This window comes from Cupressus sempervirens, chromosome 10, assembly GCF_028749045.1.
Source record: "Cupressus sempervirens isolate cs-2001-9-10 chromosome 10, ASM2874904v1, whole genome shotgun sequence".
Lineage (NCBI taxonomy): Eukaryota > Viridiplantae > Streptophyta > Pinopsida > Cupressales > Cupressaceae > Cupressus > Cupressus sempervirens.
Window position 1 is genome coordinate 603,208,619 of NC_143127.1, and position 72,089 is coordinate 603,280,707.

Sequence of the window (72,089 nt, forward strand, 5' to 3'; positions counted from 1 at the left end):
ATAGAGTTAATTCCTAGATTTTAGGAAAATGTTGTCATGACATCTTTGTAAAATTGCAAAGTTGTCATGAGCAACTTTACATATTTTTTTGTAATTTTACATCTCTACTATCCTTTCATGCACAATTCAACCAAAATCACATCAAATGGTTCTAAAAACATAAATTGTGTCATTAGAACTCCATTTTGGAGATTTTTTCAAACTTTAACCCATTTTGACTTTTCTAAGATTTAGCATTTGGTTTATTGGAATAGACCACAAACCAAACTTCTAAGAACACCTATCTACAAACATACCTCACACCTCTCTTAGGACCTTAACCATAGTCCTTATAATCTTGGTGTTTTTCTAGAACCATCTAAAAGAAAAAAATGAACTAGAATCTAAACAAGACTCTAGGGTGCTCCTACATCATTCTCCCATTGCAATAAAAGGCTAAGGACTCTATGGTGTTAAGAATTCCAAACTAATGTCATGCTTCTTGAAGTCAGTTTTTTCTATCCAAGTAGCTTTTGAATCTAGTTGGTCTCTCTATTTCACTAGGTGCTCCATTTATGTCATGTGCTTGGTTTTTTCTTCACTCTTGAATATAGAATCCTATCAACCTGGGGTTTAGTCTAGTCATGCATCTTGAGTTCGTTTACATCCTTAATCACCTCACTACTATATTATTCCTCACCCATCTCTAGTCCTTTGTATTTGACGAAGTCCCTCACATTGAAGATAGAAGAGATGGACATCTCCTTGGGTACATCCACCTTGTAGGCATTTGGACCATATTTATCCAACACCTTGAATAGTCCAATCCTTTTCATCTATATCTTACTTGGTGCACCTTTCTATAGTCTAGCCTTGTTTAAGAAAACCATCACCTAGTCTCTTACATCAATTTGCAGGTCTCTTCTCCCTTCATCTCTCTTAGCTTTCAACTTCCGACTAGTCTCCATTAGGGTCTTTTTTACATGCTCATGTACCTCTCTCATTGATTAAGAAAATTCATCAACATGACCACTAAACCCTTCATATCACTTCAAGTCCCTAAGCTCAAGAACTCCTCTTAGATGTAACCCATACACCACTTCAAATGGACTCATACTAGCAGTCTTCTTTGTACTATCATTATAGGAAAATTTTACTTGAGGAATGACTTGTTCATATCCTTGTCCATACTCCTTAGTCAAACATCTTAGCAGGTTACCAAGTACCATGTTAATTACCTTTGTACACCCATTGGTTTGGGGATGATATGCAGAGTTATGGGAAACATTGGTTCCTAGCCTTCTCCAAAGGATCTTCTAGAAGTGTCCCATAAATTCACATCTCTTTCTATAACTATGTTTACTAGCAACCCATGTATCCTTACTATCTCTTTGAAGAAAAGGTAGGCAATATGACTAGCATCATGTGTTGTTTTGTATGGGATAAAGTGACCCATCTTACTAAATTTGTCCATTACCACAAACATACTATCCAAACCATTTTGTGTCATGATGCTCCTTTTTTCTTCTGACACACTACACACTACTCCACATATTTCCTTACATCTTTTTACATCTTAGGCCAATAGTAAAACCTCTCTATTAAGTCTAGATTCTTGTTCAACCCAAAGTGCCTACTCAAACTCACTTTGTCTATTTCTTGAATGATATTATCCCTAATAGAGCCTCTTGAAACATGAAATTGCTTTCCCTTAAATAGTAAACTATTTTTTAATGTGTAGTCAGCATATTCTATATGAAAATGATTATCAAATTTAGTACATACCTTGTGGATATAAGAAGTATGCATCTCCTTTATAGAGGTCTTTTAATTCCTTAGCCCCAATGCTCTGCAATTGTATTTATTGGATAGTGAGAAACCTCCTACTAAGTGGATCTACAACCTTATTATTGACTCCCTTATTGTTCTTAATGGTGAAGGTGTAGGACTATAGTAATTCCATCCACTTGATATGCCTAAAACTTAGCTTATCTTGAGTGTTGATGTAACTTAGGTCTTGCTTATCAATGTAAACCAAAAACTCCTTAGGCAATCAATAGTCCCTCCATTTCTTAAGGGATTGAACTAAAGCATATAGCTCTAGGTCATAGGATGAGTATCTATACTTGTCCTTATTCAACCTCTCACTAAAGAATGCTACCGACATGCCTTCTTAGCTTAATAATTCACCAACTGCAATGTTACTTTCATCACATTCCACTATGAATGGCTTATGAAAACTTGGCAACACCAGTATAGGTTGGGTAGCCACTTCCTTATTCAATCATTTAAAACCTACATTGGCTTCCTTGGTACATACAATTATTTTCTTGACTCCTCCTTTTATAGTGTCAAGGGCTCATGCATTAATTTCACTGAATCTTCTTATAAACTTCCTATAATATTGAGCCAACCCATTAGAACTTCTAACTTCAGTGCCCATCTTAGGAGTAGGCCAATGTAAAATGGCTTCAACCTTGCTCTTACCCATCTTCAAATTACCTTATAATGCTAAAAATCCTAGGTAGACTATTTCTTGTTTCATAAACTCGCTCTTTTTAAGGTTTATGGTGAGCTTCTCATCTTGGAGTTTCTTCAACACAAGTTCTAGGTGCTTCATGTGTTCCTCATTTTTTTTACTAAAGATGAGGATATCATCTAAGTATAATACCACAAAGACTCCTATATAGTCCCTTAGAACCTCATTCATCACCCTCATAAACGTACAGGTGCATTTGTAAGCCCAAATGGCACTACTAGCCACTCATATAACCCCTTTATGGTCATAAATATTGACTTCCACTCATCACTCTCTATCAAAATAATCTATTAGAATTTACCTTTCAAATTAATCTTAGAGAAGTATTTAGCACTTCCTAAGAAAAAAATTAAATCTTCTATTCTAGGAATTGTAGGACCAAAAAATAGGCTAATGTCTAACATACTATGAGCAAATCAAAAACTCAATAATCATATATAAAATGTGATTTTAATGTGAGAGAAAGAGTGAAAAAATGAGAAAACTAGGGACTTGAAAAGACTTAAGAATTAGGGACCAGAAATGAGAGAAATAATGCTCATTTTATAATCAACATGGAGGATGAGAGCATTGGAATTGCCACCTTGAATATGTGACGTGTGAAGACATTCCTTGGAGAATCTATGATGCATATAACCAAGATTCCAAATGTATAATTTTATGATGCTTGGAATTCAAACTTGGCTAAAGAGGGAAGAGAATCTATGACACATCATACGATGCCTCAAACCCACTTAAACCCAAGAATCTATGACATTGGAAGCCAAATATGGATGTATGTAAGGGAATAAGAATATTGGATTATGACATATCTTAGCCAAGTGTAAAAGGAGAATCAAGGAGGTGTCACATCCATTTGTCATGATGATGTCAATATTTTGTGGAATATTTGAATTAAAAAATCTATTATTCCACATAAATAGAAATTAGTGAAAATGGAATTAATGGAGGAAAATATGACTTAGGAAATTGATAATTTCCATGTTTTGTGAATGATGAACCAATTAATTAATAGAATTAATTAATTGAGGAATTTAGTTAGGAAGAATAATTAGTGAAATGACATAGGATTAAATTATGGGTCGTTTAATCCTATAGGAAGAGTTAGTAGATGATTGGCCAGTTTGATTAAATAAATGCAATAGAATCCTTTGATGAAGTGTGATGATAATGGAGATTGACTAGAATGATGATGGATAGACCAAAGCAATGGTCAAATTGATCAATGGATTGAAATGATAACATGCCAAGGACACATGACATGAACTAAAGATACATAACATTTAACTGACATTGTAAAATTCTACAGGATTGAGATTGTTTGATAGGATTGATCATAATAATATCAATGGATGTAGTCAATATTATTAAAGTGGTTTGATTATCTCATGATCTAACACCAAGGGATTCAACAATGTCCATGATCAAATGACAAGAATGACAATTTTGACCTAGCACTGAGAGCCATGATAGTACTAAGGTCAAATTAATAGGATGTGATAGATTGATAGGTTTCCAAGGCACTAAAAAGCACAAAAATGCCTAGTATTGGACAAATCATAATAGATTTGGGATATTTTACATGTTTTAGGTTGATTAAGATTGATTCTGAGTGATTCTAAGTTGATTTGGGGTGATTTCATATGATTTTGAGTTGATTTGAAATGGTTGCGAGTTGATTTGATATCATTTTTGATGATGTTGAAATGGTTCCAAAATTATGTGAAATTGATGTGAAAGAGGATATGAATGATGATAGACACTATTGAGATACAATCAGGTTAGCTAAAAGATCAGAGTTAGTGGAATGAGAAAATGGGATGAATTATTATTAAGAAGTGATGTTGATTCAGGGGCTCGAGAGTATTTTCAACGGTTACCACTCATGACAGTGACCAAATAATAAAAATAATAGCTCAATTTTTTCACAAAAAAGATGAAAATCAAACACAACTGACGGTTCATAAATTGCAGTTGAAATGCAAAAATTATGGCCTCCGGAGTGCAACATAGGGGCTCCAGGAGTAGTTCTGGGCATCCTACTACCCCAAGTGTGCCCAATATGCACCCAAGTGCACTATGAAAGTACCAAGTGTGCCCATGGGGCACTTGGGAAGCCCAAGTGCACTCTAAAAGTGCAGACTATGCCCTAGAAGGCTCTAAGGGCCAATAACAGCCTGATTGGACTCGAAATGACCTGAAACTTTGTGTGAGTGTCTAAAATGGTGGAAAAAGGTCAAAACATGAGTGAAATCATTCAAACATGGTTAAATTTGGTCAAAATTTGTCAAAAAAAGGTTAGACCAAGGCTAGACTAGGTGGAAAACCCTAGAAGGTTGACAGATAGTGTAGGATGATGTAGGAATGTAGGAATGTAAGATGAAGATGATCTGGTGTATCGAAACACCTGATCATGGTGGTGAATGAAGATATGAATGAAAGAAGACCAAAGAGTTGAGATGAGGACCAATTGGAATGAGGTGAAGACTTTTTCTTTCAAAAAGTGTGATATATGTCAAATGGAGCTTCATTTTGACCAAACCGTAGATGCAAACCATTTTTGAGCGTCTACATTTTGCTCCTCTTTGATACAATGTGATTTAGAATGTTGTGTCAAAGATCACTAATGACAAGTCCATAACAACATTCCTAGTAGGAATGATATATATGAGTTCCCCCTCAAGAAATTGACTAAGATGTGCATATGGTAGGTCAATTTGTCGATAATGAGATGCAAGGTAGTGGATGAAGAAGACATAGAAGATGGAGGAGATGAGATGAGGAATTGTTAATATGATGGGAAGGCTTTTGCTTTTGTAAAGTGCACTATATTTCAAATGGAGCTTTATTTTGATATGGAAAATGGAGTGCAACGCATCATAGCATAAAGGGCCATAGCGCAAAATGCAAACATTTTGCATAAACAAGCATGATGCAAACAAAAAATGACCTTGTCCTTCTTAAGGCATATATACATGCCCCAAACTCTCAAAGGTACATTTTAATAGATAGAAAATAAAAGATGACCATGAACCATCCCGGCCACTCTCATAGATCATTATATATCATTGAGTAGCACAGGATCATGTTCAAAGAAAAACAAAGCAAAAAATAAGTCACTCACTAAACATCATGAGCCAATAGCTATTCTTGTCCATTATTACTTGCTTTTTAGTGTTTGAGGTCTTCAGATAGTGTTTGATAAGTTGATCATGTGATGGTTGTGATTGTTGATTCAATTGATAGGTTCATGGTGACACAGTAGATTGATTGGCAGGTCACATTACTCAGATAGTGTCATTGTCATTGAAGTGTAGTGCTTTGAGTTTTAGTCTACGAAAGTGCAAGTGTTCACACAAAAGGGGTGATTATCCATAGTGACTATTGACAAGGTTTATTACAAATTTTTGATGGGTTTTGTGATTTTTAGGGTTTTTGAGGATTTTTTTTTTTTTTTGTGACTAGTTTCTTTATGACATTTTACAAATTTTAGGATTTTATTTAGGACATTTTATGATTTTTAGTGATTTTTTCAGGACCTTTTACGATTTTTAATGATTATTTCAGGACGTTTTATGATTTTTTAGTAATTTTTTAGGAAATTTTATGATTTTTAGTGCTTTTTTAGGACATTTTTAAATTTTTAAGATTTTTTCAAGATCATATTTGAATTTTAAGGATTTTTTCAAGATCATATTTGAATTTTTATGATTTTTTTAAGATTGTATTTGAATTTTTAGAATATTTTTAGGATCGTATTTGAATTTTAAGGATTTTTTTAGGATCGTAAAAGCATATACAAGTGTTAGCTCCAATCTACTATGCGATAAGTCCAACAGATAAAAAGTGCTTAGGGCTATGCCCCCAGTTCAAGTTCAAACTCATGCACCATGTAGGTAATATGCCCTGAGACAAGACACAAAATATGTACAAAGGCCAAAGACAGGATATGTACAGACTAGTGACACTTTAGGTAAGATAACAATGGATATTAACCAATTTGTGGGCCATGACAAGGGACCAGAGATGTCTTGCAATACAAAAGATATGATCAGGGAATGAAAAATGGGGAAGAAACCAGATGGAATCTTGATAGATGGAGGAGCAACAATTGATTACACATGGCACCTGTTTGCTAGGTTTTCACCACAATACTTGCCCAAAGTGCATGTTTGCCAAGTTTTCACTTTTGGATGAAATTTTTCCCTTGACTCAAATTTTTGTGCCAAGATGCTTGTTTGCCAAGTTTTTGTCAAGGCATTCATTTTTTTCATGAATTTTTTCACTTTTTTTTTCGTGACTTTTTATTTTTTTTTAATATATTTTTAGGACTTTTAGACAGAATAAAGAATGTTGCTAACAAATGCTGAGAAGAAATTTTTTGTTGGTGCTACTAGTTGATAATCTCCAAACCCACAACTGACCATGACTACATAGGAGTCCTTCCAAGTCTATAGCTAAGATCAAACCACTAGAAAGGCCTTGAGATATACCATCATGTACCATATGTAAGATAGTTTCTATCTCTTATGAATCAAGGCATTTGAGGATAAATGGGTCAATAGATATGTTGTGTGCGATGTCATTGATGATGATGTACTCAAAGGCTTGTTGGATAGAGGTTGTATTTTGGTTATTGGAAATATTAGTAGTAGGATTGGGGGATAAATAGCTAGATATAAGGAAGGATTGGCAGGATTGAGACGAACAACTTTCCACATGAATGTTGATCAAGAGAGCTCAAAAGGACTTTGTGGCATGTTGAACACTAGAAAACTTATATTTATGGCATAATCTTGTTCACCTTGTATCCTTGGGAGCTACTTAGCTTTTGATTTTTCATGGTCTAATGGAAACTTTCAATTTTCACCAATAGACCTATTCTTGTCAATTTTTTTCTTTGCATCTAGAAGATGGAATTGACTCCCCAAAATATGCCAATGTGTTCCCTTTAAGAGTGAGTGATTAATTCTTGATGATCATAAATTTTAATGCCTTCATATATTTCAAAGTCTATTGCAAGAGCATCATCATTGTCAAATCGATCAAACATCAGTGGTCCCTGTTGGTCCCAATCCAATAGTTTGGGATAACTTGAGGGGATGTCATCATCAGTGTTGAATGGACTTTGATTGAAGGTAGATATATGGGTATTTGATTGAGTGGTATCATTAGGGTCATGCTTAGGACCTGGAGGACTATTGGTTTTAGGTGGGGTATCCTCAGATGCCTTTTTATCATTCAAAACATCCATAGTCTTACACATAGGTATCATGGTGCTTGGAGGACTTATTTGTAATGGTTTGAATTCGAGACCCAAACTAGGAGGTTGTACTTTTATAGTGATAGGTTCAATTATTCCTTGTTTCTGATATCCAAGACCGCTATAGCCATCATAGCCTTGTTTCTGCATAATAGTAAACCCAATTCCATACTTGCTAGGAGATATCAAGGTGGGTTTTTGTTCTTCTTTTTCTTTCTCAATACATATAGATGTATTCTCATTGATAGAAGTGGCATTTTGCTTACTAATCTCAATGTTTTGGTCTTGTAATAGATGTGATTTACCATAAGATTGGGGAGAAAGTGGTGACTCCCTAATGTGGGATACTTGAGACATAAAGAATTCTCCACACCCATTGTCTTCAATCTTTAGCTTTTCCTTGGCCTTACTGAGGAGTACATTAGCATCCACATACTTAAAGGAATTTGTGTGTTGTGCTTCATTGTTTGTTAGGACTTGGTATGTAGTAGCATCTCTTAGACTTGCACAAAATTGGCAAGGATCTAGATCACTAGGGATAGTGACCTCCACATTGTTGTAGGAAAATTTTAGACATTGATGATATATAAAGGGCACTGCTTTCATAGCATGAAGCCAAGGGCATCCTAGCATCATTTTGCAATTCATTTCAATATTTAGGACATGGAATACTCTGTCTTTAGTAGTCAAACCAATCCTTATAGGTAATATGATAACACCGTTGGATAAGTGTTCACTATCATCATAGGCTTTTATTGTGATTCTTTGAGATGGGTCCACATCATCTTCAGAATAACCCAAACCTCTGACTACTTTAAGTGTATAGATATTTAGCCCTGCTCCTCCATCTATCAAGACATGTCTAACATTACCATTGTGGAAAAAGAATTCAAGGTGAAGGGGATCATTCTGATTGGGTCTATCTTTGGGAGTATCCTTACTGCAAAAGGTGATATGTTGTGATGTAGAGAGGTTCCCAACCATATCTTGGAACTGGGCAACATCGATGTTATCTGGGACTACTGACTCTTTAAGGACTTGATCCAAGATATTTTGATGTTGGGGAGACACACATATTAGGTCCAAGATGGATATTTGCATAGAAGTCTTGCTGAGCTATTCAACAAGGCTATAATCAGATGAAGTAGGAGTAGCAGGTCTACTAGGGGGTGCAAGTCTTGTAGAAGTAATAGATCTAGATGGGGCTCTAGGTAGAGTGATCTTAGTCTGGTGTGTAGTGACAATGCAATGAGGTTCTCTAGCCTTTAAGGTGAATGTGGATATATGGGAATTTGACTCATTGAAAGAGTTAATGGTGTAGTCATATCCAGTACATGTGTAATTCACATTACCTTGTGAGTTTGAGTTTGCACTAGAGGGTTTCTCTTTTCCATGATTACCCAAAGGATCTTTGAAGATAGTATGATCAGATTTGGATGCTAGCAATGACAGATCAACTTTGATTACACCATCATCAATAAGATCTTGTATTATATACTTTAGTTGGAAACATGATGAGGTCTTATGTCCTTTGGTGCAATGGTAATCATAGAATTTTTTGTCATCCCACCAAGAAGCTTTAGTTAGTGGCTCATCTTTGATTGGGAGTAACTACAGGAAATTATTATTGAGTAATTGTTGAAGTGCAGTTTCAAGAAGTATCCCCAATGGTGTGAATTTTCTATATTTTGTTCTAGGGTTTCTTCGAGGTTCGTCCTCCATGGAAGTCTCACTTTTCTATTGTGGAGGTGATGTTTGATTGGGAGTGTGTGAATTCATAGGGTTTGCACCTTTCAAATTCAGTTGAGGTTGTGTTGTGCTAATCATATGGGCATCCATGATGCCATCATTAGTCACATTCTTTTTTTTGGAAAAAAAAAAATTCCTTATCATTAGATGAGTTGGTGTTTGTGTTCTCCTTGTTCATCTTGAGGATTCCCTTATGGATAAGGGCATCTTCAATGCTAGCCCCTTCAATGCTTGAAATTTTGATTTAAGTTCATACATTAAGTCAAGGACTAAGTTTTTAATGCACAGGTTAACTTATTGTTCTTCAAGAATGTCTAGTGACCATTGATTGACCAAGCTTCTCCAACGTAGTAAGAATGTGATGAATGGTTCTCCCATCTTTTATTTAGTTGAGCACAAATCTGAAAGCATCACCTCATTCATAATGTTAAAGGAACAGTGGGAGATGAACTTGTCTATGAGTTTTGACCAAGATTTGATAGTATCAAGAAGTTTGGAGTACCATTCAAGTGCAGGCCCACCTAGAGAACAAGGCAACAATCTCATGAGGTAAGTGAGATCATCACTAAGTTTGGTACAAGAGGTATAGAATTCTCAAATGTGATTAATAGGGTTTCCTTTTCCTCATTATTTTTCAAACCTTGGAGCCTCAAAGTGTTTTGGGAATGGAGGTATATGCAGACTTTTGTCAAATGGATTAGGACGTAGGTCCCTTTCTATATATAGAGCCTATTTCTTTTCGACTCCCAATCCCTCAACTTGTTTGGAAAGTTGTTTGAATTGTTGCAATAGCTCTTCATTAGGGTTTTGCATGATAGCTCTCCCTTTAATTCTTTTGTGCCTATGAGTAGACCGTTTGTTATGGCAAGACCTATGTCTACTCAGTTCTAATATTTCTATGTCTAATGAGTCTAGTGATGTGTCACTATTTGGTGGAGGTATGTTAGTACCTTGAAGACAAAAGGGTTCCTATTGTGACACATGTTGGAGTACTTGTTGTGGTATTTGATGCGGCACTTATTGTGGTATCGACTGTGATTGATGTATCATGTGTTGTTGTTGTGCAATTTTTTGTGGTTACTATTGAGATACCTCTATTGGTTCCATGTGAGACCATGTGTGTGATTGTTGTTGTAGAGGTATTTGTTGAGGTTGTTGTGGCACATGTTGTTGTTGTAACAAATGTTTCTAGTATGCAATTTGTTTTTCAAGGCATCTTTGGTATTCCAACTATTGTTTGAGTTGCTCTTATTGGTTAGCAAACATGGCTTGTTGTTGTTGGATTTTTTGTTGATACATTGCATGGAAGTCAAGTGGGTTTACATTGGATTGTGTATTAGAGACATTAGATCCTTGCACCACTTGAGGTTGTTGTTGTTGTGGTTGATGTTACTATTGATATGTCACATGTGTGTTGGAAACATTAATCCCTTGGACTATTGAAAGTTGGTGTTGTTGGGGTAGTTGGTTATGTCCTTGAGAATTGATCATCATGTTGGTATTGTTGCTTTGCAACCTTTGTATGTTAGAGGTTTCTCCTTGGGACATCATGTTGATTTGATAATGAGGTGTATTCCTTTTTAGAATAGGTGTAATGTCAATAAGACTTTTCATTTGTGCATCAATAGGGATTGTTGCAGTTGATGTTTCACATGGTGTAATTGTGGGAGGCTCCATAACATTTGACATCATGACACTTGGTAGGGTTAGGAGCAAAGGTATACTTTGTTGATTTGTCTCAAAAGGAGGTATGTTTGGCATCCCTAGAGCACAAGTCCCTTTAGGTGCATCTTGTTGTTTCATCATGTGATTGAGGTCAAGTATTAATGTCCTCTTGGGATACTTAGGAAGAGTCTTATTTCCCTTCATTGGTTGTGGTTCATCAAACAAGGGATTAATGTTGATGTGTTCAAATGTACTTTGGAGGATTTTTATTGTTGATTCTTGATGGGACCTTATAGGTGCCATTATTGTGTTTGAAAACTCCAAATATTGTTTTCCCTTATCTAAGTCCAAATTGATTATGGGTTGTATGTTTTCAATTGTTGTGTTGGTTTGATGTTTGGACTTAGGTCCCTCCAAGTGTTGATTAAACTCGACAATTTCTTGTGCTACCAAAATTTTGAAATTCTTGCAGAAATTTTTATCTTGACATGCCCTAGCCATTTCTTCATTAGTGATGCCATAGTTAGTGTCAAAGTCATCACTTAGGTGCAAAATACCTTGTTGTGTTTTTGACATATTATAGTTGAAGGTATTTACATTGGGTTTGCTAAATTCAAAGGAGTGTGTTTGTTCATCTTCGAGTGTGGTTGGTACACTTCCACCTCTAGGTGGTATCGGCATGAATATAGGTTCATAGTCAGGACTCCATTGAACCATCCCATGTGTAGGGGAAGTGTTTGGAGGAAATCTTATGGTAGGTGCATTGTTTAGGGTTTGTTGCATCATCCCTTGGTTATGGTGATCTTGCATATACATGTTTAAGGGGTTTGGAAGTAATGGTTGTGATGCCTCAATTTGATCTTTGTCAAAGGTTTTTTGGGCTTTCTTTCTCTTCTTTTGTCTTAGACAAGGTTTTGGTTGTGTTTGTGCCTTAGAAAATAGAGGTTGATAAAGTTCTTCAAGCCTTTCAGCTGATAGTGTCCTAATGAGTGTTGGCATGATACCTAAGGATGCAGATGAAGTGGAGGAAAATATAAATGGACTTTTTGCATCCCAAGTGCACACCTAAACTACCAACTATGCTCAGATAGTACCAAGTGCACTTGGGGCCCTGAAGGTAAGCAATTGGTAAGTAGGAGGTATGCAATGGGTAAATAGAATTTTTAGGTTGCCTAAAATGCAAAATGTGAATGATTTGAGTGTCTTAGAGTCTTTTGCAAGGTTTAGGGATGCAATGCAAGGTGTGGATGTGTAGATTAGGGTTCTAGAACATAGAATGAAGCCCCTAATTAGCATGTGTGCTCTAAAACTAGCAACTGCACACCTAAAGTGTGTAGTTGGTAAAACAGGGGTGCAGTTGGTAAAAAAGGTCAAAACTTGTTAATTCGGATGTGGATATTGCAAGATGTGAGTGTTTTTTGGATTTTTAGGTGTTTGAGTATGTTATGCAACCTATGAAAATGCCAAATAAAGTGGGGTTTTGATATGCAAGATGCAAATTTCCTAGGGAAACTATACATATGCAAATGAAAATTTGGAGGTATGCAAAATGAAGATTATGGAATGCAAAATGAAGGTTAGGGTATGCAAAATGAAGGTGAGGGTTAGACCTTGGACTTGGTAATGATGTTAGAGGTTTGATGTTTGCAAGGTGGACTATGCAATGGATGGTGTTCTAGGGTTGATAATAACTTTTTGGATATGCAAAATGAGGATAAGTGATCAAGAAGAAAATTTGGTTGATAGACAAATTGATAAGGTTTGATAGTGGAAATGATGCTAAGGTTTTGAACAATGCAAGATGAGGGGAATATACCACTAGGGCAAGTCAAAATGACATTTAGGGATTGTTAGCTAGGGTTTTGGAACCCTAAATACTTCCCCTCTTAGCTCAACAGAATGAGAAATTAGAAACCTTTAAAATTTACAAATTATTTTGCATTTATATTATTTAATTCTTTAATGAATTAAATATATTCAAGTTAAATGCAAAGTCATTAATTATTAAACCATTACTCTAATTTCTCATATGATTAATCCTATAACAAATTAATTATAATATGAGGGTGAAAGTAGAAGAATTATATTTGGAAAAGAATGATTTAAAATAATTAATTCTTTTTTAAAGGAATTTCTTATTATTATTATTGTAATTAGTATTGGTAGGGTAAATTGGAAAGAGACTTTAAAATTGATTAATTCTTTAAAGAATTAATTATTAATGTAATAGAGGGTTCTATGGAAAAGTTGTACAGGATTGGAAAATGGATTTTAAAAGAAAGGGACTTAGGGTAGTTGAGAAATGACTTGGGTAGGATTTCTTTAAAAAGAGGAAATTCTATTGAAAATGGGTTCCTCCCATTTTGAAGGAGTCTGCACTTCTAAAGGAAAGGGAAGACAATTTAGTTTTTTTTCAATCTTGTATCAAAAGAGTTCATCTCTCCATAGAATACTGAGTTAGAACTATTTTTTCCTAAGTATTCTATGCTTTAAAACTTTGAATATATTTTCTAAAGTTGTGGCAAAGTATATAAAATTCTACAATTTGATATGTTATGTTAAACTTTCTAGAGTAGATACTATTGTTTACTCTACTATGATTCATGTTCTTGTGGATATTAATTGCATGTGAAAGTTTAGCTTTCCTTTGTTGCATATTGGAAATGTATTTTGGAGTTTAAAAGTTCTGAGGGAGGAAGTTAAAATCATCCATCTATTTCTTATTTTAATATTCAGTCATGTTGATGAATGGATGTTAGTATTCCTTCATTGCCTTCTAGGTTAAAGGCATAACCAAAAAATCATTTATTGTAAATCAAAAGGAGGGAGTTGTACCTTCATTTCAAAATTCACAAAGCTCTTGACAAGATAATTGCAAGTGAGTCTATTGTTAGTTTTAGAGTTTTCCTTTCTTTTGGGTATTCAAGAGTCAATTGTAAAGGTTTTTTTTGGAGAGGACAAATCTATTTACTAATAGGGATACTAGGAATATGATTGTGCTAATGATAAAGGTATATGCAAGGTTTTGAACTTGGGTGAAATCTTTACAAAGTACTTTGTCTAGGAGTTTGACCTTGTAAAGACATAGAAAAAGTTTGACCAAAGAAAATGATAAGAAAGATAAAAAGACTAGTTAAGATCTATCATCCATCAACACTAGGAGATACTCTAGGACTCATACTTTGTTTAGATTTTTGACTAAATTCAAAGGTTTTGGGTTCAAAATGATGTTTAGGGGACTCTAAATGGTGGTTATGCTAATTGGATATGCAATATGGACATGTCATAAGATGCAAAATGAGTTTTTGGGTGCTAGATGTCATTCTGGGTGAGATGCAAAATGAGGACCTACAGTGGCATCTACATGCAGTTTTAGGGTCCTAAAATGTAGTTTCAAGGCCTAAAATGGTCATGCAAGTGCCTAACTACACTCTAATAGCACCAAGTGCACTCCAATAGTACCAACTCACCTATGGTGTAGTTGGGGCTAGTTTGGGTGCAGTTTGTAGTTTTATGGCACAGTTGGGAGGCTAGGTCGAAGGGTTGTTGATTGTAAGGGAGGTGGTTGTCAAGTTGCTATGCCAGGAAGCTAGGATGTTGGGGTTGATGTTATTATTGGTTAGGAGATGTAGAATGAATCTTACAACATAGGTAATGGTGTCCTAAGTGAAGACAAAGAGGATTATGGGGTGTAGAATGTAAATCAAAGCATGCTAATGTAAGGGGACCTATCTAGGTACCTGTGAACACCTCTAAAGCCTCAAAATGTTGTCTGGAAGCCCAAAATAGGTTCTTAGACTACAAAGTGTGCTTAGATAGTACCAACTAGGCCTACGGTGTAGTTGGGGCTAGTTTCAGCATAGTTGTTAGATTCATAGCACAGTTGGGAAGCTAGGCTAAAACTAAGGCAATTTTAGGTGCTCTGGTTTCCAAATTGATGTCACTATGAGCTAGATAGTAAAGGACAATGTTAAGAATAGAATGAAGGTTCAAAATGATGTGTATGACACCCAAAATGATGGTTAAAGTGTTCAAGATGATGGTTGGGTATGAAAAGATGCAAGATGGACAATGCAAAGAATGTAGGCTAAACCCTAATGAATGCAATATGAAAGATGAGGAATACTAAGTGAGGACTAAAAGATGTAAGATGAAGCCTATATGATGTAAGTATGAGGCTCAAACTAAGGTAAGTGCAAGTATGTTCTATGCAAGGATAAAATCTATGATATGCCAAGCAAGTTTAGGATCACAAATGGCTATGTTTTCCAAGTCTTGAATGTATTGGACCAAAGTTTACAAAGTTTTGACAAAGGTTGTAATGTTTTGACAATGTGTAATTTTGTGACAAGGTTCAAGGTGTAAATTTGATAGTTGGTTTTTATCTTGATTAATTTTTTACACACATGCAAGACACATTAAGATAAGAATAGTTGTTAAAAGTGAACAAACACACCACAACCTAGGGTTTAGGACTGTATCCACCAAATTCCTACTTGAACCAAAGTTCAGTCATGCTTATCTAGAGTGGACAACTTAGGAGCTTGGCACCACATGCTCCTCCTTACAATGCACTCACTTCTCAGGGCTACCAAGATCTACTTCCCAAGGGGCATGACTTCCCAAGGGACTATTGTCTCTACTAAGGACCACAAGAATGTAGAATGTCTTCACGAGCATGGGTGACCCTTTAAGCTAGTGGATATAAAGGATTTTGGCCACTAAAACAAGGCTTTTAGTAAGAGCATTTTGTTTGGCAAGTGAATGATAAACTTTTGCAGAAGGTCTCCCAGCCCCAAGAACTAGGGTTTGACAAACCACAAGGGTAGTAGAGGAGAGCTATCAGACAACAATACCACTGACACAACTTTCACCATAATTGAGTTTTATATAGTAGCTAGAACATTGACCTAGCTTTTTCCTGTTACCTCTCTAAAGTCATCCCCTGGCATACCCAATATGAGATGTCCTTGTCCAAGGCAGGCTTCACTATAGAAGTTACATGGATATCTCTTACACCCAAGATCCATGAATGGTGAGGGGAGAGGATATGTCCATGCAACTCCTAGGGATTTAAACACTACAAACATGCCAAGTAGGAAAAAAAATATTTTAAGCACCAAACAAAGTGTTATTTAACCTAAGAAATCCATACACATGGTTTTAACAAACACATAGGGTCTTCGACAATGTCCTAGAAATAAGCATTAGTAGTTTCTTATGATCATATCTTCATTCAAAAATTGCCACATTTTGTAAACAGACTGTCAGTAACACAAAAACATCTACCCTAGGTCCTAGAAGGAAATAGAAGTCCTAGATGTAGATTATGATTGAAACATGTGCTTTCTATGAACCAAGTGCACTAATAGAGAAAACTGCACCCCAAAATGCTAGAATGGCTCAGAATGGCTCCAAGTGCACTTAGACAATGTTAACTATGCCCATGGTGTACTTGGGGCTTAGAAGGGTGTAGTTGGTAGTTTCTAGGCATAGTTGGGAGGTGAGTGGCTAGTTATGGGGAAATGGCGCCTGAGCAAGACCCAAAAACTAAAAATTCTAAAACCTATACACCCAAGTGCACCTAGATAGTGTAGACTATGCCCATGGTGTAGTTGGGGCTCAAAAGGGTATAGTTGGTATTTTATGGGTGTAGTTAGTAAGTTAAGAATAGCAAACAAAGGTTATGGTTTCTCCTAGGCCCCTAAAACTACCTCCTAGGGGTCCCAAGTGCACCCTAACAGAGCAGAGTGTACCTTAAGACAAAAAGCTGACAAAATGCATAGAATGAAAACAAATAACAATATTACTAGAACCCCTAATTAATCTAGGTGTCATAAGGAAGTGTAGATAGTCATTATACCCTTCCAAGTGAGCTCCTTCCTTGCACCTACAAGCACAAAACAAGAAAACCCAAGTTAGATAATCATGTTCACATTGGATTCACCAATTATAGGACCAAAAAATGGGTTAATGTCTAACATACTATGAGAAAATTAAAAACTCAATAATCATATATTAACATCCTCTAGTCTACCATGAAAGCCAAATGAATCAAAAGAAGAAAACAAATTTAAAACTCCCTCTTTCACTTGTAACTCCCATGTTCTTCTTTCTTCTCCATATGATATAGCTCCAAATTACCTATAATACACACAATTATAAAGAAAAATCCTATATTGATGATAATTCTATGAGAATACTTGAAGATGTGATTTTAATGTGAGAGAAAGAGTGAAAAAATGAGAAAACTAGGGACTTGAAAAGAGTTAAGAATTAGGGACCAGAAATGAGAGAAAGAATGCTCATATTATAATCAACACAAAGCATGAGAGCATTGGTATTGTCACTTTGGATATGTGACATGGCAAGAAATTCCTTGGAGAATCCATGATGCATATGACACAAGATTCCAAATGTAGGATTGCATGACACTTGGAAGTCAAACTTGGCTAAAGAGGGAAGAGAATCTATGACGCATCATATGACACCTCAAACCCATTTAAAGCCAATAATCTATGACAATGGATGCCAAATATGGATGTGTGTAATGGAATAAGAATATTTTATTATGACATATCTTAGCCAAGTGTTGAAGGAAAATCTATGAGGTGTCACACCCATATGTCATGATGATGTCAATATTTTGTGGAATATTTGAATTAAAAATCCATTATTCCACACAAATAGAAATTAGTGAAAATAGAATTAATGGAGGAAAATATGACTTAGGAAATTGAGAATTTCTATAGTTTGTGAATCATGAAAAAATTAATTAATTAAGGAAGTTAGTTAGGAAGAATAATTAGTGAAATGACATAGGTTTAAATTATGGGTTGTTTAATCCTATAGGAAGAGTTAGTAAATGATTGGCCAGTTTGATTAAATAAATGCAACAGAATCCTTTGATGAAATGTGATGATAATGTAGATTGAATAGAATGATGATGGATAGACCAAGGCCATGGTCAAATTGATCAATGGATTGAAATGATAACATGCCAAGGACACATGACATGAACTAAAGATACGTAACATTTAACTAACATTGTAAAATGCTACAGGATTGAGATTGGTTGATAGGGTTGATCGTAATAATATCGTCAAATGAAATCAATATTATTAAAGTCATTTGATTATGTCATGATTTGACACTAAGAGATTCAACAATGTCCATGATTGAATGACAAGAATGTCAGTTTTGACCTAGCACTGAGAGCCATGACAATACTAAGGTCAGATTGATAGGTTTCCAAGGCACTAAAAGCCACAAAAATGCCTAGGATTGGACAAATGATAATAGGTTTGGGATGTTTGACATGTTTCAAGTTGATTAAGACAAATTTTGAGTGATTCTAAGCTGATTTGGGGTGATTTTGGGTTGATTTGATATGATTCCAAGTTGATTTGAAGTGGTTGCGAGTTGATTTGATATGATTTCTGATGATGTTGAAATGGTTCCAAAATGATGTGAAATTGATGTGAAAGAGGATATTAATGATGATAGACACTATTTAGATACAATCAGTTTAGCCAAAAGATTAGAGTTAGTGGAATGAGAAAATGGGATGAATTAGTATTAAGAAGTGATGTTGATTCAGGGTCCCGAGAGTATTTTCAAGGGTTACCACTCAAGATAGTAACCAAATAATAAAAATGATAGCTTGATTTTTTCACAATTAAGATATGAATCTAGCACAATTGATGGTTCATAAATTAGAGTTGAAATGCAAAACTTATGCCCTCTAGAGTGCAACTTTGGGGCTCTAAGAGCAGTTCTGGGCATCCTAATACCCCAAGTGCACCCAAAATGGACCCAAGTGCACCTAGTGCACACTTGGTAAGCCCATGTGCACTATGATAGTACCAAGTGCACTCTAAAATGTTGAGATAATGGGTGTTGCACACATTGCATAATATTTTTATTTTATTATTTTATTTTTTATTATGTAATGTTGTACCTAGATGGACGTGCAACATGTAAATATTTTGATGGAATATTCTTGATGAGTTGTATTGTAACATTCTGAAAATATTTCATGTAATTTTTTAATATTGGGGAAAAGAATTAAATGACCAATATTAAATGTGGGGTCAGTGGGTTAGGTAGTACATGGTATTAGCACATGGTTTATGTAGTACCACTTAGTGGTTTTGTGGGACTTGCTACCATATAAGCAGCCACAAGGGTAGTTGTTGGTGAGAGAGAGAGAGAGAGAGAGAGAGAGTGACAAGGAGAAGACAAAAGGCAAGAGTCGAGCGGGACAAGGCTTGACAGGTTAGCCAAGGGAGCATTTGTGAAGGATTGAAAGCATGGCATGGGATGTGTGGATTCATGCTTGTTCACATAGTTTGCTCGATTGTGGCTATGGCCATGAAAGCTTCCATGGTTGTATGGAAATGGTATTTTTTGCTGAATAATACATGGTGATGGATGCTTTTGGAGGCTGGGTTTTTTTCCCTCAATGAGGGTTTCCCAGGGTATATCTTGTGTCACAATTTTGTGGGTATGTTGTCTATTCTCTTGCATGTGGATTTTAATTCCGTGTTTATTTCAGATCTATTATGGGTTATGTGGAAATGGTTATATTCTTTTTTGCCAAGTTTCCTTACAAGTGGTATCAGAGCCTGGTTTTGGCTTGGTCATGGGTTCAAATCTCCCCGGTGCCTTCCCGACCCGCGTAAGCACCTGGTATGCACGTCGAGGGGGAGATTGTTGGGTGATGCGACATGCTCCCCTGCCCACAGGTGGTTAATAATGTGGTGTTCCATGTTCACTAATAGTCATGGCTTTTGGTGCAATAGCAAATGGGCCCTATAATTGGTATCAGAGCTATGATTTTATTATTGTAACCCTAGATTGAATCCATGGGAATGCATGAGAGGATAAAAGAAAGGGCAAGATATATGAATGATTTATTGCAGATCTGAGGGTTTTTGGATTTGCTGTTATGATGGGATGGTAAAATATTTGGGCATGTGAAATTGTTAGAGAAAAAGATTTTTTGGATGTTTCATTTAAATGTGGGGTCAGTGGGTTAGGTAGCACATGGTATTAGCACATGGTTTATGTAATACCACTTAGTGGTTTTGTGGGACTTGCTACTATATAAGCAGCCACAAGGGTAGTTGTTGTTGTTGAGAGAGAGAGAGAGAGAGTGAGAGAGTGACAAGGAGAAGACAAAAGGCAAGAGTCGAGCAGGACAAGGCTTGATAGGTTAGCCAAGGGAGCATTTGTGAAGGATTGAAAGCATGGCATGGGATGTGTGGATTCATGTTTGTTGGCATAGTTTGCTCGGTTGTGGCTATGGCCATGAAGGCTTCCATGGTTGTATGGAAATGGTATTTTTTGCTGAATAATACATGGTGATGGATGCTTTTGGAGGCTGGATTTTTTTCCCTCAATGAGGGTTTCCCAGGGTATATCTTGTGTCACAATTTTGTGGGTATGTTGTCTATTCTCTTGCATGTGGATTTTAATTTCGTGTTTATTTCAGATCTATTATGGGTTATGTGGAAATGGTTACATTCTTTTTTGCCAAGTTTCCTTACAATTGGTATCAGAGCTTGGTTTTGGCTTGGTCATGGGTTCAAATCTCCCCGGTGCCTTCCCGACCCACGTAAGCACCTGGTATGCACGTCAAGGGGGAGATTGTTGGGTGATGCGATGCGCTCCCTTACCCATAGGTGGTTAATAATGTGGTGTTCCATGTTCACTAACAGTCATGGCTTTTGGTGCAACGGCAAATGGGCCCTACATAAAAGTGCAGACTACACCCTAGAAGGCTCTAAGGGCCAAAAATAGCCTGACTAGACTCGAAATGACTTGAAACTTTGTGTGAGTGTCCAAAATGGTGGAAAAAGGTAAAAACATGAGTGAAATCAGTCAAACATGGTCACATTTGGCCAAACTTGGTCAAAAAAAAAGTCAGACTGAGGCTGGACTAGGTAGAAAGCCCTAAAAGGTTAATAAACAGTGTAGGATGATGTAGGAATGTAGAAATGCAAGATGAAGATGATTTGGTATATCAAAACACATGATCACGGTGGTGAATGAAGATACGAATGAAAGAATATTGAAGAGATGAGATGAGCACAATTTGGAATGAGAAGAAGACTTTTTCCTTCAAAAAGTGTGCTATATGTCAAATGGAGCTTCATTTTGATCAAACCATAGATGTGAACCATTTTTGAGAATCTACAAGAATAGGAAACCTATATCTAATATTTATCCTATTTATTGACCTAGAATCACTACACATTCTCCACTTACCTCCCTTCTTAAGAGACAAGACCACTAGGACAAGACATTGGCTTATGCTCTTCCTGATCAACCCTTTGTCCAATGTCTCTTGAACTTGCCATGCTATCTCCTTGTTCTATTGTTGTGTCATCTTGTATGTTTCCTTGTTAGGAAATGATGCCCCTAGCACAAAGTCTATATGATGGTTGATTGCTCACATTTATGGTAATGCAGATGGTACATCCTCACAAATAATGTCTTTGAACTAATCTAGTAGTTGCTTCACCTCTTCTAGCATAGGTGGTTGTTTAGATGACTCCTCCTCCCTTGGCTTTTCCAATATAGCATAGTCAACTTCTCTTGTTTTCATATCTTTTAGGAACTCCTTCCTACTCATCAAAATTGCATTAGGCTCTACCTTCTCCACTGCATCTTCTTCTATCAAAGATTGAATCTTATAAGTTACTCTATTCTTCTTGAATGAGTACTGGTTCTGTTTTCCATGGTGTACTACCTCCCTATCATATTGCCATGGTCTTCCAAGCAATATATGGAATGAATCCATTGGTAGAACACCATAGAGTATTCTATCTTGATATTTTCCTATGCTGAACTCAACCCATACTTTCTCATTAACCAATATTTTTTGCCCATTTTTCAACCAAGTGACTCTATAGGGACATTCATGAGGTATCTTAGTAAGGATCAACTCCTGGAAAACCTCCTCTAAGATGAAATTATCAATTTATCCTAAATTAATTATGATTCTGCACACTTTTCCTAATATCTTGCACTTGACTCTAAAAATCATTCTCCTTTGCTTGTGCTCATCCTTGGTAGGTTCTTTGATCAGTATACTCTTGAGTATCGTATTTTCACCTTTCTCTAAATCCAAACTCACCTCTAGATGTTTAGAATAATCCTCTGCTTTTACATATGCTATCTTTTTATCTCCTCGTGAAGATGATGGTTTATTAGGATACCAATAAGAAGGGTGAACCAATTTCCCATAATTGTAACACTTCATTGAAGCAAAGTAAGAACTCCTTCCAAATCCACTTGATCTTCCTTTTCCACCATTGTGAAAACTTTATCCTCTACCATAACCACCCCTATATTAGGTTCATGTGCTTGTTCAACAAGCTTGGAGGCTCGTTGGCCTCTTTTCTCATGGCTTCTCCAACAAGAACCTCCTCAATGTCCCCCTCTAGAATATTTGCCTCTTCCTCTACCCATAGTATTTGAGTGTAGTTTCTTTTTCAATTTTTCCTCCACTTTAATATCAATTTGATAATAACTATGGAGGGTAGTAAGTGTAAAGAGACTCAACTCTTCTTGTTTATTCCATCTTACTCCATTTAAATACTTGCCAACCTTAATATTTCACTTTCATGTACCCTAGACCTAAGGATTGGTTTTTGAAACTCCTCAGTATAGGGAGTCACTTTCATTGGAAATATATGAGGAGTAACTAAGAGGGGAGTGGTGAATCTGTTACTACTAAAATAAATCCAAGATCCCTTAGATGTCAATACAAAATGAAGTCTACATATTGAATGTTGTTAATGCTTGATAAACACACATAAAATGTTGTAACTTGGTAAGTACTAATTATAAAAATCTTTAAATTTTATTTGTTATTACCCTTACTTTAACTTAGTTGCAAACACATAAAAAAATAGCATGAACACATTTGACACCAGGATTTAATGTGGAAACCCAATTTGGGAAAAACCACCAATTGCAACTAGTTATCATTTTCACTCTTCTAAAGTGAGCCCTATTAGGTGTGACCCTATTAAATGATTTAATCACCCTATTAGAAGTGGCCTTGTTAGAGGTCTTAAGACAATTCAATAGAATGGCCACCTTGTTAGAGGATTTACAAATAGTTGTTAAGCCAACTCTATTAAGAGATTTAGATCACTGCTACAATGGTTAGAGAGTAACAATGAGATGAATTGATTTGAATGCAACTAATTTACTTATTAAAAATCTCTATTCTAGTTTGTACTTATCCTTCCTGATAGAATATTGCTTTTCTACTCCACAAGGATATTCTTCTTATCCTTCAAATTCACTTCCTCTCTTCATCATTAAATCTTCAATACATTCATCACATCTTCATACACTTACTTTGAATCCACAACTTGACCTTATATTTATATCTTTCATATTGTCAAGTTGGCTCATATGCAATTTAGAATGACCAAAATTCATCATCATAGTTGGCTAGAACCAATAGATAAATCAATTAAGCTTAATATGCCAAAACAAGAAAATCCTTTGTTAGTTGAACTAGCTTAGTAGACATTAACTTAGAAATGATTTCATGTGTTAATTAATAGAAGCTTGATTAACACTAAAAACTTGTAAAGATCCTTTGGCAACTGAGTTAGCTCAATTAACACTAGTTCCATCTAACTTTCTTTATTAATCGAGTGAGCTTGGTTAACACTCGTCTTCTGCAGACTTTCCTTCGATGCCCAAGTGAACTCAATAGACACTGCCTTCTGAACTAGGCAACCATAGGAATGCTCAATAGACATAGAAAAATATCTTCACTGCCCAAGTGAGCTCAGTATACACTAGCTAATTATGATATGACATTTGTGTAACATCAAAGACAATACACAATTAATCAATTATATCCAACAATCTCCCTCTTTTTCATTGATGGCAACACAAAATGTCATAACATAATAAAATTTTGGGACAAGAATAAAATAAGGAACATACCCTTAGTTTTATTCATGAGAAATCCCTCTATGAGTATGAGCTCTTCCTTTCACTCGATTCTCCCTCTGTCTGTGACAACTTCTGCCAAGTTCATTCATAGAACTTTCTCCCTCTTACAAAAAACTTCTCCTTGTTTGGAATGACAAAAAAAATCATGAGATATGATAGTAAACTTCTCCCTCTTTGACAATAAATGAAAAAGACAAAAACTTTGTTAATATCAATGTACCTTAAGTACTAATTCATTTGCAATATTCCCTTGTCAATTCTACACCAACTAATTGATCTTCAACTAGCTCTTGGTAATGCATCACTAAACTTCATTTAGTGAACTTTAGATAGGGGAATGACCCCTAACTTACCTCTTAGATACAAAAATGCATCCTTAGGTAATGTCTTGGTGAATATTTCTACAATCTATTCTTTTGTATTTACATATTCCAATCTTACTTCTTTATCCTACACCAGTTCTCTTAAGAAGTGATATTTTATAGCAATGTGTTTTGTTTTTGTATACATCACTAGATCCTTTGATATATTGATTACATTGGTGTTATCACAGTATATGACTATTCGATCCTTGATCTCTATCTTCATTCCTTCCAACAATTATTTGAACCAAACAATGTTAGAACAATTAACTACTATTGCAACATATTTTGCCTTAGCTATGGATTGAGAGATGCAATTTTGTTTTTTGCTTGTCCAAGACACTAGTCTCTTACCAAGAAAGAATGCTCCACCACTAGTGTTTTTTCTATCATCAAGACATCCTACCTATTCAATATAAATGAATACCTTCAAGTCTAAATTGCCTCCAAGTTTGTACCATAAGCCATATTCTTTAGCACTTTTCAGATATCTCATGATTCTCTTGATTGCCATCATATGATTTTTTGTAGGATTTTCTGAGAATCTTGACACCATTCCAACTGCTAGTGCAATATAAGGCCTTGTATGTACTACATGCTACAATTTTCCAATCATTGATCTGTATGTGGTCTGATCTACTTCTTTGGAATCATCATTCTTGGAAAGCTTATTTCTAGTAGAAATAGGAGTTCCAACTAGTCTTGAATCTTCCATTTCAAATTTCTTTAGTATCTCCTTGATATACTTAGATTGAGTAATGTAGATACCATTTTTGTTCTACTAGATTGCAACCCAACAAAGAATTTCATCTCACCAAACATGGATATCTCAAGTTCCTTACTCATTTCTTCTAAAAATGATTTGCACAAGTCATCATTTCCAATGAATAAGGTATCATCAGCAAAAAATTCTGCCAACATAATCTTCTTGTCTAATCCTTCTTTAATATACATACTACTATTTTCATTTGTCTTTGAAAGCCAATTTGTACCAAGTAATAATGAAGTCTTTCATACCAAGCTTTAGGAGCTTACCTGAGACTATATAATGCTTTGTGTAGCTTGCAAACCATGTATCTTTTTCTAGGATCTACAAAACCTTTTGGTTGTTCAATGTAGACTTTCTCATCAAAAATTCCATTCAAGAATGTAGATATTAACATCCATTTGATACACTTTAAATACTTTGTGTGTTGCATATGCTAGTAAGTTCCAACACCTTTTAATCTTGTGATAGGAGAAAAAGTCTCACCATAATCAATACCTTCTTCTTTAAAATAGCCTTTACATACAAATCTTGCCTTGTTTCTAGAAACTTTTCTATCTTCATTTATCTTATTTCTGAACACCCACATTGTGCCAATTATATTTTTATCCTTGGGTCTAGGAACAAGAGTCCAAGTTTTTTTCTTTACTATCTGTTTTATCTCTTCATTCATTCCTTCAATCAAACTTTCATTTTCCAGAGCATCTTTAACATTTCTAGGTTCAAATTCAGCAAGTAAACATGTACTTTTAATTTTCTTCTTGTCATTGTTCCATTAGATTTGTTTCCAATGATCTGATCAGGTGCATGATGCCCTCTGACATATCTTGCTAACATAAGTCCTTTGGGTTTTGAATGATTTCTAGTGTCTTTATCATGAACTTCAATATCAAGGTAGGGTTCCACTATCCATGACTTAGGTCCATCAGACTTAGTTTAAATTAACTCGGTAGCCTCTAACTGTGACTTAGGTGCTTGAAACTGTGACTTGGGTTGCACTATCTATAACTTGGTAACTATTGAAGATTTTGGAGACTCGAGAGATGAAGCCTCATTTCCTTCAGATAGGTTTGGTAGGGTACTAGGTTCATAGTAAAAAAATCTTTTGTAATCCTCTAGCTCTTGGTTGTTTTCTTCTTCACTCTTTTCTGCAAAGTCATCAATTCTTACATGTGCACTTTCTATTATGTTATAAGTAGACAAATTCAAACATTTGTATGCTTTACTTTTGCAAGAGTATCCTAGAAATATGCCTTCATCACCTTTTACATCAAATTTTCCTTTTCTAGATTCTTAGAGGATATAACATTTTCTTCCAAATACTTTCAAGTAACTTACATTAGGTTTGTAGTCATACCATAATGGATAAGAATTTTTGTTTGATACTTTCTTCAACTATACTCTATTCAAGGTGTGAACTACAATGTTGATAGTTTCCTTCCAGTATTTGATGGCAACATTTTTTTCAATCATTAGAGTTCTTGCATAATCCATGATGGATCTATTTCTTCTTTTAGCTATAACATTTTGTTATGGTGTATGAGGGGTTGATACTTGTCTTTTAATTCCTCTTTCAATGCAGAAATTATTGAATTCTTTGGAGATGAATTCACTTCCTCTATTTGATCTTAAATTTTTCAATCTTTTTCTAGTTTCTTTTTCTACTCTTGCCAGATACCACTTGAATTTTTCAAAAGCTTCTAATTTTTATTTTGGATACATTACAGTCATCATTCTAGAATAGTCATCAACAAAATGAATGAAAAACTTTTCTCCACTATAACTCTCTATTCCAATAGGTCCACATAAGTCTTTATGAACAATCTATAGACTTCTTCTGACTAATAGTTTTTGCTTTTGAAACTAGTCTTTCCCATTTTACCAATTTTGTAATTCTTGCATAAACCTATATCAGGCTTCTTCAAGCTAGGAATGCCTCTTACTCTTCTATGTTTTCCTATCTTAACTAGATTATCAAAGTTTACATGACATAGTCTTTTGTGCCATAACCATCTCTCTTCTACTTGAGAAATAAAATATGAACATTTATTGAGATCAAGATAAAATAGATTACCTTTTGTTTGCTTGCCAATCCATCCAAATTTCCTTTTCCATCTAGTAGTTTGGCATGTCCATTCATGAATTCTACCTTGAATCCAATGTTATTCAATTGTGCCACACTCAGTATATTATGCTTTAGTCCTTCAACCCAATAAGCATTGTTACACACAAGTTCCTTGGTCTATTAAATACATCTTTTTCCTTTATGTTACAAGGTTCATTATTTCCAAATCTCACACTACCTCCATCATAATATTTTGTGTGCTTCAATTTTTTTTATCACTAGTCATATGATGTGAACAACCACTATCAATAATCCATATACCATTTTTTCTCACATGAGAGATACGTGCCATCTTATCTCCTTCATCATTAGATTCATCTTTTACAACAATATATACCATTTCATCTTCACCATTATCAGAATCTTTAGCTATAAAACAAGATTTCTTACCTTTTTCCTTGTAGTTCTTATAGTTGTTGGAATCCTTCTTTTCTTTGTTCTTATTGTTTTTCTTTTCATCTTTTATTTCTTTGTTTAGACACATTGCAGCAATGTGACCAACTTCTTCACAAGAAAAACATATCAAAAGAACTTTACCTTTGTATTTTCTTCTGCCTTTGGAATAATTTATTGCAAGTGGGGCTTCAACAACTTCAAGATCACTATCTGAACTTTCTTCTAGTTCTTCTTCTTCACTTTCTAATTGACTAGACTTTGATCTCTTACCCTTTTCTTTGAGTGAGAATTTAGCTTTAAAATCAAACTCAATAACCTTTGAACTAGGAACATAGTTATCAAAGTTATCTAACTCAAAAGTTGTCAATCTTTCAACTAGAGCATCTAAAGATATTTTATTATTTGGATCACATCTCATCTCTTGAATAGTAGACACTCTAATTGCATAAATATGAAGAAGAGTTATAATTACCTTGCTTACAGCTATTTTCTCTTCAATATCTCCTCCAGATACTTTGATTTCACTTACACTTGCTTTGGTTCTTTCCACATATTTTGCAATGTTCTCATCTTCTCTCATTTTCATATGATTAAAATGACCTCTAAGACTTTCAGCCTTAGCTTTTCTTACATTTTCATCTCCTCCATATATTTCTTTCACTTTGGTCCACATCTCATGAGTTGTTTTGTAGTCTTTAACTTCATCAAATTCAGCAAAACTAAGAGCAGATGCAATATCGATCATCATGATGTTATGATTATTCTTTTCAATAATATCTTCAACAAATAATGTTCTAGTGGGATTCTTGTATTTAGTATCAAGATATTTGCACCCTGAATCATTGATAGTGGCCAAATGTAACCTCATAAGTCCTTGCCATGCTGCAAAATTGTCTCTATTTAGCTTGTGAATCTCTCTTCTATAAAACATCTTAGTCTTTAGCTTAGGTCCTTGAAACCTTCTATGTAAGCACCAAATTCTCTAATACCAATTTTTTGAAATATAAGAGGAGTAACTAAGAGGGGAGGGGTGAATTAGTTACTACTAAGATAAATCTTAGATCCCTTAGATGTTAGTACAAAATAAAGTCTGAAAACTAAATATTGTTGATGCTTGGTAAACACACATTAAATGTTGTAACTTAATAAGTATTGATTATGAAAATATTTAAATGTTATCTATGATCACCCTTACTTTAACTTAGTTGCAAACACATAAAAAAAAAGCATGAACACATTTGGCATTAGGATTTAACATGGAAACCCAATTTGGGAAAAACCACCAATTGCAACTAGTTATTGTTTTCACTCTTTTGAAATGAGCCCTATTAAGAGCCAACCCTGTTAAAGGTTACAAAACACACTGTTAGGTGTGACCCTATGAAAGGATTTAATTACCCTATTAGGATGGCCTTGTTAGAGGTCTTAAGACAATTCAATAGAACTACTACCTTGTTAGAGGATTTACAAATAGTTGTTAAGCCAACATCTTAAGAGATTTAGATCACTACTACAATGGTTAGAGATAAAAATGAGATAACCCAATTTGAATGCAATTGATTTTCTGATTATAGATCTCTATTCTAGCTTGTACTTGATCTTTCCTAATCAAATAGAGATTTTCTACTCCACAAGGATATTATGCTTATCCTTCAGATTCACTTCCTCTCTTCATCATTAAATCTTCAATACATTCATCACATCTTGATACACTTGCTTTGAATCCACAACTTGACCTTATATCTTTCATATTGTCAAGTCAACTCATATGCAACTTAGAATGACTAAAATTCATCATCACAATCAGCTAGAACCAATAGATAAATCAATTAAGCTTAATATGCCAAAACAAGAAAATCCTTCTTTAGCTAACCTAGCTTGGTAGACACTAACTCAAAAATGATTTCTTGTGTTAACCAACAAAAGCTCGGTTAACACTACAAACTTGCAAAGATCCATTAGCAACCAAGTGGGCTCAGTTAACACTAGTTCCATCCAACTTTCTTTATTAACTGAGTGATCTCAGTTAACACTCATCTTCTATAGACTTTCCTTTGATTCCTGCATGAACTTAGTAGACACTACCTTCTAAACTAGGCAACCATAGGAACGCTCGGTAGACATAGAAAACTATCTTCACTACCTGAGTGAGCTTGGCATACACTGACTGATAATTATATGACATTTGTGTAACATCAAAGACAATATACAATTAATCAATTGTATCCAACAACCTCTAGGCCTCTATCTAAGGTTTTGTCTCTTCTTGTGTAGTTGGATGTCATAATCCTCTAGCAGATAGTTTTCCTTTAATTTAGCCACCATAGTCTTCTAGTTGACTATATTTTTCTTGCCTTCCTTCTCTCTTTCTTCTTGCAATAACTTCCACCAAGTTAATTCTTGTCCTCTTAACCTTTATTAGGCCATCTTCACCTTTTGTGCCTATGTTATTACATCACATTCAAAGTGATTCTCCGTGCCCTCAATCCATTCCATTACTAACTTTGCATCCATTCTTCAAGTGAAAATAGGAATTCCTTCTAGTGCCTTGCCACTTGACTCTTTCCTTTATTTTTATCTACTTCTACCTTTTCTTTCATCTTGCCTATAGTTTCAAAAGCTTCTTCTAGTTTTTTCTTTGTTCTTTCACAACTTCCTTAAGAAGCCTATTCTTCTCTTGGGGTTCTATCAAATCTCTTGCCAACACTTCATTGGTCACCATGGTGCTTTCTCCTATGAATTTCATTCCCTCTAACATGTGCACTTCACTTCCCAAGCCTTTCAATGTCTCTAATACCACTTAGATGTGATTTCCTAACTCTCCAAAACCCTCTAGCTCTTGCTATGACCTATTCTTTGGTCTTACTAGGGTATTCCTCACTACCCCACTTAGAGATACCTTCTATGATTGATAATTCCTTATATAACTCTCCACCAACTTCAAACACTCAATTATGCCCCAAATTCCAACTATGCACTCATGGGCTCAATTAGCCATTTTCCTTCCCAAACTATTATTGGAGCTAGGAATAGGCATCCCCTCTATTCCTTTATTTTTTCAATCTATTATGGTCCATTCTAATGGATTCTTTCTTAGTTTATCCATCGAGTTGTTACTTTTCTAGTTCTAGGCCTTCTAGCCTTTTTGCCCGCAATTAGGCCTCCCAAATTAAGTTTTCTTGGGATATCTCCCAACTTCTCCAAAACAACACCCAATATGTTTAGGTATTCTTCCTTGGGACTTCCTAGGATTCAATATTTCTTAGTTTTTATTTCCCCAAAGTGTTCATACATAAGTCTTTCACCAAACACCTCTTTTCTTGGGTTTTTTAGGGCATGTTAGCCAGCCTAGGTTCTTCGCTTCATTTAGATGCTCTATTAAACTCTACTACTCCCCTCCTTCCATTAATCAAAAAAGATAGATTCCCTTTCTCACTCCTACCATTTATTGGCACAAACCAATTGATCTTGCAAGCTTTCTTTCTATTGTTTTCTGCAAACTCCTAACTAGAATGCCTATGCACTCACCTAGGGCTTAATGGAAAAAATAGCTCCCCTACAATCAAGAACACCAAAACACATATTTAAACTATTTTCAAGGTCCCTTTCTTTATTTTAAGTGTCCATTTAATTTCAACCACAAGAATTTAAGGACTCATTTTTACATGACTAGCACTATTCAAGACAACAAACTAATAGAAACTAGGGAATTTACAAAATGAAAAAGAAAAATCAAAAAAATTTAAATTAACTTCACAAGACATAATTACATAACATGAATCAAATTCTCAATGCCTCACAGTAATCCATTCAATTTATTAAAGGTCTAAATGAAAGTAAAACCTCTCTATTAGCAAATTCTAGTGTCTTTTCCCAATGCCAATCGTACAATTTGATAACTAACTCATGGGTTAAGTATTTTCCAACTGTAAATATGGAAATACCTTGTGTTTAGACCATAAGTTCAAGGTTAGGGCTCCTGTAGAGTTGATTCCCAGATTTTAGGAAAATGTTGTCATGACAACTTTACAAAATTGCAAAGTTTTCATGAGCAACTTTACATTTTTTTTGCAATTTTACATCTCTACTATCCTCTCATGCACAATTTGAACAAAATCACATCAAATTTATCATTGGCACTCCATTTTGGAGATTTAGTCAGCCTTTGACCCCATGTTGAGCATGTTGACTTTTCTAGGATTTAGCATTAGTTTTTTTGAAAAAGGCCACAAACCAAACTTCTAAGAATGCCTATCTACAAAAAGACCTCACACCTCTCTTGGGACCCTATCCATATTCCTTATTACCTTGGTGGTTGGCTAGAACCACCCACAATCCAAAAATGAACTAGAATCTAAACAAGACTCTAGTGTGCTCCTACACCAGCTCTGTTAGGAGCCAACCTCATTAAAGGCTAAAAAACACACTATTAAATGTGACCTTGTTAAACCATTTAATCATCCTATTAGGAGTGCCCTTGTCGATGGAATTTGATCATTCCATTTAGAATGTCATCTAGTTAAATGATTTACACATACTGTTAAGTCTTCCAAATGACTGTTAGGTCAACCTCTCTTAAAAGGATTTCAATACAAACCATTTACAATGATTAGAAAGAAAATAGTAGGTTTTTATTTGTGTGATTACAACTCACTTTATTAGGTTTAGATCTTAGTTTGGTCCTTGTGTTGTCTTGCTGACAAGTATTCCATTGTCATCTTTGATCTTGATTTTCTTAGAAACCCTTCAAGCAATCAGTCCACTCTACTCAACAACACTTAAGCCTTCTTCTTAGATTCAATTATCAACATTAGCATCATATCTACAACCTTTCTCCTTTAGCTTTGCATTCACTCACACTTATGTGTTTTCTAATCAATCTTTCTCTGTATGTCTCTTTTCACATATGCTTTCACTTTGCACATACACACACACATCACCAATTATTTGCTTCTGTATCTCTTTAAATAGGTGATTTGTGTTTTACCATTTTCACATCCACCATAGATCCTAGTGTTTATGATTAGGTTCAACTCAATTCATTGTATATGTCCATCTTCTTTATCTTCTTCAAGAAACTTCTATAGAATCTATTTGTTAGGTATTTACCTAATCATTGACTTCAATTTAATGATCCAACTCATCAATATTATCTTCAATATAGTTTACATCTCCCAAGAAATAAACTCTATCATTTTGATCTCACAATTTCCTCAAATTCAATCTCATATTGTCACTTGACAATCTCTAAATTTTGACACTCGATCATCATTGAATTACTCAGTTGATGTAAGGTTTTTTGGCTTGGCATCAATTGTCTCACTCAATTGATACTAATGCTTAGTCAACACTAGATTTTATTGGCACTTACTGTAGCTTGGTTGATACTAGCATTACTTGACATTCCTTAGCATTTTACTCTATTTCTTGGCTTTTCTTGGCTTTATTGACATAAACAATCACTTTTCTTTATCAAAGTCTATCTAATCAAATGTCCATTGTAACTTCCTTTTCATAACTCAACCTTTCCTCTAGGTTCTATAGTTATGAGCAACTTCTCAAATCCTCTTCATCAATCAAATAGATATAAAATTTAGATTAGGTAGCAATATGTCTTATCAATAGATTTGACATCAATGAAAAAACAACAATTATTCCAATTGTAAGTTTCCAACAATTACCCTCTTTGGTATTGATGGCAACATCTCAATATCTCAATATGTAGCAATATGTGTTACCATACAATCGAACAGATTTCACTTTGATTCTCTTTTCTAAAAACAATTCTCTATGTTTGAAATAACTCTTTCTATAACAATCGCTCTCTTCGTCAGTAATCTCTCCCTCTTTGAAAACAATTCAAAAGACACTTAGCTCTTTGAGCTTGAAAGTCCCCATCTAGATTATGTAGATTTTTCATGTCTACCTAATTTTTATCATCTATCTATGACTGATTTGTTATGTTGTATTGAATTAACTACCTTAGGCATGTCCCAAAGTACAGTTGTATTGCATCACTATATAGGATATTTTGATTAGCACATGTGATGCAGTGCACCTTGTCTTCTTAAGTAGCTTTTTTTAGGGGAATCACCCCTAATTTACCTCAAAGATATTCATGAACATCTTTAGGCAATGGTTTTGTGAATTTGTTAGCAATTTTTTCTTTAGTATTTACATATTCTAGGTTTACTTCTTTGTCTTGAACTAATTCCCTCAAGTAGTGATAGTTGATAGCAATGTGATTTTTCTTAGTGTGCATCATTGGATTATTTGAAATGCTTATAGCACTTATGTTATCACAATGGATAACCACTGGATCTTTAATTTCTTCATTCATACCTTTCAACAATTGTTTGATCCACATAATATTTGAGCACTTTACTATAGCTAACACATACTCAACTTCAGCTATTTATTTGGAAATACAATTATGCTTCTTACTTATCCATGACACCAATCTCTTTCCTACAAAGAATGAACCTCCACTAGTGTTTTTTATTTCATCAATATTTCCTTCCCAATCTAAGTTAGTAAACACTCTCAATTCAAAATTACCATTTCTCTTGTAATACAATCCATAATCTTTTGTAGCTTTTAGATATCTCATGATCCTTTTCCCTATCATCATGTGATTCTATTTAGGATTTGATGAAAATATAGCGACTATGCCAACTACTAAAGAAATATCTAGTCTATTGTGAAAAACATACTATATTTTTCCAATCATGGATTTGTATAGGGTCTGGTTCACATCAATAGAATCACCAGCCCTAGATAGCTTATGTCCTATAGACATAGGTGTAATCACTGTAGATGCTCAAAAATGGTTCACATCTATAGTTTCATCACTTCTTCATACTAATTTGTCCCATTTTCTCATTCTACTAACTTTGATCTTTTGGCCAAATTGATCATACTTTATCATTTGTATCCTCTTTCACATGAATTTCATGTCAACTCAAAATCAACCCAAATCAACTAAAAATCACTCAGAGTCAGTCCTAATCAACCAGAAACATATCAAACATCTCAAATAAATCATCATTTATTTGACTCCTAGGTATTGTTGTGGCTTTCAGTGCCTTGGAAACTTATCAACCTTTCAATCTTATCAATCTGACCTTAGTACTATCATGGCTCTCAGTGCTAGGTCAAACTATCATTCATGTCATTCAATCTTTGATGGTGTTAAAGCTTTCAATGTTAGATCAAGGCATCATGAACCATTTTAATAATATTAACAGTGTCCGTCGATGTTATTATGATCAAACCTTATCAATTAATTTCAATCTTGTAGCATTTACAATGTCGGTTAAATGTTACATATCAAGCAATTCATGTCATGTGTCCTTGGCATGTTATCAATTTTGATCTATCAATCAATTTGACCGTGGCTTTGGTCTATCTATCATCATCTTATTCGATATCCATTATCATTACATTTTCATCAAAGGATATTGTCACATTTATTTAATCATTTTTGGCCAATAATCTACTAATTTTCCCTATAGGATAAAATAACCCATAATTTAATCCTATTATTCTTTCTAATTATTCTTCCTAATTATCATCCTTAATTAATTAATTTTATTAGTTAATTGATTTATCATTCACAAACATCGAAATTCACAATTTCCTAAGTTCCATTTTCCATCATTAATTCCATTTTCTACTAATTCTTATTTTATGGAATAAAAGGATTTTTTATTCAAATATTCCATAAAATATTGCATCATAGTGATACTTGGATATGACACCTCATGGATTCTCCTTTGACACTTGGATAAGATATGTCATAATCAACTATTCTTATTCTCTTATGCATGTCCCTATTTGGCTTATTTGTCATAGATTCTTGGCTTTAAGAGGGTTGAGGTGTCTTATGACACATCAATAGATTCTCTTCCACATTTAGCCATGTTTTACTTCCATGCATCATAGAATCTTAAAATTGGCATCTTTTGTCATATGCGTCATGGATTCTCAAAGGAATCTCTTGCCACATTGCATATCTATGGGTGAAAAATCCAGTGCTCTCACCCTCCATGCCCATTATAAAATGAGCATTCTTCCTCTCATTTTTGATCCTTGGAAGTCTGGGAAGTCCTTGTACCCTTCAAGTCTTTTGAAGTCTTCAAAGTCCTTAGATCCTTAGCTTCTTTGCATTTTCACACCATTTTCTCTCAAGCTTAAATCACAATTTCAAATATTCTCACAGTATTATCCACATCATAGGATTTTTCTTCAATTTTGTGTGCACTATAGGCAACTTTGGAGCTACAATTGTTTGGAGAAGAAAGAAGGACATGGGAGCTACAAACAAAAGAGGGGGTTTTTATTGCTTTCTTTATTAGTTTGGCTTTCATGGTAGACTAGTCGGTGTTAATGTATGTTGATCAAGTTTTGTGATTTCTCATAGTATGTTATGCATTTAACCCATTTTCTAGTTGCTACATTTGGTGAACCTGACGTGAACATGCATATCTAACTTGGATTTTCTTGTTTTGTGCTTGTAGGTGAAAGGAAGGAGCTCACTTTGAAGGGTATAATGACTATCTGCTCTTACTTTTCACACCTAGATTAAATAGGGGGTCTAGTAATATGGTTGAATCCTTTCATTCTATGCATTTTGTTAACTTGTTGTCCTAGGGTGCACTCTGCTATGTCAGGGTGCACTTGGGACTCTTAGGAGCAGTTTTAAGAGCCTGGAAGCCACCAAAATCCCTTTGTGTTGTTTCTAACTTACCAAATACATCATAAAACTACCAACTATGTCATTGAAATAGTCTACACTATTTGGGTGCACTTGGTAGTATAGGTGTAAAAAATTTCAGTTTCTAGATCTTATTTAGGGCACTATTTCCCCACACTTTGCACCTGACTTCCCAACTACACCCAAAAACTGCCAACTATGCCCAACTAGGCCCCAACTACATCATTGATGTAGTTTTCACTATTTGGCCACACTTGGGGGTGTTCAAAGCCATTTTGGCCTTTTGGGGTGCAATCTGCTCTGTTAGAGCACACCTGGGTTCACAGTAAGCACATGCATCAATCAAAATATGCATCTAAGGTTCCTATCACTCTCTAGGACATAGATTAGATGATTTTGTGTTAGTGATGGTCTATTTGCAGCATGTGGCAATCATTGTATGAAGACATGATCATAAGAAACTACTAATGCGTGCTTTGGAGGACGTTGTCGAAGACTTTGTGTGTCTATCAAAACTATGTGTGTGGGTTTTCTAGCTTATATAACACTTCGTTTGGTGCTTAAAATGAACCTTTTTTTTTTTTGGCATTTCTATAGTGTTTAAATCCCTAGGGGTTACATTAGATTTATCCTCTCCCCTCACCATTCGTGGATCTTGAGTGTAAGAGAAATCTGTGTAACTTCTAGAGGAGGCCTACCTTGGACCAAGATACTCAATATTGGGTATGCTAGGGGATGACCTCAGAGCGGTAACGGGCCAAAGCCAGGTCAATGTTCCAGTCACTATATAAAATTTGATTATGGTGAAAGCTGTGTCGACTATGTTGCTGCATGATAGCTCTCCTCCAGTACCCTTGTGGTACGTCAAACCCTAATTCTTGGGTTTGGGAGACCTTCTGCAGAATTTTATCATTCACTTGCTAAATGGAATGCCCTTACTAAAAACCATGTTTTAGTGGCCAAAATTATTTCTAACCACTGGCTCAAGGGGTCACCCATGCCCGTGAAGACATCCTACATTCTTGTGGTCCTTAGTAGAGGCAACAGTCCCTTGGGAAGTCATGCCCCTTGGGAAGTGGATCTTGGTAGCCTCGAGAAGTGAGTGTGCTATAAGGGGGAACCTGTGGTGCCAAGATCCTAGGTTGTCCACTCAGGGTAATCATGGTTGAACTTCAGTTCAAGTAGGAATTCAATGGATACAGTCCTAAAAGCCTAGGTTGTGGTGTGTTTGTTCACTCTTAACAACAACTATTCTTGTCTTAATGTGTCTTGGGTGTGTGTAAAACATAATCAAGATAAAAGACAACATTCAAATTTACACCTTGGAAATATGCAAAAAACTTGTTAAAACACCACACATTGCCAAAACATTTCAGTCCTTGTCCAAACTTTGCAAACTTTGGTTCAACACACTCAAACCTTGGAAAACATGGTGACTTGTGCTCCTAAATGTGCTTGGCAAAACGTAGATCTCACACTTGCATAGACTTCACTTACATTCACCCTAGTAAACACCTCATTAATGCATCATATAAACTTCATATTGTACCTTTTGGTCCTCATTTAGTATCCATTACCTTTCATATTGCATCTGTTTGGGTTTAGTTTACTTCCCCTAGTTTTTGCATTCCCATCTCAAAATCAGCACTTTGCATTCACCACCTTGCATCTTTGCATAACTATTCATCATCTTGACCACTTTATCCGTCATTTTAGGTGTCCTAACCATCATTTTGAACATTTATATTGGTCTTAACATTGTCCCTTAGTGTTTACCTCTTTGTGATATCAATCTGGAAATCATAGCTCCCAGAATTGCCTTAGTTTCAGCCCAGTTTACCAACTGCACCCTGAAACTACCAATTACATCATAAAACTAATATAGTATCTAGGTGCACTCGTTGGTCCTCAAACCTATTTTTGGATTCCAAATAGCATTTTGGGGCTTCAACGGTGTCCTTAGGTACCTGGTTAGCTCCCCTTGCATTAGCTTTCCCAGATCTGCATTGTGCATCACCTAGTCTTCATTACCTTCACTTAAGACATCATTCCCTAGGTAATAACCTCTATTTTTCACCTCCCAATCCATCCTAACATCAACCCTAAAATCTTAGCTTCCTATCATATCAGTTTGGCAACCATACATTTCAGAATTAGCAAACATTCTTCCTAGCTTACCAACTGTGCCTAGAAACTACCAACTATGCCCAAACTGGGTCCAAGTGTTTCAATGATGTAGTTGGTATTTTTTGAGCACACTTGGAAATTTTAGGGTGCACTTGGGTACTTGCATGACCATTTTGGGCCTACGAACTACACTTTAGGACCCTAAAACCTCACCTAGGAGCCTCTACACCTCCCCGTTCTCCACTTGACCCAAAACCACATCTTGCACCCAAAATCCCATTTTTCATCATATGAATTGTCCATATTACATATCCACTCAGCATTAACACCATTTTAAGTCACCAAAACATCATTTTGAACCCCCAAAACCTTTGAATTTAGTCAAGAATCTAGACAAAGTATGAGTCTTAGAGTATCTCCTAGTGTTGACGGATAATGGATTTTGACTAGTCTTTTTATCTTTTCTTATCATTTTCTTTGGTCAAAATCTATCTATGTCTTGACAGATTCAACCTTGTCATCTTTTATCAATTTGATCTTTTCGTCTTTTATCACTTTTTGGTCAATATCCAAAGCCCTTTATCACAAGGTTAAACTCCTAGACAAGATACTTTCTAAAAGATTTCACCTAAGTTAAAAACATTGCATATACCTCTATAATCAACATACTCATATTCCTAAATGTCATTTTGGCTTACCCTAGTGGTATATCCCCTTCATTTTGCATGGTTTAAACCTCAGCATCATTTTCAATACCAAACCCTATCAAAGTATCCATCAACCAAATTGCCTTCTTGATCATTTACCCTTATTTTTCATTTCCCAAATGTCATTATCAACCCTTGGAAACCATCCTTTGAATATTCTAACTTGCATACACCTACCTTCAGTGTCAATACCAAGTCCAAAACATAACCCTAACCTTCATTTTACATACCCTCAAAACATCACCTTGCATTTGCATTTGCATAACATCCCTAGGACATTTTCACTTTTCATATCAAAATCCTAATTCATTTAGAATTTCCTCACATTGCATAACATTTAAAAATCCGAAAAACACTCATATCTTCCATACCCACATCTTAATTATCAAGTTTGACCTCTTTTGCACTTGGAAGGCAGAAAGTCCATTTAGGTTTCCCTCCATTGAATCTGCATTCTTAGGTATCATGCTAGCACTTAGTAGGACACAATCAGCTTAGAGATTTGAGGAACTCTATCAACCTTTTTTTTCTAAGGCACAAGAACAACCAAAACCTTTTCCAAGACAAAAGAAGAGCAAGAAAACCCAACAAACCATTGACGAAGAACAAATCGAGGCATCACAACCTTTACTAGCAGACCCCTTGAACATGTATCTGCAAGATCCTCATATTCAAGCTATGACACAACAAACCTTAAAAAATTCACCTACCGTGAGATTTCCTCCAAACACTTCCCCCACACATGGGATGGTTTAGTGGGGTCCTGACTTTGAACCTATATTCGTGTCGATACCACCTAGAGGTGGAAGTGTACCAACCACACCTGAGGATGAACAATCACATTCCTTCAAATTCAACCAACCTAACACAAGTACCTTCAACTATAACACATCAAACATACAAAAAGATACTATACACCTTAGTGATGACTATGACACTAATTATGGCATCAATAATGAGGAAATGGCTAGGTCATGTCAAGACAAAAACTTTTGTAAAAACTTCAAACTTTTGGCAACCCAAGAAATTGTCAAATTCAACCCAAATGTGGAAGGACCTAAGTCCAAACATCAAACCAACACAACCATTGAAAACATACAACCCATGATCAATTTGGACTTAGATAAGGGAAAAAAACCTTTGGATTTTTCAAACATGATAAAGGCACCTATAAGGTCCCATTAAGAATCAACCATCAAAATCCTCCAAGGTACATTTGAAAACATCAATGTTAATCCCTTGTTTGATGAGATACTGCCAATCCTAAACACCCCAAAAGAACATTAAGACTTAATTTTAGCCACATGATGAAAAAACAAGATGCACCCAAAGGGGCTTGTTCTCTAGGAATGTCAGACATACCTTCTTTGGAGAAAAATCAACAAAGTGCACCTTTGCTCCTAACCCTACCAAGTGGTATGACATCAAATGTTATGGAGCCTCCCATAAGTACACTATGTGCAACATTAACTACAAAAATCCCTATTGATATGCAAAGGAAACACCTTATTGATATTACACCCATTCCCAAAAGGAATACACCTCATTGTCAAGTCAATATGATGTCCCAAGCAGAAACCTCTAATCCACAAAGGAGCCAAAACAACAATACCAACATGACGATCACTTCTCAAGGGCATAACCAACTACCCCAACAACATCAACCTATGGTAGTACAAGGACTTAACACTTCCAACCCTCAACAAGTATACATCCACTTAACACACATCCCACATATCAACAACAACATCAACCACAACGACAACAAAATCAAGTGGGGAAAACATCCAACATTCCTAATACGCAGTCCCATGTGAACCCACTTGACTTACACACAATTTATCAACAAAAAACCATGTTGCTAAACAACAAGAACAACGCAAACAACAAATGGAATATCAAAGATGCCTTGAGAAAAAAATTGCATACCAACAACATTTATTACAACAACAACATGTTTCACAACAACCTCAACAAATAGCTCTACAACAACACTCACATACATGGTCTCACATACAACCAATAGAGTTATCCGAACAGCAACAGCCACACATGGCACAACAACAACACATGGTGCAACTATCACAGTCAATCCCAAGACAAGTGCCACATCAAATTCCACAACAAGTACCCCAACAACAAGGACCCTTCTATCTTCAAGGTGCCAACATACCTCCACCACCTAGTGACACTTCACCAGACTCATCAGACACATAAATGTTAGAACCAAGTAGACATAGCTTCTGCCATAGCAAATGGTCTATTCACAGACACAAAAGACTTGAAGGAAATACCATCATACAAAATCCCAATGAAGAGCTATTGCAACAATTCAAACAACTTTCCAAACAAGTTGAGGCATTGTGAGACCAAAAGAAATAGGCTCTATATACAGAAAGGGACCTACGTATTGACCCATTCAATAAAAGTTTTTATATGCCTCCATTCCCAAAACACTTTGAGGCTCCAAGGTTCAAAAAATAATGAGGAAAAGGCAACCCTATTGATCACATCCAAGAATTTTGTGCTTCATGTAAAGAACTCAGTGATGAGCCCCCTTACCTCATGAGATCGTTCCCTCATTCTCTAGGTGGGCCCATCCTTGAATAGTACTCCAAACTTCCTCGTAATATCAAATCTTGGTCAGAGCTAGCAAACAAGTTTATCTCACACTTGTCCTTTAACATTAAAAATGAGGTGACACTTTCTGATTTGTGCTCAACTAAAAAAGGCAAGAGAGGCATTCATCACATTCTTACTTCGTTGGAGAAGCTTAGTCAATCAATGCTCACTAAACATTCCTGAAGAACAAAAAGTTAACTTGTGCATTGAAAACTCAGTCCCAAACTTAATGTATAAATTCAAAATCAAGAGTCCAAGCACCATTTCTAAACTGATGAAAAAAGGGGCTAGTATTGAAGATGCTCTTATCCATAAGGGAATCCTCAACATAAACAAAGAAAACACAAGCACCAACTCATCTAATGACAAGCCAAATTTTTTCTCCAAAAACAAGAACATGACTAATGATGGCATTATGGATGCCCTCACAATTAGCACAGCACAACCTCAATTGACTTTGAAAGGTGCAAACCCCACAAATTCACAAACTCCTAATAAACAACACCTAACCAATAGAAAACTAAGACTTCCATGTAGGACAAACCTCAAAGACATTCTAGAACCAAGGACAAAAAATTCACACCATTGGGGATACCGCTTGAGACTACATTACAACAATTACTGAGTAATAACTTCCTGCAGTTACCCCCAATCAAAGACAAACCATTGACTAAAGTAAGTTAGTGGGATGACAAAAAGTATTGTGATTACCATCGCACCAAAGGGCATAAGACTTCATCGTGCTTCCAATTGAAACATGCAATACAAGACCTTATTGGTGATGGTGTAATCATAGTTGATCCATCACTATTAGCATCCAACTTTGACCACACCATATTCAAAGATCATTTGGGTAATCATGACAAAGAGAAGCCCTCCAGTTCAAACTCAAACTCATAAGCTAATGTGAATTACACATGCATGGGATATGACTACACTATCAACTATGTCAATGAGTCTGATTCCTGCATATCCACATTCACATTAAAGGCTAAAGACTCTCATTGCGCTATCACTACACGTCATACCAAGATCACCCTACCTGGAGCACCATCTAGACCTACTACTTCTACTAGACCTGCACCCCCTAGTATACCTATTGCTCATGCTTCATCTGATTATAGCCTTGTTGAACAGCTCGGCAAGACCCCTGTGCAAATATCCATTTTGGACCTACCGCGTGCGTCCCCCCAACACTAGAAGATCTTGGAACAAGCCCTTAAAGAGTCAATAGTCCTAGATAACATGGATGTTGCCTAGTTCCAAGCCATGGTTGGGAACCTATCCGCATCACATCATATCACTTTTTCCCCTTAAGATATTCCTAAGGAAAAATCTAACCACAATGATCCCCTCCACCTGGAAGTCTTCATCCATAATGCCAAAGTTAGATGTTTCTTAATAGATGGAGGAGTAGGACTGAACATCTATACTCTTAAGGTGGTCAATATTTTGGGCTATTTTGAAGACAATGTGGATCCCTCTCAAAGAATCACAATAAAATCCTATGATGATGGTGAACGCTTCTCCAAGGGTGTCATCATATTACCTGTTAGAGTTGGTCTAGCTACTAAAGATACATTATTCCATGTCCTAGATATCAAAATTAACTCTAACATGATACTAGGACACCAATGGCTTCATGCTATGAAATTAGTGCCCTCTACATATCATCAATGTCAAAAGTTTTCCTATAATAACATGGAGGTTACCATCCCTGGCAATCCAAATCCTTTCCAATTTTATGCTAATCTAAGAGATGCTACTACATACCAAATCCCAACAAATGATGAAGCACAACCCACAGATTCCTCTAAGTATGTGGATGTTGATATACTCCTCAATAAGGCCAAGGAAAAGACAAAGATTGAAGACAATGGGTGTGGAGAATAATTTTTGTCTCTTGTATCCCACATCAGGGAATCGCCACTTTCTCCCCTATCTTATGGTACATCACAACTATTGCAAGACCAACACTTTAAGATTAGTACACAAAATACCACTTCTATCAATGAGAATACATCCATATGTATTGAGAAAGAAAAAGTAGAACGAGATCCCACTTTGATATCTCCTAACAAGTATGGACTTGGGTTTACTATCATGCAGAAACAAGGCTATGATGGCTATAGTGGTCTTGGATCTCAAAAATAAGGAATCATTGAACCTATCACTACAAGAGGACAACCTCCTAGTTTGAGGCTTGAATTTAAACCATTACGAATAGGTCCTCGTAGTACTACGGTACCTACATGTAAGACTATGGATGTTTTCAATGATGAAAAGGCATTTGAGGATATCCCACTTGAAACCAACAATCCTCTAGCTTTTGAGCATGACCCTAATGATACAATAGAATCTAATGCCCATATCGATACCTTCAACCGAAGCCCATTCAATACTGATGATGGCATCCCCTCAAGTTATCCTAAACTATTGGATTGGGACCAACATGGACCACCAATTTTTGATCAATTTGACGATGATGACACTCTCATAATAGACTTGGAAGGCATTATGACTGAAGATCACAAAGAAGAAATTTCTTCTAAAGAGAACACGCTGGCATACTTTGGGGAGCCCACTCCACCTTCTAGTTACAAAGCAAAAAGAGAAAGAAATAACAAGCATAAGTCTCTTGGTGAAAACTGAAAGGCAACATTAGAGCATAAAAATCAAAACATAAGTAGCTCCCAAGGATACAAAATGAAAAATATGATGCCATAAATATCAGTGTTCCAGTGTTCAAGATGCCACAAAGTCTTTTGGAGCTCTCTCAATCAGCATTGATGTGGAAGGTCATTAGTCTCAACCCTCCCAACCCTCCCTTATCTCTAGTTGTTTATCCCCACATCTAGCTACCTAATTTTCCCAACACCCAAGATTAAATCTTTATCCAACAAGCCTTTTCATATGTCATCATTAGTGATATTCCATACACAACATCCTTTGACCCAGTTATCCTCAAATGCCTTGATTCGCAAGAGACAGACATTGTCTTACATATGGTACATGATGGTATATCTCGAGGCCTTTTTGGTGGTTTGATTTTAGCTATAAACTCAAAAAAAATCCTACGTAGTTATCATCAGTCATGGATCCAGAGCTCATTAGCTAGTAGCACGAACAATAGATATCTTCTCAGCATTTTTTAGTGACATTCTTGATTCCATCTAAAAGTCTTGAAAAAATATCCAAAAAAATAGCAAAAAACCTTGAAAAAAAGAAAAGACAAAAGTGCAAAAAGTCATGAAAAAATGGATGCCTTGATAAAAATTTGGCAAACAAGCATCTTGGCATGAAAATTTGAGTCAAGAGAAAAATTTCGTCCAAAAGTGAAAACCTAGCAAATAGGCACTTTGGGCAAGTACCATGGTGAAAACCTAGCAAACAAGCACCATGTGTAATCAATTGTTGCTCCTCCATCTATCGAGATTACATCTGGTCTTTTCCCCTCTGTCATTCCTTGCCTTGATCATATTCTTCCTATTGCAAGACATCCTTGGCTCCTTGACCATGGCTCATGAACTGGTTAATGTCCTTTGTTACCTTGCCTAAGCATCACCAGTCTACACACACTCTGTCATTGGCCGTTTTACATAGTTTGTGTCTTGTCTGGGGCCATATTACCTACATGGTGCATGAGTTTGAATTTGAACTAGGGGCATATCCCTAACAAATTTTTGTCCATTGGACTTATTGCCTAACAAATTGGAGCTAACACCTATATATGCTTTTATGATCCTAAAAAAATCCTTAAAAATTCAAGTATGATCTTGAAAAAATCACATAATGTCCTGAAAAAATCCTAAACATTCAAATACGATCCTGAAAAAATCACTAAAAATCACATAATGTCCTGAAAAAATCCTAAACATTCAAATACAATCCTGAAAAAAGCACTAAAATCATAAAGTGTCCTAAAAAAAGCACTAAAAATCATACAATGTCCTAAAAAATCACTAAAAATCATAAAATGTCCTCAATAAACCCTAAAAATTGTAAAATGTCCTGAAAAAACTAGTCACACAAAAAAATCCAACATCTTCAAAAACCCTAAAAATCACAAAACCCATTAAAAATTATAAACCTTGCACATATTCATTGTGGATAACCACCCTTTTTGTGTACACACTTGCACTTTGTAGACTGAAACCCAAAGCACTACACTTTTAAGACAATCACACTATCTGAGCAACGTGAACCAACAACCAATCCAACATGTCACTAGGAATTTATCAACTAAATCCACAACCAGAACTATCAAATTATCAACACGTCAAACACTATCTACACACCTAAAACATTAAAAAGAACGTAATAATGGATAAGAATAGTTGTTGGCTCATGCTATTTAGTGAGTAATTTATTTTTTCTTTGTTTTTCTTTGATCATGTCCCTATGCTACTCAATGATATCAACTAACCTATGAGAGTGGTCAGGATGGTTCATGGTCATCTTTTTCTATTTCTGTCTATTACAATGTATGTTTGAGAGCCTAGGGCATGTACACATGCCTTAGGAAGGACAAGGTCATTTTCTATTTGCATCATGCTTGTTTACGCAAAAGTCTTACATTTGTGCTCTAGCCCTTTATGCCATGATGCATTGCATTCCATTTTCCATATCAAAATAAAGCTCCATTTGACATATAGTGTACTTTCTGAAAGAAAAAGTCTTTCCATCATACTAACATCTCCTCATCTCATCTTTCTTAAATTCATCTCATTCTCCATCACCGTGATTATGTCTTCTAATTCACCAAATCATCTTCATCTAGCAATCATGCATTCCTGCATCATCCTACTCTGTCAATCAACTTTCTGTGGCTTTCCACCTAGTTCAACCTTAGTTTGACATTTTTATTATCATCTTTGGCCAAATCTAACCGTTTTTTATGATTTCACTCATGCTATGACATCTTTCCATCATTTTGGGCATGCACGCAAGGTTTCGAGTCATTTTGAGTCCATTTGCACCCTTTCGGGCCCTTTGCACAATTTTTTGTCAGTATTTACCCAAGTCTGACCTACATTTTCCCTATGTCTGACAAAATTCTAAGAATCTTGACCACCTTTGACTAAATTTTATCATGTTTCTAACATTCCCCTAGGGTTATGCTAACTCGTACCAAGTTTTAGCTCGATCTATGACCATTCAGACCCCAATCGGAGCCCCGAAACATCCTAGGGCATAGTTGGAGTTCCCAACTACATCATTGATGCACTTGGTCATACCAACTACATCATTGATGCACTTGGGAATTCCAACTACATCATTGATGCACTTGGGGACCTAGGGTACCCACAACTACTCTTGGAGCCCCTATGTTGCACTCTAGAGGCCATAACTTTGCATTTCAACTCTGATTTATGAACTGTCAGTTGCGTTGGACTCATATATTTCTTGTGAAAATAATGAGCTATCATTTTCATTATTTTTTCACTTTATGGAGTGGTAATCATTGAAACTACTCTTGGGCTCCTGGTTGTCCCCCATCATGTTGATTTTGGCCCCTAGAGCCTTCTCGGGCACATCTTTCTCTCTTTGAGTCCACCTTGGCTTCCCAAGTACATCATTGATGCAATTGGTACTGTCATGACACACTTTTTCTTACCAACTATGTCATTGATGTACTTGGTTGAGTTTTGGGTGCACTTGGCATAGTAGGATGTCCAAAACTGCTCCTAGAGCCCCTATGTTGCACTCTAGAGCCCATAACTTTTGCGTTTTAACTTGGATTTGCAATCTGTCAGTTGCGTTGGATTTTTATCTTCATTGTGGAAAAAATGAACTATCATTTTTATAATTTTGTGTCTTTCTTGAGTGGTCACCCATCCAATCACTCTCTGGCTCCTAGTTGATCCTGTTCTACACTCTAGGCCTCATAACTTTCACATTTTAGCTCTGATTTTCATTTTGTCAATTGCTATGGTTTTGTCTTCTCATTTTTGACAAATTGACTTATCATATTCTTATCTTATTCAATTTCTTGAAGGGTCACCCATATATATCATCCCTACTGGGGCATGTTCTGGCTTTCCCACTAGTTATTCTTTGACACAACACTCTAAATCACATTGTATCAAAGAGGGGCAAAATGTAGATGCTCAAAAAATGGTTTGCATCTATGATTTCATCACTTCTTCATAATAATTTTTCCCATTTTCTCATTCTACTAACTTCAATCTTTTGGCAAAATTGATCATACTTTATCATTTGTATCATCTTTCACATCAATTTCATGTCAACTCAAAATCAACCCAAATCAACTCAAAATCACTTGGAATTAGTCCCAATCAACCTGAAACATATCAAACATCTCAAATCAATCATCATTTATCTGACTCCTAGGTATTGTTGTGGCTATCAGTGCCTTAGAAACCTATCAACCTATCAATCTTATCAATCTAACCTTAGTACTGTCGTGGTTCTCAGTGCTAGGTAAAACTATCATTCATGTCATTCAATCTTTGATTTTGTTGAGGATTTCAATGTAAGATCATGGCATCATAAACCATTTTAATAATATTGATAGTGTCTATCGATGTTATTATGATCAAACTTTATCAATCAATTTCAATCCTGTAGCATTTACAATGTCAGTTAAATGTCACATATCAACCAATTCATGTCATGTGTCCTTTGCATGTTATCAATTTTGATCTATCAATCAATTTGACCATGGCTTTTCATCATCTTATTTGATATCCATTATCATTTCATTTTCATCAAAGGATATTGTCGCATTTATTTAATCATGTGTGGCCAATCATCTACTAATTTTCCCTATAGGATTAAATAACCATAATTTAATCCTATTATTCTTTCTAATTATTCTTCCTAATTATCATCCTCAATTAATTAATTTTATTAGTTAATTGATTTATCATTCGCAAAACATGGACATTCACAATTTCCTATGTTCCATTTTCCATCATTAATTCCATTTTCTACTAATTCTTATTTTATGGAATAAAAGGATTTTTTATTCAAATATTCCATAAAATATTGCATCATAGTGACACTTGGATATGACACCTCATGGATTCTCCTTTGACACTTGGACAAGATATGTCATAATCAAATATTCTTATTCTCTTACATATGTCCCTATTTGGCTTATTTGTCATAGATTCTTGGCTTTAAGTGGGTTGAGGTGTCTTATGATGCATCAATAGATTCTCTTCCACATTTAGCCATGTTTGACTTCCATGCAACATAGAATCTTACAATTGGCATCTTTTTTCATATGCCTCATGAATTCTCAAAGGAATCTTTTGCCACATTGCATATCTATGGGTGAAAAATCTAATGCTCTCACCCACCGTGCCCATTATAAAATGAGCATTCTTCCTCTCATTTTCAGTCCTTGGAAGTCTGGGAAGTCCTTGTACCCTTCAAGTCTTTTGAAGTCTTCAAAGTCCTTAGATCCTTAGCTTCTTTTCAATTTCACACCATTTTCTCTCAATCTTAAATCACAACTTCAAGTAATCTCATGGCACTATCCACATCATTGGCTTTTGCTTCAATTTTGTGTGCACTATAGGAAACTTTTGAGCTACAATCATCTGGAGAAGAAAGAAGGACATGGGAGATACAAATGAAAGAGGGGGTTTTTATTGCTTTCTTTATTAGTTTGGCTTTTATGGTAGACTAGTGGGTGCTAACGTATGTTGATTGAGTTTTGTGATTTCTCATAATATGTTATGCATTTAAACCATTTTCTAGTTGTACACTCACTAGCCTAGAATCTTCCATACCAAAAGTTATTATTATCTCTTTGATATATTTGGATTGTGTAATAAAAATACCAAACTTTATTTGACATACTTGTAATCCAACAAAGAATTTTATTTCACCAAACGTTGACATTTCAAATTTGTTCTTCATTTCATCAGCAAATGATTTGCATAATGCTTCTTTTCCTCCAAATATGATATTATCAACAAATATTTTTGATAACAATACTTCATTGTTCTTACCATTCTTCATATATAGATCACTATTACCATTTGTCCTTTCAAAACTAATCTTCACCAAATAACCATGTAATCTTTCATGCCATGCTCTTGGGCTTTTTGTAATCCATAAAGGGCTTTGTTCAGTTTACATATCATGTTTTTCTTGTTTGGATCCACAAATCCTTCAAGATGATCAATGTATACTTCATCCAGCAATATACCATTTTAAAAAGCAGATTTTACATCCATTTGATATACCTTGAAATTCTTGTAGGTTGAATAGGCAAGCAAATTTTTGACTCCTTCAAGTCTTGCCATAGGAGTGAAAGTTTCTCCACAATCAACTCCTCCTTCTTGAGCATAACCCTTGCATACTAGTCTTACCTTATTTATTGTTACTTCTCCATTCTCATTGAGCTTGTTCCTAAACCCCACTTTGTCCCAATGACATATTTTTCTTTAGGTCTTGGCACTAAGTTCCAAGTATTTTTCTTCTCAATCTGGTCAATTTCTTCATTCATTTCTTGAATCCAATCTTCATTGTATAAAGCATCCTTTATTGTTTTGGGCTCAAACTCACAAAGTAAGCATGTATTATCCTTGAGTCTTTTTCTAGTCATAACACTTGATTTAGAATCACCAATTATTTATTCAATTTTATGATGTCTTCTCTCATATTTTTCTAGCATAGGTTGTTTCCTTCTTTTTTTTTCTATAGGTTCATCTTGAAGATTAATCTCAAGATTATTTTATCTTTTCTTGTTTAGGTGCTGGTTCATGTTCTACATGCTTGGCATTTTCTATCTAATCGTTGGAATTTCCTATCTATGACTCAACATCTTCAGTATGTTGTTCGGTACCCAATCTGTTTAATCATTTCTTATTTGCTAAGAAATTGCATCTTGATTTTCTTGATTATTAGGAGTTCTTGGAGCATCATCATCCACATAGATAAATGTATTGTAGTCTTCAAGCTCTTTTGTATGTGCAATGTCACTTCTTTATGAAAACTTGTCAACTTTCACATTTGCACTTTCCACAATTTTGTTAGTGTTAAAATTCAAACACTTATAGGCTTTTCTCTTGGTGGAATAACCTAGGAATATACCTTCCTCACTTTTTTTATCAAGTTTTCAATTCCTATTATCTTTAAGTATATAGCATTTAATTCCAAAGATTTTGAAATACTTTATATTAGGACCATAACCATACCATAATTCAGAAGATATAGTATTTGTACCTTTTCTTGACTTGTACTCTATTCAAAGTATAAACAACAATTTGACTGCTTCTCTCCAATAATTCTTTGATATGCACTTCTCCATCATTAATGTTCTTGAACAATCCAATATTGTTGTGCTCCTCCTTTCAGCTATCCCATTATGAGAAGGGGTCCTTGGTGCTGACATCTATCTTTTAATTCCTTTATCATTACATAATGTATTGAACTTGTTTGAAATGAATTCACCACCCCTATTAGATCTCAAGCACTTCAGACTCTTCCATGTTTCTTTCTCAACTCTAGTTAAATACCACTTGAATAACTAAAAATTATTAGATTTAGCTTTAAGAAACATCACATTCATCATCCTAGAGTAGTCATCAACAAATAAAATGAAATACTTATCTCCACTATAGCATTGAGCATCAATGGGTCCACATAAATAAGTATGAACCAATTCCAAAATACTACTAGAAGTGTATGTTTTTCTCTTAAAACTAGACTTGGCCATCTTTCCCAATTAACATTCTTTACACATAGCATTTCCAAGCTTCTTATAATGCCCCACCAAAGGATCCAAAAGAAATAACCTAAAGTTTTACTAAGTTTGGTAGCATTTTTTTTTTAAAACAAGATAGTTAAATCATTCTCACCAAACACATAGTAGTAGAAGCAATAACATAGAATCAACTAAAAGCATACATAACAAGTTACATTTATTAAGCATAAATTCGGAATGTTCAATCATGTACTATACATGTCACAGGGTATGAAAGGCTTAAAAGAATATACATATGTAGAAATAGAAATACATCATCCTCCTTGGATCCATAATACAAAGTACAATAAAAATAAATGAAACCATCCACCATACATGATATATCCATCCATCATAAAAGATATAACATCCATTATAAAATATAACCATCCATCACAATGATACATAGATAGAATGAAAGTAAATGCAAACAAGGAAGCTCTAGCCATGGTGACTACGGACAGATCTCAATGGTAGGAGTGAAAAAGCACTACCACCAGACTGTGTGGAACCTAAATGGCCCACTCCCACCATGTTGAGGAGATAGTCTCAAGTTCCAAATAGGATATCAAACCAAATATCAAAATACTCTCTAAGTCCAAGAAATCCTAAAAGCATTCTAACTCAAGGGTTCCAAGACAGATCAACATCTATACGCAGAGGCACACAAGACACATAGGAAACCTACTATGTAAGTGGGCAAGTGTCATCACATGAATCATGCTAGAGTTACCTTGGCAGTCTCTCAAGAACTTGGCCCCCTAGTGATCCCTATGCGGCCACTAGTATCCTCTCATATTTACAAGGCATACTACGGATGCAAATTCATAATGAAGCGTTCTCTCTACTCCCATCCTAGTCTATACTAGCACTCAAAGCATGGGTGAGAACATACAAAGACTCTTATTAGGTTCATTTTACTCTCATTTAGTGGAATGTTTTCACTTATTAAACAACTTACAATGAGTTACCCTAGCAGACACTTAGGGCCCTGGCCCCCATTGCAAGCCACTTCCTGACATTACATATAGATTTTCTACCTTAGGCTCATGAAATCACAAATCATAGAATCATAGTAAAATTCACCTCAATCTTATACAAGTGACTGGAAAGCATCAAAAGATAGATCACAATACCCATTGGTTCTCAACAAGAAACCAAAAAGTATCCCAATATATTGATCAATGACTCAAAAATGGTTAAGTCAGATATCTCATAGCATAAATCATGCCATCCCACAAAGGCATTGAAAATAGTAATCAACAATATAAACACACTCAACATAGAGCATATCCACACATACCATGGTTAAGTAAAAGTAATCAAGATCGAGTCAACATGATACCACACTCACAAAACCCCCGAGCCTCTGGTAGACGTCCTATAACTGGTCAACAATCTAGTCAACCCCAAACCCCAAACATAGACAGCTTACAGAAACAAGATGTAGGTTTCATGTTTTGATTTGTTTTCAAAATCACATGGTTAAGTTATATATGAGGTTTCAATTTTCATTTCAAAGTATGTTTTCAAGTAAGAAGACTCTCTTTTTATCCTTTAGTTAACCCATATATATATTTGAATAAAATTAAGGTTTTACCCCCATAATACTTGAAATCAATCTTTCTAAAATTTACTAAGGGTAAATTATATGTTTGTTTAAATTTGCTAAGATAAATTCATATTGCTTTCTGATAAAATAATTATAATTCTACTAAAGTTAGAATTTGAATAATTTTCAACAAATTTTAAAAGGTCTCCTATTTAACTAATGCTCATAATAAATTAAATTAAAATTTATTTTAAATAACTAATATCTATTTATATAACATTCAATTGATTATTATATATTTATTTTAAATAAATTAATAACTCTTAATTAACACTAATTAATTATTATAAATTAAAAACTTTTAATAAATTTTATTAATAAAATAATATTTTTTAAAAACAAATTATAATAAATTATATTTTAAAAATTTTAATTAATTTAATTTTTAATTAAATTTTAAATTTAAAAAAAAAATTAAACTAGCGATTATAGCCAGCCGACTTAATACAAGGCCTACGGCCACAGTACCCTGCTATCACAGGGCCTATGACGATAGTGGATACAAAGTACCCCTATCGTCACAGTACCTACGACGACAGGTACTAGTCACAAGATGGCAATAGGGGGGTTACAAGGTAATTCCCTCCCTCTTTTTTTTAATAATTTTTTTTCTGTTTTATTATATAAAAATAAGGTTTTCCCATTACCACATTTTTTTATAAAAAATAATTTATTTTCTAATAATTTCGTAATCAACAAAATTGAACAAAACAATTGTATTTAAAAACATATTTTTTTAAAATCAAATCTCAGCATTAATCTGATTGGGAATTTACAGCAAACCCACCAATTATTTATTTGTTTTTCTTTTTAAAGAAATTTCCCATTTTAATTCAACCGTTCTTGAATTGATTTTTCCATTTTTAAATCTATTGAAAGAAAGACTATATTGATCAATTTTTAAAAAAATGTTCCATGTACAAAAGAAATAACAAATGTCCATAACTCACAACATGATACATTCTTCACAAGAATCATCCAAACAACCATCTAACAGACACGATGAAGACAGGAAAGAAAAGAGCGTATTAAGATATGCTAAAATCACAAGCGTCTACCTAGACAATGATGCTAATCACTACGCCCTAGAAAACTGTAGAGAAAATTCCTCCTCTCAGAACCTTCTCCTTTCCAAAAATTTCTTTCTTCTCCAAAATTTGCAATAATTCAAAAATGAACCCCCAAGTTGTGATATGAAGTTCTCTCCAAAAAATTAGGGCACTAATTGTGCATTCACCAAAGAGAGCTCCTTGCTCACAACCCTTAACGCATTATTAATTTTTATTTAACTTTCTTTTATCTTTTCCATGCACATTCATCAATTAATTAAATTTGTTGGTGTAAATACATATTTACTATTTACACTTTACTTAAGTTTACTTAGGTTAATGCATTATTTTGTTATTTATTTAGGTGAGACACTTAGGAGTTTGTGTACTCTCACAGGAGTGTGCAACTCTAATTATGCACATGGTGTCTACAACACAGGAGTTCACTTCATTCACTGAGTTGTCATGTTGATAACATAGTAATCTACACTCCTAATTTAGCACATTTCGTCTACACCACTGATTTGCGTACTACACCATTGTAGGCTTATCCTCACATCATCACACTTACTTCCATGCTTAATGGAGGATAACCCATATCTGGTGGACATGTGCCTAGTTGTATGACTTATCATGATGCTGACTTCTATGCATTCTAGAAGCTCTCCTGAGGCCTTTATATATAGGCACTCTTAGTGTACTCTTGTAATGGCTATATGGCATATTGAATGAATATATCATCATTTTGATCATACTCTCTATTTTGGTCTACTCTTGTGCTTGTGTCTGAATTCCTTGGTCTTGGGTGAATTCTAGCCTAAGCCAAATTCTTACATGGTATCAGAGTTGAGGGAGGTTCTCTACACATAACCGTTTGAGACCGTTCATGCTTCAGCACCTCAACTCAAATTTGGAAGATCCACAAAAATTGGGAGCTTCTAGAGCTAGATCTGACCTCACCATTGCATCCAAAGCGTCAATTCAGTGAAGATCGACTATAAATTTTCCTATGTTGGGTGAAAGTTGATCGTGAGGCAAAAAAAATTTGCAAATTAGAACCCAGAGGCCCCGATTTGCACTTGGGTATGGTCATTTTATTTGATATGTAAATTTATTTTTCAGATCTAACTTATTTAATCTCTGCAATTTTATATTTTGAAGTACTATTTTTGAAATTAATTTCTCTATCCTATCAAAGAAAAAAATTTGCAAAATCGGGCTATCAAATCCTGGCTCTACAATTTCGAGTATTTATTATCGTAGGGAATATTCTGGCTGGGCAAGTTTGTGATCATATTCAAATCAAGTAGTACCTACTAATTCTGGCACTTATCATCAAAAATTAATTGGCTAAGCCACCGAATAGGGTAACATCTAGCAACACATTCTTGCCACCAAGAAAGCCCCCACCAGCGAGCTCCAATTTCATTTTAGTGCTTGTGGATTGTTCTATTTAACTAGTCCCTACCATGCCAAACCCATGAATGTGGGATCTTTCATTGGAAACTCGGTGATGACAGATTTAAAAACCCAGTGTCACCAAGTTCCCTGGCATCCATTCTCTAGACCTCTGACAAGGCATGAGAATCTAGCAAAGAAGTCTCCTATTTTGGCGCTCGCTGCTCCCGATAGTAACCTCTTGGACAATTCCTCGCTTGGCAATCAGACTCTAGATATTTTGGCTGTGTCCTAAATATTCTAGCTGTTGTCTTTGGATTCTTGATGCCAACTATAATCTATGGAAACAAATTTATTTCTAGCACTATTCGCAAGAAGTTCTGCACTATTTCTAAGAGTACACGCAGTAGTCTCTAAGCCACCCATGCAGACAGTGAATCTCCAAATCTATGCCAGACATGTGGTGCACTGTCACATAAGCAATAGAACTAGTTAGCAATTCACTCTAACATGATAGCTCTAGTCAACATCTGACAAGGTAGCCATGTCATTTTTTTGGCCTTCTATCTATACATTCCATACTGTATGGTCATACTAAAAAGTGTTGCTGACATCATCATTGACATCATCACTAGGCTTGGAGTCGCTAATGTCATCAAGTTCACAAGCCTAAATTTGATGGCCATCTTATTGTCATTCTATGCCAAATTTGAACTACTGCAACAATCGTATGACCATCAAATTTAACCTCGTAATTCACTAATGCAACCCCTCTCTAGATTGATTTTGGTTTTTGCAGTTCGAATTCGAGAGGCCATAACTCAAACATCCAGGCTCCAAATTAGGTGCAATTTTTTTTTGAGATCTAGTAGAATTTCCTAAATTTTTTAGTGGTGTAGCTATTTTGTAGTTTTAATGCATGGATTTGTCAAAATTTTCATTTTTTGGCGACTATACCTACATAATCCTACATTTTACAACTTCAAATGCTCCGTATAGGCACATCTAGAGTCAAAAATAGGTTCTTTTTTTTTTTGAAAGTGTGTTATCTTTCATATACTTTCCAGATCTATAGTTAGATTATAAGGTTGTGTGGACAAAAATGTCACTTTCAACAATAGGACCTTTCTTTACTTTGTAATGCTTTAGAATTGTAGCACATTGTAAAGTTCCAAATTTGTAATCATTAAGAGGTTGTAACAAGAAAAATCAAAAGTCCATGAAGGACAATATTGGCAAGTGGCCCATTATAATCGCACTACTGATCAAGTGCCCAAAGCATCTCTTTTGGTGGGCTTTCTTGATTTAATGAAAAGAAGGGGTGTTCTTGGTGTTGTGTTCTCTTTTTTCTGCACTTTTCTTTCATTTTTTGCATTATGGGAAACTTTAAGTTTCCTAAATTATCTTGTAATGCCTTGCCAAGGGATCCAAAAGAACTAACCTAAAGTTTCACTAAGTTTGGTAGCATTTTTTTTTTGAAACATGAAAGTTAAACCATTCACAACATACACATAGTAGCGCAAGCAATAACAACATTCAACTGAAAGTATACGTAAACATACACAACAGGTTACATTCCTTAAGGATCCTTTAACATTGAATCACCATTAAATTAACTAATAGTAATTCTATCTAATACCACATCCACATGAAATAATAATGAAAAGTCCAATGTTCTTAAAAAATATACTTTGGTTCCAAATGTCCCTTAGTAAATTACATTTCAAAATGCTCAATCATCCACTGTACATGCCACAGGGTATGAAAGACATAAAAGAATATACATGTGTGAAAATAAAGTACATCATCCTATTCTAATCCATGATGCAAGTGCAATAAAGTAAATGAAACATATTACATACATCATAGAAGATATAAACATCCGTCATAAAAGATAACTATCATAACACATAATTATCTAAGTGCACAGTTCCTCACAATCATAAATAGCATCATTAGACCATCATGGGCCCTAGCCATCCCTCCATGCATAACAGCCCAAGTCACCAAAGAGATCATTGGTATTATCATAATAAGAATGTCACTTCTAAAACATACTACATCATATGCAAAAAGAAATCTAACATGCTACAACATATGCATAAGAAATCTAATCATGTATTATAAAGCATAAGATAAATAAACAACATCATCTTTCATATGCTAAACATCAATATAAGGATACATGTCCATCATCATAATCCAAGAATAGAATGAAGATAAGTGCCAAAAAGAATGCTTCAGCCATGGTGTCTTAGACGGTTCTCAAATGGTAAGAGTGAAAAAGCACTACCACCTGACCGTGTGGAACCTAAATGGCCCACTCCCACTGCGCTGAGGAGATAATCTCAAGTCCCAAACTAGATATCAAATCACATAGCACAAGTACTTTCTAAGTCCAGGAATCCTAAAAGTATACTAACTCAAAGGTTCCAACATAAATCGACATCTAATCCTAGAGGCACACAAGACACATAGGAAACTACTATGTAAGTGAGAAAGTGTCATCGCATGGATCATGCTAGAGTTACCCTGGTAGTCTCTCTATAGACCCTGGCCCCCTAGTGATCCCTTTGCGGCCACTAGTATCCTCTCATACTGATGAGGCATACTACGAAATGCAAGGTCACAACCAAGCATTCTCTCTACTCCCATCCTAGTTTGTACTAGCACTCGAGGCATGGGTGAGAACAAACAATTATCTTATTAGGTTCATTTATGTCAATATCAAGTGTAATGTTTTCACTTATTAAATAACTTACAATGAGTTACCCTAGCAGCCACTTAGGGCCCCAGCCCCTATTGTAAGCCACTTCCCGACACTACAAGTAGATAACCTACCCTGGGCTCATGGAATCTTAAACCACAAAATCACCACAGTCCTATACCAGTGACTGGAAAAATACCAAAAGATAAACCACAATAAGAGCATCAAATCTCCATGAGCAACTAAAAAGCATCCATTGATAATCATGACCACAACAGTTCTCTATTGGCAACTGAAGGTATCAATGATAATCACAATATCCATCAGTCCTCATCAAGCAACCGAAAAGGTATCTCAAAATAAATCACAATATCCATTGGTTCACAACAAGCAACCAAAAAGTATCTCAAAGTAATACTGATCGAAGACTCCAAAATGGTCAAGGCATACATGTCACATCATGATGTCATCAAGATCAAGTAAACACTTCAGTCCCATCAAGGCGACTGGTAAGTAATTCAAATACAATTGATCAATAACTCATAAATGGTTACATAAATCATAGCTTACACAAGAAGACTGGAAGCAATATCAATCAGTAAACCACACACACCATCGAACATGCCATCTCATAACCATGGTTGGGTTTACAAAAGATCGAGATCAAAGACATCATCATGACATCACAATCATAACCCCCAAGCCTCTGGTAGATGTCCTATAACTGGTCAGCAATCTAGTCAACCCAAAAACCCAAAACATATAGCATAGAGAAAACACAAAACGCAAGCACATGTTTTGGTTCATTAAAATCACATAGTTGAATTAAGTGTGGGGTTTCAGTTTTAGATATCAAGTGAAGGAACATTGTTCGTCTTCCTTATAACTAACCCATGTATTAGTTTTAATAAGTTAAAGATTTCCCCCAACCCTAACTCATTTAAATCAATTTTCCTAAAGTGCCCAAAGGATAAATACATATTTGGACAATAACCTCCATCGAGTTTCATTTTAACATAAGCGACTACAATTTCTCCTCATAATTATTTATCCTTCACAATTGGATCCAATTAAACAATTAAATTAAATTTATATTTTTAGACTAAGATATTATGAAATGATCAAGAAGTAATTTATTAATAAAATTGTATTTATAATAAATATAATAATTAATATTATATAATAATTAATATTTAATAATGTTAAAACATAATAATAACAAATTCTAAATACATATAACATTAATATAAAATTTTAAAAAAAACATAACATAAGTTATACTCTCGTTGTCGCAGGTACGCAGTACCTTGCTGTTGCAGGGCTTGCGGTGACAGCAGGTACAGAATACCCTTGTCATCATAGTACCTACGATAGTAGGTACTCTATGACTACGGAGCACATGGGGCATGGGTTTTGTCCCTCCCATATACAATTAATTTTTTTTTTAATTTTTTTTTTATTAAACATTTTTCAATAAACGTTTTCCCATACGCGCTTCAAATTAATTTATTAAAACATTTCGATTGTGACATTTTTTAGAAACATCATTTTTATATATAAGTTTTTTTAATATAAATATTTTTAATAAATGTTTTCAAATTTGCTTATATATATATTTTCCTAACATTTCCAATAATGCCTGCGAATATACACATAGTTTTTGAACAAAAAGGGCTTTTCCATTTTCTTTTTATAAAATAAGAATTTCTTTCTTTAATCCTTCTAATAGGTTTTTCCATGAGCATTTTAACCCTAGTCCCATAAATTTCTCAGATCTATGCATGTGGGGTTTCACATACAAAAATTTAAATATCTTTGACAACACTGCATATAACTAGAACATTCACACATGGAATCCTCATAAAGTATTCAGAAAACACGAAAAAGATAGGAACTGGAAGAAGCAAAAATGACATATGCAAAATCACAAGTGTGTACCTGGACACTGATGCTAATTCACTTCTCCTCAGAATCTACAAAGCAAGCTCCTTCCTTCCCAGCATTCGCGAATCCACCCAAAAATGCTCTCTGAGCTACTAGGAGTGCCTGAATATGAGGAACTCTTAGGAAGCACCTAGAATGTCTTCTAGAAACAAATAGAATACAAGATAAGTGTTGACAACTAAGCATGAGATTTTTCCAACCTTCTAGATGAGTCACAAGGTTGTAGACGCCATGTGCTTAATTTGTGCGCTAACTCCTGCGTTGTAGACATTTGTGCAATCAAGGGGTGTGCTTACTCCTAAGTAGACTTATAACTTTTATTTTAATTCTTTTATTATTATTTATTTATTATTTTATTATTATTAATTTTAATTTCTTTTATTTAATTCTTCTACTCAATTAATTTCCCATTTAATTAATTAAAAATAAGATATCAAAATATCATGATATTATATTAATTTTCCCCAAAATAATTAAATTATTAATTAAATCTTTTAATTTAGACTTAATTAATAGAAAGTTCAGCAAAGACCTCCAAGATAAAATATGAAAACCCATCATAGAACAATCCAAACAAAATCAGTCTAAGGGGTTAAAATCACAAATTACGTCATCTGATACATTCAGGAGGTAAAACATCTCAGATACCTATCCTACCTTTCTAGGAAAAATGGTTTAAGGGTTTAGGATTTGGACTTGAGAATTTATCTCCCTTCTCTTTACCATTGAGATATTGCAATAGGGTATGCTCATTCTAGCAATTCAGGGAAGTCGATACCTAGTACCTGCAACCTGCATAAAATTCATGCATGTACATACAGTACACATATATTCTAAGCTAAATAGGTAATGGTAGGAAGTGGTGCATCGTGTAGATCCCAACTAGCAAGTGACTATGACTCCCTTCCTTAACCACATCAAAAATGTCATACATAAAGAGAACAAACACGCACACCATACACGTGCAAGTATGGGGTAAGTATCCATAAGAAAATAGATGTGATAATAAACCATCTAACTAATCATCATCAATAACTGAAAATAATGTAATAATCATCATGCATACATGAAATGTAGAGTCTAAGTAATCTCATCATATATCATTGAATCCATAGCACAATATCTGATAGTCTCAAAACAATGCTACTAACCATCAACATAAAACTGACCTAACAGAGTTTGACAATGATAGCAACAATGTATCTAGAAAGAAATGTAAGCTAGGGAAGGCACTACATAGCTCCTGATAACTATGCTACATGGTCTATAAAAATGTGGTATCACTTAATGCATAAAGGAGTTTGAAAATATGCAGATGGTACTCTTCCTAAACCAATAGGTGACAATGTATCAGGAAGTGATATTTCAGCTTGGGTAGCAATGGATAGGAAAGCCCTAGGTGATATATGTTTGGGGGTTGATAATAAGATAATGTATCAAATTAAGAAGTGTTCTACATCCAAGGAAGCTTGGGATACCCTCAAAAGCCTATATGGTAAAGTGTATGAAGAGGATGTTTTTAAAATTGAAGATGAGCTTGTCTCCTTAGATCCTAAGTCATATGACTCAATATAGGATTTCATCATCAAGGTGAATGAATTAAGGAAAAAGCTTACTGATTGTGGGAGTTCTATCAAAGATGGCAGACTAATCTATCTCATTCATAAAAAGCTGCCATTAGAGTATTCCACGTTTGTATCTTCTTTTAACACATCAAAGACTACCTTAGGGTCTGCCTATAAGAAAGTCACTTTTGATGAATATGTTGATCTGTTGGATACTAAAGAAAAGAAGTTGAAATTAATGGGGATTCTTAGAACACCTATGTCTAAAGCATTGGTGGCCAACAATGAGGGTTCTCAAAATTTAGCTGGACAATCTTCAAATAAAGGAAAGGGTAAGAAGAAGTGGAAAAACAAATCAAAGGATGCAGAAAAGACAGCACCACAATCCAATCAACAAGTCAAGTCCTCAAATTCCAACAAGAAGGGGGACAATAATAAGGAGAAGAAGAAGTGTGCCTATTGCAAGAAATTGGGTCATGAAGAGCATGAGTGTTATCTTAAGAAGATTGATGAGTTGACCAACATCATGAAGAGACATAATGTTCTATTTCCTAATGCTTATAAGGATAAAGGGTCTTCTTCAGATTCAAAGGGCAAAGGGCAAGCACTCGTGGAAAATTCAAACTCTTCAAAGGAATGGATATTTGACTCAGGTGCCTCTTATCACATGGGTTCTTCAAAGGAGGATTTTTCTTTAATGAAGCAATCAAATGTACTGCAAATCTTCATGGGAGATGATAGAAAAATGGAAATTGAAGGAAAATGAAATGTGGAGATGAAAAATGGAGAGTTTTAAGATGTTCTCTATGGTCCAAACCTAAGTTCAAATCTCTTATCAATCTACCAAATCACTCACCTCGGAGATGGACATAGAGTTGAGATCCTTCTAGACTTAGTACAAGTGCACATTCTAAAAGATGATTTGTTGGTTGCAATGGGGAAAGTGAATTATAACAAGAGGTTGTACTCTTTCTCTCATTTTGTTCCCAAGTCTCCTTCAAAGGCCTTGTTATCACAATCCAATTCAAACATGCAATTATGGCATGAGCAATATGGTCATCTTGACTTTTACTATCTTTAGCAACTTTGCAAAAATTGAATGGTCAAAGGTCTGCCTCAAATCACATTTTCTAAGGGTGAATGTTCAACAAATTCAATAGATATGCAACCAAAGGGGAAGTTATAGAGAGGGAAGTCTTCAAGAGCACTAGGTGTTCTACAGATGGTTCACATGGTATTAGCAGGTCCTTTTGCATTCAACCAGGGTTGCTATATACTTACCTTCGTTGATGACTTTCCAAGGTTCACTTGGGTCTATTTTCTTCATAGTAAGAATGCAGTGTTGGACATGTTTCTAGCCTTCAAGACTCGTGTAGAACAAAAATCTAGGAAAGCCATCAAAGTTCTCCAAATGGACAATGGAAACATGTATGTGAATAGAAGACTAAAATACTTTTATAGACTCAAGGGAATTGATCTTTAGACTTTGCTAGCATTCAATCCACATAAGACATATGTTGTAGCATTGAGGATCTGAACTCTTAAGTCTATGGCAAGTTGCATGATACAAGCCAAGTCTCTAGATCCATCATTAGAAGTTGAAGCAATCAATAGTGCCACTCACATTGTTAATAGGTCTCCTCATCTAGCCTTGGATGACAAGACTCCTTTTGAGGCATGGTGTGGTAGAAAACCTATTGTGGCACACTTCAAAGTCTTTGGTTGTCCTGCATGGGCAAACAAATCTTCCAGGGGATGCAAGGCACAGTCATCTTGGCCTTGTATTTTTATTGGTTATGAAGATAGTGTGAAGGAATATAGACTTCTAGATCCAGAGACACATCAGATCTCTATGGAGAAGGATGTATACTTTGAGGAAAGTTCACCAAGTTTTTCATCTACTCCTCTCTGCACATCATACCATGTGGAAACTAATAGTGACACCAGTGATAGTGCTTCAACAAATTTAGATACATGGTTCTATCAACAGTTACAGTGAGAGGTCACTACATAAGTTTAGTCCACAAGCATACATCGCCACAGTGATAGGTCCAGCACAACAAGGTACATGCAATCTTCCAGGTATAGGCTCAGTGATAGATTTGGGGGATAGTATTGATGGTTTGCCTCTTCTTCTTGATGTAGTAGCACCTTCTTCATTTGTCATGAGGATTCCATCTAATCCTCTTGTTCATTCTCTACATGATCAATCATCACAGGTTGAAGTGATTATGGATACTTATGATCAGCAGTTGTAGAGGGCTATTTCATTAGTTACAAAGATAGACAGTTCTTTGAGATAGGTTCTTCAGTCAGTTGAGCAAGTTTCAGAGACATCACTTATCCATGGGATTCTTTCCACTCACAGTGGAAGTGTCTCATTTGTACCTTTAGCATTGTTTCTTCCTAAGGGGAGGAACACCATTCTGCAGTCTTGGATTAGCTTCTTCATTAGAGTAGTCATTGTTCGACATTGGGGGGGGGGGAGCCTATCCTATCTCTCTTCCTCTTCTCATCTATCTCTTATGTATATACTGGATGTGTGTTGTAATGGGGGAGTCTTGATTACTCCATCCATCCATGCATACCTATTTATCTCTCTTTTTGGGGGAGGGTTTTTCTTATGAGGTTTTCCTTCTTTCTCCACTTTATGAGAGATTTCCTATCATTATGTACATGGGTACCTAACATGGCCTAGTAGTAGGGAACCATCATGCATATCACCCTAGATTCATAAGCTTAAGGGCATTCCCCTAAGTTGCACTTACGGGGGGGTGTTGGTGTAAATATGTATTTACTATTTACACTTTACTTAAGTTTACTAAGGTTAATTCATTATTTTATTATTTATTTAGGTGAGACACTTAGGATTTTATGTACTCTTACAAGAGTGTGCAACTCTAATTATGCACGTGGTGTCTACAACATAGGAGTTTGCTTCATTGACTGAGTTGTCATGTTGAAAACATAGTAATTTGCACTCCTAATTTAGCACATGTTGTCTACACCACTTATTTGCATGCTACACCATTATCAGTTTATCCTCACATCATCACACTTACTTTTTTGCTTAATGGAGGATAACCCATATCTAGTGGACATGTGTCTGGTTGTATGACTTATCATGATGCTAACTTCTATGCATTCTAGAAGCTCTCCTAAGACCTTTATATACAAGCACTCATAGTGTACTCTTATAATGGATGTATGGCATATTGAATGAATATATCATCATTCTAATCATACTCTCTATTTTGGTCTACTATTGTTCTTGTGTCTAAGTTCCTTGGTCTTGGGTGAATTCTAACCTAAGCCAAATTCTTACAAAATTACTTTATTTAATTTTCACTTGACTTTTATTTAGATTAATTTATTAAATTTAATCTCATGCACGTATCATGCGATCATGAAATTTTTAATAAATTGATTTCTTTTCCACTTCTAAATTTATTTTTGAATGTTAAATTTGATGACTATTTATTAACTTAAATAATAATATTATTTAGCATTTATTTAAAAATGATCAAATTCCAAATATCATAATAATTTTCCATTAAATTAAATCATTAATTTAATCTTTTAATTAGACTTAATTAATAGAAAATTCACCAAAGACTCATTAAGTAAAATACGAAAACCCATCATAGAAAAACACACACAAATCAAACTAAAGGATTAATAATCACAAATTAACATCATCTAATGCATTCAAAGGGTACAAAACTCAGATACTTAGCCTAATTTTCTAGGACAAATGGCTTAAAGGTTTAGGATTTTGACTTAAGAATTTATCTCCCCTCTCTTACCATTGAGATAATGCGATAGGGTAGGCTCATCCTGGCAATTCAGGGAAGTCGATACCTGGTACCTACAACCTACATAAAATCTAGGCATGTACAAACACAATATATATTAAGCTAAATAGATAATGGCAAGAAGTTGTGCATCATGTATTTCCTGACAAGCAGGTGACTATGACTCCCTTCCTTAACTAAACATATGACAATCCATCTAACTAAACATCATCAATAACTGAAAAATACTGTAATAATCATCATGCATACATCAAATATAGAGTACCAAGTAATCTCATCATATAACAATGAAATCTAAAACAATATCTAATAATCCCAAAATAATGCTACTAATCATCAAACATAAAACTAGCCTAAAAGAGGTCGGCAATGATAACAAAAATGTAAACTAGGGGCAGGCACTACATCTACCCCCATAAAATTAGGCTTACTCTTGGAAGCTTATAAACAAGTAGGGATATAAATCTCATAATCTAGAAGCATCCTCCCATGTAGCTAAAGAGTCATCAGTAGGGTCCCATTGGACCCTTACATGCTCTATGGTTTGACCCCTAAGGGTCAACTCCCACTACTCCAAAATGTGAACTGACTCCAAAGCTAGCTGCCCATCCTCTACCTACAACACATTCCAATCAAGAACATGTACCACATCAAGAATATACTACCTAAGTATTGAAACATGGAAAACATCATGAGTACAAGCTAGGTTGGGTGATAAAGCAAGATGATAGGCAACTAGACCAATCCTCTCAAGTATTTCAAACGGTCCCATAAAGCGAGGTGCTAGCTTTGAACCCTTTCCATAACAAATAGGACTCTTCCATAGATGTAGCCTCAAGAAAACCTTCTCTCCCATAGTAAATTTTTTATCTGTCCTATGTACATTAGCATACTTTTTATGTCTATCTTGTGTCGTAGTCAAGTGCTCTAAGATATGCACTACCTATTGCTCCATATCTCGAAGGATCTCACGACCCAATAGGATGAAATCCTCAAGACTATCCCAACTCAAAGGTGTATGACAAGGATGACCATATAAATCCTAAAAAGGTTCCATGCCAATAGAACTGTGATACCTGTTGTTGTAAGCAAACTCCACTAGGTAGAGATAGTGCTCCCAATGAGTCTACCTATCCATCACATACATCCTCAACATATCTTCCAGAACTTGATTCACTCTCTCTATTTGTCTATTTGTCTCAAGATGTCACATATGAAGACATTATCTATAGAAGCTATAGTTTAGGAAGACCTTATTCATGAAAAATGTACCACCTTAGTCAACCGATCAATGGTGACCATGATAGCATCATGACGACGAGCAATCATAGGTAATCCTACTGAGAAGTCCATAGAGATGATATCCCACTTGCATGAAGGAATTATATTTGGCTACAAAAGTCCAGTTGGATGTTGGTGCTCTACTTTAACTCTCTGACAATCAAGGCACCTAGCCACAAAATCAGCAATGTCATGCTTCATCCATGTCCAATAGAATAAACATCACAAGTCTACATGCATCTTCTTGACACCTAGATGAGTCAAGTAAGGTGTACAATGGGCCTCTAATAGGATTAGTGTGCGGAGCTCATCTAGTAGCGGCACATAAATCCTTCTTGAATATCTAAATCTAGGACATAGTCTAAAAACTTACCCTCCAAAGGTCTCCCTAAATCTATCTCTCTACACACCTCCTAATACCAAGCATCGAAAGGGAGTGCCTAAAGTATCTGGCTCCTCAAATCAACACTAAGAGTCATAGATGATATCACATATCTCCTATGACTCAAAGAGTCTACCACCATGTTCTACTTCCCCTAAATGTACCTCACCTCAATGTCATACTCACATAGAAAATCCATCCATAACCTTTGTCTAGCATTCAGATTAGGCTATGTGAAAATGTACTAGAGATTGCGATGATCGCTATGAAGTTCAAATTTGTTCCCCAACTAGAAATATCTCCACCTCATCAAGGCATGAACTACCACTGCTAACTCAAGATCATGTGTAGGATAATTCAACTCATGATCCTTGAGCTTGCACGATTCATATGCAATCACCCATCCATTCTACATCAAAACAACTCCAATTCCCTCAAGAGAAGCATCTGTACACACCATGAAATCACTTGTTGGATTAGGTACTACTAAGATTGGTGCACTAGTCAAAAGCTCCTTGATCTTTTGATATGCTTCCTCACATTTCTTCGTCCATAAAAACTTTTTTTCTTTCCTCTGAAGGGAAGTGATACGATGTGCTATTCTAGAGAAGTTTTGGATGAATCTATGATACTAACTAGCTAGACCCATGAAACTATGAATTTCTGACATAGTAGTGGGTGTAGGCGAATCTACTATTGCCTAGATCCTTGCAAGATCTATAGAGATACCCTTACCTAATATAACATGTCCTAAATACAATATCTTTGATTGAAAGAAATCACACTTCACCGCATTGGCATAAAGGTGATTATCTCTCAAGCACTACAAAACCAAACTTACATGCTCCTCATGCTCCTTCCAAGACTTGGAATATATCAATATATCATCAAGGAACACAAGTAAAAATCTATCAAGATAGGAATGGAACACTCCATTCATCAAGCTCATGAAAACTAATGGAGCATTTGTCAACCCAAAAGGTACCACTATGAACTCGTAGTGCCCATAGCGAGTTTGAAAGGTGGTCTTATGAATGTTAGCTTCCTTGATGTGAAGCTGATGGTATTGTGACTTAATGTTGATCTTGGATAACAGTGTATCTCCCTTGATCTGATCAAATAAATCATCAATCCTTGGTAGAGGATACCTTTTCTTTATTGTCACCTTGTTTAGCTATCTATAATTTATACAAAGGTGCAAAGAACCATCCTTTTTCTTCACAAAGAGCACTAGAGCTCCCCATGGTGATACACTAGGTCAAATACTACCCTTGGCCAAAATTTCCTCTAGCTGTAGGCGCCACTCACTCAATTACTGAGTGGTCATATAGTAAGGAGCTCTAGAGATAGGCTCTTCTCCTAGAGTGAGGTCAATGCTAAAATTTATATCTCTCCTTGAGGGCATGCCTAGAATATCACTTGGAAAGACATCTACATACTCCTATAGAATAGGATGGTCTAAAGTCTTTCTCGTAGGATCTTCTTCATCTAGCTCACTTACCATAACAGAAAATACTCAGCATCCCTTACAAAATCTCCACTTCAATTGCATAGTAGATATCATCTGTAGAGATATAGGCCTCAGTATCCCCACAATCTCAACATCCTTCCCTTGGTTATCCTGACACACAATGGTCTTCTTCTTGCAGTCTATACTAGTTGTATGAGAGCTAATCCAATACAAACCTAAGACCACATCATAAGAGCCAAAAAGAATAACTTGAAGGTCAACTCATCTCACAAACCCTCCTATACCAAGCTCACACTTATGGACTATGGAATGTGTGGAAACCTTAGCACCTAAGGCTAGTTCCACTTGCTAGCCCTGATCTTGCTTAATCACTTCCAACTTACACTTGGCAACTAATGATGGTGAAATAAAAGAATCTGTGGCATCTAAATCAAACAATACAGAGAGAGGTGTACCTTGAATAGCTCCCATAGTCTCAACCATAGTCCCCTAATGATTTTCCTGACAGTGATCAACTACTACAAAAACCCTATGAGCTCTACCTGCATCTTTGACTGTGGGCTCAAATGTTGTTGGCCTAGTACTTGAATATTGAGGCACTCAATGTGGACACTGAGCTGCAATGTGTCCAACCTACCCACAAGTATAACACCCTCTACCTCTGCTAGATCCTCTCCCTATAGGTGGTGCATTCAACTGCTAGTGTCTATTCCTACTAGAAAAATACTGGTTGCTTTATGCAGGCTAAGTGTTCTAATTTCATTCATTCCACTAAGCATTGTGATTATTCTCTGAGTTAGAACCACCACCACCACTCTACGCCTGAGGGTACGATCCCTTCCACTACTTTGACTGCTGCTAATATTGATTCCCTTTAGGAAAAGGAGGCTTCATGTTTCCACCTGAGTTGTGGTTGCCCTTAGATTCTGATGTCATAGGTGCTCCCACAAAACCTCCATGCTCAAGGTTGACACTCTGCTCTACAAGGATGGATCAATGTACCACATCCTTGAGGCGTTTAGGCTCAAATACCTTAACACCCCAAACTATACAATTGTTCAAGCCTCTAATGAAATATTGTGCCAACTATGTTGGGTTGTCAATGAATCCTGAAAAGGGCCTGAGCTCATAGAACTTGCACTCATACTCTAAAATGGTCATAGTGATCTGTCTCAAGTTATGGAACTCATCTACTCTATGTTGCTTCCATTCCTCTGGTAGGAATCACTCACAGAAGCTCTCCAAGAATACCTCCCATGTGACACTGTTCATATTTATGCCCAAAATTCTTTTCCTTGATAGTCCACCAAGTGGCTCCAAAGTTTTCCAGATTGGTAATAGCAAACCTCACTTTGACATTACTGTCAAAGTCTTGCATAGAAAAAATCCTATCAAGAGCAATAAGCCATTGCTTGAATACATATCCTAAACCCTACCAGTTAAAGGGCTTGATCTTGGACCTCTGAAGGTCCTTCATCTGAGCATATACTATGGATCTATGGTGATCCCTCTAAGGGCTCCTAGACTTGGGTCTATGCTCATGTGCTACCCAATGTGCACTATCCTGACCATGGACATGAGGTAGGTGATCAATGATGGCCCACATTATTTGCCTCACATCCACCTCCTCAGAATCAACATGCTACTCTCTATGGCTCTCTTCCTGATGCTCACTTATATGTTCTTCCCTATTCTCTTCCTGAATGGGGCCTTTGTGGACAAACTCATGTACACTGATAGCTCTGCCTCATCCACGGCCTCTACCATGGCCAAGACTACAGCCTCTAAGAGAAGATCTCATCACAAATGCCATCTTACAATAATATCCAAGATGCAAGATACTAAAACAACCATAAAGTGTACTATTGTAAGCATATATATAAAAGACACATAGTTTTGAAAACAAAATAAGTTCCAATTTTTAGTTTGCCTATATTTAGGTTTAAGTATAATTTTTAGTTTGACATCTAAGTGTTGAAGTATGAAAAATATAATATTAAAAGTTTAAGTTTTGTTTTAGTTCAACTAGTTTAAGTTTCAGTTTGATATAGGTACATATAACAGTTTAAAGTTTTCATTCTTGTTGAACTAGTTAACAACTAGTGGCATTCCAATATACCCAAAGCTCCCAATGTAGAAACTCAGGGTTTGATACCAGATGTAACGCCCCACCAAGGGATCCAAAAGAAATAACCTAAAATTTTACTAAGTTTGGTAGCATTTTTTTTTGAAACAAGATAGTTAAATCATTGTCATCAACCACATAGTAGTGGAAGCAATAACATATAATCAACTAAAAGCATACATAATAGGTTACATTTCTTAAGGATCCCAAGATGTTGAATCACATATAAATTTAAATTAATACTAAGTCCATAAATACCACATCCATATGAAAGAATAATAAAAATTCCAATGTCCATTTAAATAATATACATTTGTTCCAAATGCCTCTTGGAAAATAAAATTCAGAATCCTCAATCATCCACTGTACATGTCAAAGGGTATGAAAGGCCTAAAAGAATATACATATGTAGAAATAGAAATGCATCATCCTCCTCAGATCCATGATACAAAATAAAATAAAAATAAATGAAACCATCCACCATACATGATATATCCATCCATCATAAAGATATAACATCCATCACAGTGATACATAGATAGAATAAAATTTAATGTAGATAAGGAAGCTCCAACCACAGTGACTATGGATGGATCTCAATGGTAACAATGAAAAAGAACTACCACCCGACTGCATGGAACCTAAATGACCCACTCCTACTGTGTTGAGGAGATAGTCTCAAATCCCAAACAAGATATCAAACCAAATATCAAAATACTCTCTAAGTCTAGGAAATCCTAAAAGCATTCTAACTCAAGGGTTCCAAGATAGATCGACATCTATACCCAGAGGCACACAAGACATGTAGGAAACCTATTATGTAAGCAAGCAAGTGTCATCACACAAATCATGCTAGAGTTATCCTAGTAGTCTCTCAAGATCTCGACCCCCTAGTGATCCCTATGTGGCCACTAGTATCCTCTCATACTGACAAGGCATACTATGGATGCAAGGTTGCAACCAAGCATTCTCTCTACTCCCATCCTAGTCTATACTAGCACTCAAGGCAT